Source organism: Gymnoscopelus braueri, assembly GCF_963280865.1.
Source record: "Gymnoscopelus braueri genome assembly, chromosome: 9".
Taxonomy (NCBI): Eukaryota; Metazoa; Chordata; class Actinopteri; order Myctophiformes; family Myctophidae; genus Gymnoscopelus; species Gymnoscopelus braueri.
In genome coordinates, this window is record NC_137610.1 from 17160973 (window position 1) to 17221920 (window position 60948).

At 40.3% G+C, this 60948-nt stretch overlaps 3 protein-coding genes across 5 annotated transcripts; 1 reads left to right on the forward strand and 2 right to left on the reverse strand.

Moving 5' to 3' along the window:
- Window positions 1-20152: 20152 nt before the first annotated feature.
- bnip2 (BCL2 interacting protein 2) lies at window positions 20153-33458 on the forward strand (the record flags this gene model as incomplete). Of its 3 annotated transcripts, XM_080438794.1 has the most annotated exons (11): window positions 20153-21102; window positions 24504-24599; window positions 25058-25131; window positions 26074-26259; window positions 28118-28300; window positions 28531-28633; window positions 28721-28852; window positions 30235-30321; window positions 30422-30520; window positions 31002-31037; window positions 32581-33458. In XM_080438794.1, exons 1-11 carry the CDS (start codon window positions 20687-20689, stop codon window positions 32630-32632), a joined length of 1464 nt encoding a protein of 487 aa, XP_080294920.1. In that variant the 5' UTR covers window positions 20153-20686. The 3 variants fall into 3 exon arrangements, with proteins under 3 accessions (XP_080294920.1, XP_080294921.1, XP_080294922.1); XM_080438795.1 differs by lacking the exon at window positions 31002-31037; XM_080438796.1 differs by lacking the exons at window positions 31002-31037; window positions 32581-33458 and having other exon boundaries at window positions 30422-30524.
- A 1294-nt stretch (window positions 33459-34752) lies between these two features.
- On the reverse strand, window positions 34753-35972 carry gcnt3 (glucosaminyl (N-acetyl) transferase 3, mucin type). Its single transcript, XM_080437660.1, has one exon. The coding sequence runs from the start codon at window positions 35885-35887 to the stop codon at window positions 34754-34756; it is 1134 nt and encodes a 377-aa protein (XP_080293786.1). The 5' UTR covers window positions 35888-35972; the 3' UTR covers window position 34753.
- Window positions 35973-38845: 2873 nt separating this feature from the next.
- On the reverse strand, window positions 38846-58247 carry LOC308092062 (uncharacterized protein). Its single transcript, XM_080437856.1, has 16 exons — window positions 58061-58247; window positions 55437-55643; window positions 55215-55283; window positions 54864-54906; window positions 51679-51824; window positions 48892-49086; window positions 47007-47093; window positions 46212-46410; window positions 45827-46050; window positions 44518-44760; window positions 43186-43431; window positions 42079-42274; window positions 41093-41298; window positions 40764-40864; window positions 40189-40360; window positions 38846-39555 (listed from the first exon to the last, which is right to left on the reverse strand). The coding sequence occupies exons 1-16, from the start codon at window positions 58233-58235 to the stop codon at window positions 39173-39175; spliced, it is 2892 nt and encodes a 963-aa protein (XP_080293982.1). The 5' UTR covers window positions 58236-58247; the 3' UTR covers window positions 38846-39172.
- Window positions 58248-60948: the final 2701 nt, after the last annotated feature.

Consider the following 60948-nt stretch of genomic DNA (forward strand, 5'->3'; position numbering starts at 1 on the left):
CCTGGACGCTTCCGTGTCCACATAACCTCCAGCTACATGCAGTTTGTTGTAATTCAGTAGGTCGCTGGGCTAATGGTCGCCACGGTGCCGTCTTCGTGGAGGAACCACTTAAGCCCTATATATATATACTACAAATAGCTAAAATATTAGGCAATCTACAAGCTCACAACTTGTCTCATTGTGACACATTGTGAGCCTGTAGATTTAGAGTTTTATCTGTTTTTGATTGAAGTTTGAGTATCTTTGCCGATAATGACAAAATAGGGATATCAGGAATACTAGGGATACCAGGTTAAAAATGTGTCATGCTGTCCAGAGAGCCACACATCATGAACTGTATGCATTCGGATGCTAAAACGTAAACATAAATTAAGTCAAGTATGGAGTGTCTGAGTAAATATGCAAATATCTCCAGCAATAAGTGCATATAAATCAACAGATTACGGTTTCCTCAGTTAGGGGCAAGATCGTATAATGAGTGATTACTGTTTATGACAGGCTATATGGTGTGGTCATAAGCCATTATAATATCCATGGACAGCACTTATCTGATTTCATTGGCAGCCTATAGGAGGCTGTATGCATTTTCTGCTTTGACTTAAGCAATGAAGCAAGTGAGCCTAGGGGTGTTTGTTCTTGTAGGAATTACTTAAAGACTTGTCATGATGCCACAACCACTCCTTGGGTTCTCGGGCACTTTCTGTGTTTGTTATTTAGACTTGCTGTGTGTTTTTGAAATCGCTACAGCAGGTGTTAACAGATCTCAGACACGGCAGTGCTAAATATTTGTTTGCAATTCCTCCAGAAGGGTTTTTTACATGTTTAAAAGTGTTACTGGAAGCTCATAGAAGTATTTCTGACAGCATGATTTAAAAGAGAGAGAGAGGGGGAAAAAAGGCTAGCATTTCAAGTATCACAAAATAGGATTTAACCAGGAAGGAATAATCGTGTCATGACATTCTCATCCCGTACAAAAGGTCCTAGCTATATAAAATGTTATTTAAGGAATGAAATGGCATTTCAGAGCAAGGAGCAGAATATATGAAAGTCTATGCAAAATCAAGATGAATGTGGGGCCGGAACAGACATTGGCTGACTATAGCATCAGTATGACACACTCCACTTTATCTTTCACAATGCCCTGTTGTCTTATACTATTGTATCATTAGTTTCCTTGACAATGATTTAGCAGTCCGTGGCCAACCTCATTGACCTGTGCTGTGTTTAAATGTAACCTTCTTCCATCCCTCGCCATCATTTGTCAATTGCGAGCTGTCAAATACACACAAATTGGACACAACCAGCCATGGCCACTGACAAGCAGACACAGTGGGGCTGGGATGCTGGGATGCAAGCAGGGCAAGCAGCTGCATCCATTACATTTACATGGTCTGGGAAGGTTAGCAAGTTGTTCCTGAAAGATTACCACCTCTAATTTCTTTGGGGAGGATGGGACCTTGGTTCTGCTGCCAAGCCTGCTTTTCGGGTCAGGGCCCCCTGAATGTTAAATAAGACCCAGGAGCAGGTCAGCAGGCAGGCCAAGGGACCAGTGGAAAGACTGCCCCCTGCTCTTACACTGGCGGCCAGCAGCTCGTGCAGAAAGTTGCCATCCATCTTTGGCACGATGCTAATGATCCATTTTGGGAGAGGTCTATGGTCAGGGAAGGCTATCCAGGTAACTCTCCATTGGTGCCTCCCTGCTGCTTAGTGCAGCACCAACTCTGAAATCTATGCCAGCAAAAATACATGCCCACTTACCAGCAAGCCTCTAGTATTCCTTCTAGTTACATTGGATCTGTTTGATGTCCTTATAAGCCTCGGTGCAACCCCCTGGTTGTCTTCTTTAAGCTATGCTGCAAGAAAATTCCACAAAGTGCTGCAAAGAGTGCCTTTTGCCTTCATTCTTAACTTCTAACTTTTGCTTTGATCTAAATAATTTACTAGCTTCATCTGCAGCGAATAGCTAGTACAAACCAACGAATGCCCTTGCAACCCCCTCTGCCACTACAGACCTATGTTAAATAATTGTTTTAGTTATTTTAATTTTGATATAGCAGTCATCAGATTAGATTACATTTATCAGGCATTAGCCCCACTTTTAATCTCATCTCTAATTATTTAACTGTATTATATATCATTAAATTGCACAGACATATGTAACCCACTTAGGGTGCACGTTATCTCTAGACAGAATATAAAATCAACATGATTTAAAATATATTTTCAATAGTGACAGTCCCCAAAGTATTTTCTAAGGTCACCTCCTCTACGGTACAAACGTACCACTGCACCTGCAACAAACACTACCCAATATGTTCTATATTTGGTGAAGATAATAGCTGGTCTTTCAGTTACACAGTTACACAATTAGAGAAGGCAATTAAAAAGAAAGAGGACAATAGATTGTCCTATTCTTGTCATTTTTTCTAATTTGGTGAACAATGAAATAGCCATTTAGAAATAACTGTATTAATAAAGCAGACACAGAGTGACTCTAGGGACCATTTCATTGGCAGTTAATTATACACTCAAGTGTTCTCAGCAAATGTAGAGTAAAACTATAAAGCAGTTATTGTGCGTCTGCTTCAGTTCACATTTGTGTTATAGAGCCATGTGCTTTACTGCCTCCATATGCAAGGACTCAGCATTTCTACAATAACCTAGAAATATCTATAACGAGAAATATCTAAATAGAAACCATATAATTGCCTCATATCAGATGAAGTTGTCAGTACAAAGTCTTATAAATGTAATAATTGAGTAAATAATGTGAACGTAATGATTTTGTTGTCATTGTAGTTTATATTGACTAAATGTAGCCATTCAATATGATCAACCGTATTATCTTTTTAAGCTGCATTGCATGCTACTTCAAATGTATGAACTTAACGGTAGCTATTCCTTATTCCTTAATGTGATTTTCTGTAGATGATTGTGATACGAGTTGTGCCGAAAATCTGTCTGTTTTCACGCCTCTCTGTGGTAAATGAGGCTTGAAAAGCAAGGGAATCACTCACTGTTAACCATATGGTTTCCTGCACAAGCGTGGAACCACGCTTGTTCTGCTATTCTTTTATTCTGTTATGATTAGCTACTTTTCATCTGTGCACAGTAATATCTGGAGGGTTAATTTAACTGTAAGAACTGACCACCAAGGCTCAATTTTTACACTCCCAGTTTTACTGTGCCTTTTCGCTTAATGTAAAGCGCGCACAAAATGTGCTAAATAAATAGGTGATGTTGATGTTGACAAGCTGACCAGCATTATGAAGGTTAATATCACATGTCTAAACATTATACAAAAGATTCCAAAGTATATAAATTATACTATATATCTGTGTCATAATCTCAAGTCTGAAGAGGACCAGGTCATGGCAAATAAGATGAGGGTGAATTTAATTCACTATTCTCACACAATGACAGTTGATGAACGGCTAATGACACTTTTTGCAGCTTGTGTGTTTTATTTACTTAACTAATATGATAATGTACGGTATTGGACTTGGGATATGGATTTTTCATTTAACTTCTCTTTATAGCCACCCATCACTAATTAACATACTAACTGTTCATGTCACCTGACAGATTGAGATGGATTGAGTCATTTAGTGAAGTCTAAATATGTAAGCTTCTCTATTGTTATAGGGAAACATTCATATGGGGTTAGACTCAACCTATTATGCATGATTTTTCACTTTATTTTGCAGATATGCTGGCTTCCTCTTTACATTGACAGTAGGCAAGATCAAGAGCCAGAATAAGAAATATTGGCTTTTAACAGCCACATAAAAAGGGCAAGGATGCTTAAGGCCATTCCAACATGATGTTCAAGCCGGTAGGGATTTATACAGTGTGCAGTCTCTCACATACTGTATCTGCAATCTATACCAAAACAACTATCACTTTATTAGCAAATAGTTATTATTTCATAACATAAAAAGCTCTGTGGCAACACACACTAAAATGATAAAATATTGAAACGTCTATGAAACATAAATGTGAATTCTTGCTACATCTGTCTCTTGCTAATTGAGTTGCTACCAAGAATGTTAGGGCTCTGGAGAATAATTTGTCAGTGCAAAACATCGAATGGACCAATTTATTGCTTGCTGCAGGCTGTGGAGTTCCAACAGTCTTTGATCAACCTTTTTAGGTCAGTCTCTCTCGAAATACAGAGAGGAGTATTACATGGAAGAGAAAATATTTCATCTCTTTTAAAAAGACAAGGAAATGGATTTTTTTGTAGTTACATTGTTTGGATGTAAGATGAATAAATTCTTTATAGCACCGGAAGCCAGGGAGGGGTGGGGAAATAGTTGCTCCTGTGTGTCGTATTTGCTGTTTTGTGTTCATGATTAGTTAAACATTTATAATACAAAAAAAGTGACAGTAAGAGTAATTATAAGTTTTGCTTCCTCTCATCACACCACTCTTTCCTCTCACTCACTGAACATGTAGAATCAATCCACTGACAGTTACCAACAGGTTCTTCCATAGACTTTGAATAAGAAGGGTGCTTCAAAGGTTTTCTTTTTATGTAGGCTCTGGGGTTGAAGAGCCTTTGATTTGGATGAAGGATCATTCTTTAGGTGCTGACATGTTGTTCTGGGGCTCAGTGGTGTGTCAAAATGCTTCTTTATCTAATGGAAGCTCAGACATCTTTAAGGAGTTAGTGTGCTTGAATTCAAATCCCAATTTCCATGTAGGATTATCTTTATTCATGTTTATTTAAATAATTTACACGTCTCCACGACACATATCTATATAGATAAAGCTTGAATGTAAAATACATGTAAACACAATCTCATGGAAATACACATTGAACACGGTATAACAGACCACTGTGTAATATGTGAACATTCTTTATCAAAACACGCAAGAAGTACAAAACGTAATATGCTCAAACCAGCCGGTGCTTTTGCTTTTTTTATATCATTAACACAGGCTTAACAAGCATACCAGCTCAGTCCATAGCAATGAGCTTGTGGATCTGCCATTTTAGAAAAATCTTGAAAATGTGTGCAAATCTTTGAATATATACATGTATAAAGCGAACATTTGTAACTCAAATCTTTGCTTCTGGGGGGTCCCTGGAACAGAACATTTTGAGATGGGGATCCGCCGCCAAATACATATCTAAAAAAAAAATCTAAATCCAACAGTATGTTGCTATATATCAGTGGTGCTCCAACTTTTCCATGTCAAGGAAATTATATGTATTTGGCCACGGACCCCCATCTCAAAATATGTTGTTCCAGGGACCCCCAGAAGCACAAATCTGAGTTTTTTTTTTGTTGCTTTAAAACATATATTATTATATATTGAAAGATTTGCACACATTTTCCAAGATTTTTCAAAAAAATAGCAGATATACAAGCTCATAGCTGCTGTTTTTGAATAGTCAAAGAAATCTTAAAATGACACAGATGCGTTCCCGGTCTTAAAGTGTCCGCCCTGAGATTGGGAGGTCAATCCCCAGCCGCGTGATGATATAAAAATGGTATCCGATGCCTCCCTGCTTGGCACTCAGCACAGCGCCATGTCCAGAGGGCTTGTACATCAAGCTGTCTCATGCTGCCTCAAGGAAACAAGACCTATGGGTCACATGGCTCGGGAACGTTGGTTCCTTCCTAAGGCTTTTTTTTTTATTTGATTTGATTTATTTGAAATGCAATAAAACCACAGGCTACTTACAGCATTACTTACCAACTCACATGAAAAGCCTCAAAATCACAGAAGTTAGATAACTCCATGTAACACATCACCAGCTAACCAATACTGTCGTATTAGCGTGTTAAAGCTACAATGCTTATGTTTTATGTCCATTGTCTCCCTCTCCCGATGGAGAGAGGTAACTGCAACGATGTCCAAACTACAATAACGATGGCTGTGAATCTCATGTCCAATCCGGTGTGCCGTCTGCTTGAAATAACTATATTAGTATTTAACTCTAGTTATGTTGTATACTCAACCATACGGAATGTTAAAATAATATTGCATTCTTTCAAATGAATCCCAGATTGTAGCTTTAACCTAGCTTGTAATATGTAAACACAGTAACAGTCAGGAATTTCAGTCGCCCAGAGGCAGCACAGCAGTTAAGAGTTACAAAGTTACAGATACAGAGTAAGGAAAGTAGAAAGCACTAACGGATACAGCAATACAAAAGGTAAGAAATAACAATAAGAAACACTGTCAGTAAAGAACAACAGTATACAAAAGTATACAGCTGCAATATGCAGAAAAACAACAACAACACCGCAGGTTACAGTGTCCTGACTCCTGACAAACTAAAACGAGTCGGTGTCAAACCGTGCAACCAGTACAATCAGTGCAATGCAAAGAAAAGTGACAGTGCAATCAGTACAATAACTATCCAAGTGTCATTAGAGGTCAGAGTACTTGGTACATCTTTTATTTCAAGTTATATGACAGTTGACCAGGCAGAGCGACCAACGTGTGTCTTGTTGTAAATCCTCATAGCTACCGGCACAAAGGACATGCCAAGTCTCATACAGTTCCACCCGGGGTATTAAATAGGTGAATCTATCGTTTCCTCTCCTGCTCAGATGCCCCGCTACATCCAGCCCTATAGTAAGGGGTCGCACAAACTCTGAGAGGTTCTTGACTCACTGTACAGACTATCGCTGTACTGCAACCCGCTATCAGATCCCCTTAAGTTACTTGCCCGTCTGCTAGAAACATACCCATCGGCATTGCGGTAGAATGCTCAGAGGGTTATGGGTTCAAGCATCCACCTCATCAAATGTTGTGTTGTTGACAAAGTGGAATTGCTTGGAGGACCATTTGACATATGTGTGAGATTTTGAGAAACAAGGCATCATGCTCTGTTATCTGGCTGGCTTGGGATGCATTCCAATCAGAAAACGGATTCTGCACTTCACTAAATGTGATGTTTTCTGACAGCAAGAGTCAGCTACCTGTGAATCTTAACCCATTTAAACCGGGAACGCATCTGTGTAACCACTTAAACCATTATTTTATACTTTGGCAATTCAAAAATAGCAGATATACAAGATTTGTGCAAATCTGACAAATTTGACAGAGACGCGTTCGCGGATTGAATGGGTTAACTACATCTCCATGACACTCCTTGAAATAAACAACAACCTTTTATACAGTAGGCTGAGGCTCTGTTATGCTTGAAGAGTCCTTCTTCATCAGCACGACATAACTGACTGTAATCATATCACACAGATTTCTAAGTTGGCAATTTAGAAATCCACATCTCAACACCTACGCAAATAGTTTCATGATGTGACACCAAAGTTTGGCACTTTAACTTGAGCGAGTGTTCCACCAGCCAGACAACTTGAAGATTTCCCCTGGCCAGCTCGCCTACCATTAAAAATGAGTTCCATCCAAGCAACTGTCACTTATTACTTATTGTCTGAAAACACCTCAGGGGGGGGTTAGACTTTTTTGAAGTTTTGCTGGTTGGCTCTAAGGCTACAGCTATTTGTGTTGTCCACTAGCACAGGGTCAATGAAGAGAACCCTTAACTTAACAGATCTACAAGCTCACCACGCATCACAGTGTGACATGTTGCGAGTTTGCAGATCAGCTATTTTAAGCTGAGATTCAGTGAAGAGGGAAATACTAGCAGACCTAGTATAGAGCCCGGGGGGACTTCGGTCAACTAAGTAAATTGGGTTTATGGGGTTTTATCACTCCCTCACTAGAAAAGTGCGCTTCTCGTGGCGCAGGTCTCCGCCAGGCTGGGTTGCCTATCCATGGCCTGCAAGATTTGGAAGGTAAACATAGCTTTTGTGTACATTTTGGACAACATTTGTGGGAGTAGTAGCGAACAGTGTGTTTTGAAGAAAGCGCTAAATGGCGGAAAATCGAGTGGCACAAATGTCTGGGGCCTATATAACGAGTTGCAAGAATCCAGGGAAGTAAATATTTCCCAAAACATGAAGTGGGCTGTTATAGCACCACCATGAGGCCGATTTTAAACATTTGGGAGGAGGTTCTCCCTTGGCCTACTGGGAGTGTGGGTCCAAAGGTTCACAGCAATCGGACACTGTGTTCATGATTTGTGGCATTCTGTGCAAAACGGGCCTCTCCCTCAAACTTTGAATGCCAATTGTTTACTTTATTGTTACGGCTTGTGTACAGGTACATGAGTAAAATGTATTTTTGTTCAGCTCCTCAGACATTAACAGTAACAGCATTAATAAGACTAATAAGAAAAGAGCAAACAATCAACAAGAATAATCATTATTAAAATGATACAAATTATTTGTATGATTTTCTATGCCCTTAAGTAAGGCTGAATTAACAGAGAGAAATCAGTATTGTTCTTTTTCTATGACTTTAGAATCAATATAAAGTATCAAGATCACCATGGATAGTTTACAGTGTAATAAAGCACAATCTAGTAAAACAGGCTACGTACTCTTTATCATTTATAATAGTATACAGATCAGTTTTGACTGCAAGTAGTCTTAAAATTCAACTCAGTCAAATACCTGCTCATATCCTCAAACCTGAAGCCATAAGGGAATCATTAAAGTGTGAATTTGGCAATGAAAATACAAATCTGAATGGTATTTTTTATTCTCTAAGTTAGCAAAAGACAACCCTCCTTATATCTAACATGCAATACCATCACATATAATGATGACTATCACAAAATATGTGGTTCACATGTTCTCAGGTACAGTAAGACTTTCACTTCTAACTACCTGCCAATAGCAGCACATGTAGTTACAAGTATGGGTGCCACTTCCATCACATCTGGCGTTTTTATCTGGTCACAGATAGTTGAAAAAAATTCAACTCTGGGCATGTGGACAAGACGTTGTACGTTTTCAGCTGAGAAATACGGAGCTGGATCCCAGGCACTGTTCAGTGGCTGCCAACTGCTCCCATGCAATAGTTTGGAAGTGTAAAATGCAGAGGACCAATTTCCGGGGTTGTGCAAGTGTATTTGGCTGATAAATGAAATAAAATCTACTAACTTAGTGTATTAATAGATACTACTGAGATTCAGACTGAAGCTGACCTTCAATTAATAGATACTACTGAGATTCAGACTGCAGCTGACCTTCAATCAAGTAGGTATGGTTTCAGGTTGAGTCTATGCTGATCACCACCATATCCCATTTATTATAGCTAGGACTGGTCCCAAGGCCATGGGGCTGGACATTTTAATTATGTTAGCAGTAAAAGGAAATATTAAGTGGTACATTTAAAATGCTGAATTGCAGTAATTAATTTGGACATGGTAGACTGGTAGTTCAAGTCTATCCTCCAGTGGGAATGGAAGATTTTGTGAAATCCATTCCTCCCATGTCCCTTCACAAATGCTGCCTCAACACCAGAGAGTCAGACCAATTATTAGAGACTGTCAAGCAAACAGCTGTACTTTCTTTTCTTTCATTTAAAGTTCTATCCACTGAGAGGAACAATACGGAAAGAGGGTGAAATCTGCAGGTCATGAACTGGACCCAAATCCCAGATCAAACAGTTAGGTCTGTGTCTGTGTGTGCATAGCAGAATACTGAGTCTTAATTTAACTTATAAAGTGTCAAAATGGAGCCCTAAGGGTTTTACTGGGTGGTAGCCATCCAGGATGGCCCAGATAGAAGGGATATTTTTCACCATTGCTTTAGACATAACTGCTGGTGTTTGCCAAATTTGGTCTATAAATGTAAGGATGCTGACATTTGTAATTCTCAAAGAAATTTTAAGAGGTGCGTGTGCCCATCACATTGTACGTGTGTAAGGTGCACCTAGAGATGGTGCCATAGCAAAAGTAGATGGTGCACATTACTGCTACCAAATCACCAGACAACATTAACTTGCTACGTTCTGTTGACATTAAAATGGCTACGTATATGTCAAATTCCAACCACTGTCAAAACTCAGCCATGGTGTGTATATCTGATTCACAGCCTGTTTGCTACGAAGCACTTCGACCATGACAAATGCTAAGTAGAATTCACAGGTTATGAAATGGAAAAAGGTATCAATTAAATAGAAAATGTACAGACTAAAACATGTTTGCTTGGAAAATATCCACACTCCATAAGGGTCTGGTCATATAATTTCTTTCTTTCAAAACATTTCAACAAGCCCCCCCCAGATATCAGGTTCTGAAGCCCTTTACGTACATCATTAGCTCACACATGTAGGGTCTCAGAGGACCTTTAATTTGAGTAGGAAAAGTCTGTTCAGAGGTTATAGAGTGGGTGACAAGCGTAGAAAATCATGGTGGAATGCATTAATTAGTTAGACCTAAAAGAATATTTATCAAAGGCTAAACCTTATGGGAATTATCTTAGAAAGGCTCCAATAAAGAAAGGAGAGGTTAATAGAATAAAGGGCCTTGAATGGAATGTGTGCTTATACATAAAATATCAACCTGATCTCTCAAGTAAACGGATCATTAGGATGTAACGATTAAACATTACGACAAGCAAATCCTCACCAAATGAATTGACCTTAATCATTTTTGACAGTGACATGGCCTTCCTCTGTTCGTTGTGATTAACATGTTAGTTCTGCACTAAACCTCTGCCGCATCTCACCTCTGCATCTCAGCATTTCACAAATTCCACGATTAAATGGAGCAATATTTGTTCAGAGCGAAAGACTGATTGCATGAACTTAAATGTGATTTCACAAAGAATAAACATTTCCTGAAATATTTTTGTCTTTATTGCTAAAACCCGAATGTGTCTGATGAGGATATACACTGCACAGTGGCTTCTGACAGTATCATCCACATGGCATCAGTCACAGGTGAACATGCAGGGCTATTGTACCAGCAGATGACTGATGGCCCTTCACCGGCGATCAAGACAGAAGGAGCCGATAGAGGAAGCCCATCTTTACGATGGAGCCATGGCATTGTTAACAAGATGTGATAGCTCACGTCCACTGAACGGAGCCGGGAAATAAAGATGTTGGGCTCAGGCTATCACCCAATCATTCACAGAGGTAATGATCTCTGACTCGGTCCAGATTATAAGTCACTATCTGCCTGTCTACAGGTTACTATATGGGCATGACACAGTGTCACTGAAAAGCTGAACTTGGACAGATAGTGAAGATCAGGTGCACCACAATAACCTTAAGGCATTGTATTAAAACAGGCTATACTACAACGCCTAGTGTAGTTTCTCAAAATAATACCTGGCTGCTACAGTATGTATTCCCATTCATATTTATTTAGCCACGATTCAGGAATAATGGTATGAAACTGAACTAAATTGAACATGCATAAAAGGAATCAAAGTGTAAGCCTACAGTACGGTATAATAGATCAACACATGTAAAACTAATCTAAAAAAAAGTACCATATTAGATCAAAAACGACTATGTATCTACACAGCACAACACTTTTCTGTGATCCTACACTGCTATTAACAGACTATCACAAAGGTCGTTGTGTGAAATGCACAGCTATGATGATGCCATTTGAAGAGATAGCAGTCAAAGTACTAGCCCCACTCAATTATCTTTTGCAGGATAATTAATCGATTCAATATGCACATCCAAGTCTCAAAGGCGTCTTTGAGATAATTGTTCTCATTGACTCGAATAATTATTTGTTTGCTGATTTAATTATTTTCACATTTAGAAAACAAATGAACGTGAGCGATACGTACAACATGTTTCTCTAGTGCTATAGGTAGAACTCAGACTTGAATATTTGATCAAGGTGTACAGCACCTCAGTAACACATTTTTAAACACCAAATATTTTTTATGGTCAATCCTAATGTAGATGTGTATCATTTTGTTTTCCCCACCCAGAACCCTAAGCTGAACTTCAAAGGAACCAGCAAAGGCAATAGCTCTCTGCCTTGTAGCATCATTACAAACTACTGTACATTGAGCCAAAGGCAAATATTCCTCAGTTGTGAGGTTGGCCAAGAGTTACAGACACGGTGTGCCCATGTGATGGCGGGCATAGGGAAAACAAAGTGCTATGGCCTGACTTGACACCACCATAAGTTGTGGCTAATTAATAGCACAAATTACAATAGGGCCATTTTAATGACACACTACTATTTATCATGCTGTTTTAAATGTTTTGCTCATTTGTTTCCATTAAATATTTCATCTTCCCTTAAATATTCATTTAACTTCCTCTCTAAATTTTTCACCATGCAGTCTCTTTGCCGTGCCTATCTCCTTGCCTCCCTTTTAGGGTTTGCAATCATAAATAATTATTCATCTACGCCCAGAAAGAGATTGCATAAAACATGCACATGGATCCTTTTTGTCTTTTCTCATTACAGATATAGTTCGAGTAGCCTAAATACTTCCCACTACCCCACTTATGGAAATTGGTTGGAGAACCTCCCTAACGATACTGTTTCACAATTAGGTTACAGCTTCCCTTCCCTGATAATAAGATTCATCATCTCTTCTTTCAAGATGAAAGGAGAGGTCTAGTTTGGGTTGAGCTCTGTGGGTCTTCTTTTCCTACCACTTATAAGAAGAAGAGTCAAATCCATCCCCCATCAAATAATAAATCTTCCTCATTCTAACTGTTGCAGCTATTCTAGACCTACAGGTACGTATATGCGAAACAATAGCTGCTCTACTGCACTTAATAAAATCTTAAAGAGAGTTTATCATGTTGAGCAATAACTGGGAAAATTACAGTAGCAGTAATTGATCTGCAATGTGTGTGTGTGTGTGTGTGTGTGTGTGTGTGTGTGTGTGTGTGTGTGTGTGTGTGTGTGTGTGTGTGTGTGTGTGTGTGTGTGTGTGTGTGTGTGTGTGTGTGTGTATATTACAGTATATATATATATATATATATATATATACACACACAATATTCTTTTTTTTACATTTAAGTAAATACAATTACATACATGTATGTACATTTTCACATGTCTGTCCTATAATTACTTTGGCCTGGCTCAATATTAGTTTGGCTTAACAGGCAAACATTTGCCTTTACACAGTACAATCCTCAGTGTTAATTTTATCCATTTGTAACGGAGAGTGTAACAAATGTAAACCAATGGACCCTCATGCATCTACTTGGTTACATTTGTATTCTCAGAGTTAATTTAACACTGAGGATTTTACGGTGTATACGTTGAATAATTGCAACATGATTCATTAGCAAACAACACCATGGCGCAATGTGGAAAGGAAGCATAAACCTTCAATTTGACCGGATTATCATTTTTGTGATGAGTCCTAATGATCCATCAGGGTAAATAGCAATGTGTTAATTAGAAATTACTCTGAATGATCCGCTGCAAACAGACTAGGTATTACCCAGGCTTTATTATCATATTACATCTGTACCTCTTCATGTTTCACTAATATGATGGCTGATGATAAATTATCCCTTAAAATTGAAAGAGACTGCAAAAAGATTTTTGCAGTCTTCTTTTAGTACAGAAGTCAGAATATTTGTTGATAGTGATACCGGTACTTTCTCTGTTGCCAATGTTGATAAAGCCATGCAGTAACCTCATAAAATAGACTAAATGGCATAGGACTGATTAATTAATATATCCAAGTGTATCATGTCTCAGTGGTACAACCATTTTACAACCTTTTTAGTTAAAACAACATTATATATTTTTGAAAATAACAATGTACTACTTTCTGTTCATCATCAAGCTTTGTACCAGATTTGGAACTTGGCAAATACCATATTTCATCAATAAAACTGTACTCTTGACCACTGTAAGTAATGATCTGCTGCCATCTAGTGGAAAACATCTATAGTTGATTTAAGTCACACAAACCCAAGGAATGATTAGGTTACCAGTTATATTAGAACTCGTCCTAATAAGCAGAGCAGGGGTCTTCAACAGGGGGTCCGTGACCCCTAGGGGGTCCTCAGAGTTACTACAGGGGGGCTGCCAAATCTTTGTGTGATAGGGAACATTATAGCCAAAAAATAGCAGATCTACAAGCATGAGCTTGTAGATCGGCTATTTTCAGAGAGCTGGTGTAGAGGGAAGAAGAGCAGACCAAGTACAGAGCCAACGGTCAAGTTGACTAAATATTGAGGGTTTAAAAGGTTAACTGTCTGAAATTACACATTAGCATGAATCCAACTATCTATGAAATCTATGAAAAAGTTTAATCTGCAACACAGTTTTATACAATATGTAGTGGGGGTCCCTGCTTCATCTCTCTCTCAGCTAATGGGTCCTTGGGCCGAAAAACGTTGAAGACCCCTGAAGTATAGAGACAGAACAACAGCCACAACACTGTATCAACCTTTCCCCAAATTCCCAGAACTAGATTCCTACACAAAATAACCTGAACTCCACAAACGCCATAAAAGAGCACCTGTCTGCAATTTGCAACTGGACCAAGTCTTCTAAGCTTGCCAAAAGAAATCACCCCCTACTGTTTTTCTGTAAATATACTTTTACTGCTCCTTGTATTGATGATTTCTTGTATAGTATTGTATGTCTTTATAGGTCTTGATGAATTGAATACATAGGACCACAATGGAAACAGGCCCTCTGGGCTTTTTGTGTTATCCTTTTAGCATTAATGTATAACTGTACCTTTATTGCAAACTGTTAATAAAGTATTCAATCAATCAAACTAAACAGTTTCCCCCTTTCGGAAAAGAAACCAAACATACAGTCCATGTGGTCTAGGCAGCTACAATACATTTGTTAAGTGGAACAGCAGTAGCAAGAATGGATTACATCCAAAGTGCAAGACACTACCCAATTAAAATTACAATTTAGGCATTTAGCAAACGCTCTTATCCAGAGCCACTTACAGATACAAAGTCAGAGAAAGCAGATTAAGCATGAGCCCTAGTCAGCAAACGACAACTTTTCTCAACTTTGCCACTCTGCTTTTTGCAGTGGGGAAAGCAGCGATTGCTCCTCTCCATTAACCTCGCGTCACCAGGCTTTCCACCGTGGAGGAAACCTCTCCATAGAGCAGTGGTTCTCAACCTTTTCAGGCCGTGACCCCCCAAAATAACCATATTTTGCACTTGGAATGAAGGAGTTAAGGCATTACATTTTCGGTTCCACAGATACATAATTTGTGAAAATAGCAGATCTACAAGCAAAAGCGAGGCGTTGTCAGCTTGTAGATCGGCTATTTTCAAAAATGTTGCCTCTTTCTTATATTATTTGACAATTTGGCCAATGTTTGACCAGTTTTTATAGCATAGTTTGTTGATTACTTTTGATGCAGCAATGGTATTTTTATATTCTTTCTGTTTGAGGTATTAAAAAAGTCTTAAAAGTCCTTAAAAGTGGACTGTCTTTGAGACACTCCGGTAAACCTCAAATTTGACAATATTTACGTCAAAAAATCAAAAATATTGTAAATCTATCTAACTGTCTATCTATCTATCTATCTATATATCTATCTATAGGAAATAACCCAGTCACTCAGGTCACATCAGCAACTTTCCTTGGAGTATATATTCATGAAAGCTGGAAAAGCCATATTATCCATGTTTGTAATAAAATATCAAAATCTATCGGCATTTCTGCAAATTCAGCAGTTTGGTTATAGATTAATTTATCTATCTTATTGCAATGTCATTTGGGGAGCTACTTCGTACTTATATAGCCAACTCATCTTCATAAACTTCATATGTTAATACAAAAACTATTCTGCAGGATTGCTACATGCAGTGATTTGTCTGCTCATTCTGCCTCTCTTTTCTACCAATTCTTTATTTAAATAAATACCAAACTTGTATCTTTATTTTCAAAGTTTTGCTTCAGCCAGTTTCATTCTCTTTCTTCCCTGAGCCATTACATAATTTAAATAGAAAATGTATAGAAGTAAACAGTACTTGAGTAAATGTAGCTGCTTAAGTTACTTTACACCACTGCTGGTAGACTTACTTCTCCAATTCTGCAGTGATCTCTCTGATGACACAGCACTTTCACTTCCTCTAGTGTGACGGTGTCCCTTTCAGTTTGATGAACACTTGCAGTTGTTTGTTGACAAGTTGTTGACACGTTGTCCACGTTGGTTGGATCATCTTGTTCTGGTTTCTTTGGAACCGTGACCCCGTCTGGGTTCATATTCTTCTTTGAATCAGGAGGGTGTTTTTCAGTGTTGCCAGGTTTTGCGAGAGAAACAAGGAACCAGGTCTATGAAAACAAGCCCAAGAGAAGCGACTAGGCCACATTAAACCATCGGATATTTGAAAATAGCCAATCTACAAGATCACAACGCGTCAACGCGTTTTGAGCTTGTAGATCTTCTATTTTCAAAATAATCTATTAAAAAAAGTTACACGTTTTGAATAACACAAATCTGGTAAAGGGGTCCCTGGCAGCTGGCACCAAATATTTTTAGATGGGGGGTCCGTGGACAAGTGCATATTAATTTGGGGGTCTTTGACATGAAAATGTTTGAGAACAATTGGTTTAAACTAGCCCAAAACAAGCCCAAAAAAACGCAACTCGCTACTATAATATTTACAAGCAACTTTACAGAACAAGTCGCTTATAATAAGCGGACATGGCAACACTCGACAGGAGCGTGCACCCCTGCCAGATGGTGCTCCTGAACGCCACCATGAGGCCGATTGGACATGGGTTCTTAGTATTAGCCTTGGCCTTTTGGCCTTGGACTTCTTGTTGTGTTGTGTAAGCTAGCAGGGACAGAACCCGATATATTATCTCTATGGACAGACAGAACCGAAGAAAACCCGAAGGTTCATCTTTTCCACTGGATTCCTTGGATCATGAAAATATGTCAATAACGTGTCCACAGAGTTTTTGGTGTGCCACCCACTTGACCTCCTCTTGACCAGGGGTCATCAATATAATGATGATATGTGGCAGTGGCAGTAGGTTATGTTATCGCCTTAACGCTGTCACACGTCGGTGACAGCGTTATATTCCCATTAAAGGAGTTGGTATATGTAAACAAGACTGGTTTAGATCACATTGCATGTAAACAGTTGACCCAAAATATTTAATCGGAATGGGAAGAAAGTGTTCATGTTAACCCCAGCAGTCAGATGACACGGAAACATTTGTCTATACAGATATGTCCTCCGTACACAGACAAATGTGTCTGGGGCAAGACTTGGCCTGGTCCGTGGCAAAATATTAGTTTTACTCACCATTATAATGTTCTTATTTTGATCATAAGACCCAATTACTGAATGTCAGTCTCCAGGCTTTCTACTATGACACTATGGTTCAGTGGTTCTCTAACTTTTTATTTTCAAGGACCCCATAACTCTGAGAGTGTACAAATGTTACATTTGTACACTCTCAGAGTTACAGACCAGTAATGGTCATTTAGGGCTAGCTCTTTATGTGTTTGTCTACTCATTGTGTATGTCCATGGCAAAAAAAATAATTTTGACAGAAATGTCTAATGTCACTCAGGAGATGTGTTCTTTGCTGAGAGAAACCAACCCCCCGACCACCCCACCCCTCCTCCTACACTGTACAGTGCAAGGAAGTAGCGTTTTTAGAACTTGCTTCAGTTGCTCAGAGCATGCCCTACTTACACACATGCATACTGGAGAAATGTGTTGTTGGAACTGTCCTGTCAGTCACCCAGGTAATTAAAAATGATGAAAAGGGGATCTCAATTGCAGAAAACCATATATTAAAGCTCACAAACAGCACCATAAAGGCAAATGAAGGAACACAAAAAAAGGCTAGTCAAAAAACATGCAGCACATGGCAAAGCGTTTCGAATTACTTGTGTCAGACTCAGGCAGCAATGCTTGCGAGTAAAGCTGATTTATGTTAGTTGCGAGCTATTTTCGGTGTGCGACACCAGCACGCAAATGACAGGGCTTTAAGGTCTGACCCTAGAAACACATGATGAAGAGAAGACAACAAAGAAAATAACAAATCTGAAAATACACATGAATGTCAACCCAGTAATATAACAAAACCATAAAAAAACGTTTTTTAGAACAAAACAATAAGAATATATAGAACCCAAATCTAAATATATGGTATACTAAATCCTCTAGTATTTCCCTCTACACCAAATCTCTGACCCAAACAGATCTGATGTTGCCAACCCAACCCTAAATAAAACAAATATCCCAAAACATAATTTTGGACACCCCCAAATTGTTTAAGAGTGGATTCTCTGTTTAAATGAATGCTTGGAGCCCCGAGGCAGGGGGGCCCCCCAAAATTTCCTAACTTCTTAAATCCGCCCCTGTGTACAGTATGTGGAATTGATTACAGCGTAGCCACGGTGACACCTCAACACATTTGTACAGTGACCAACTGACCATATTATTGTCTTTGTTGTACACACTTTCTCCACCAATACCTCCAGGCAACCATCCTTCACCAGTTGAAGATGGAGCTGGCAAAACACATATGAGGCCAACGAAGCTGGTATGGAACATGAGAGCAGACTCACCAGGTATAGTTTAACTATTTATACCACTCATTCTAGTGCTATTCTTTGTCAGCATGTCACACATGTCACACATGTAACACATGTGGATAATGCGGTCAACACACGCTGACATTTTGCACCTTAATCCCATGTACAACGCACTGTCTTTCGTCTTTTCTTTTGTGTTTTCTAGCACCTTAACTAACGTCCATAGTATATCATGTACAGTATACATCTGCTGCTATGCTCACGCACCTTTATATCTTATCTCAGGTACTATGTATAAACATGTAGATAATTTGTTTGTTTTCTCTGATTGATCTCTTTCCCCCTTGCCCCCGCCCCATTCTTCTTTTTTCTATGGAAATAACAAAACGATAGGACAAATTTTACCCACTTCTTTACTTCTGTAAACCTGTGATGTGACAATAAAGCTGATTCTGATTCTGACACATGGATGAGATTTAATTCATCCACATATTTTTGAAAATCACTGACAGCACAGTCGATGAGGGCGAGGAAGATGAGAGGCCCAAGTAGTGTACCTTGGGCCACGCAGTCTCCGCACCATACACTTGCCTGCAGCCTGAAACAAAGCTACACAAATAGGGAGACGTTCCATTGCAACAGTTAGGTCCACTTTAGTCAAATGCTTTAGAAAAGTCAGTGGAGCATCAGAAGCTTTGCATAGGGTGTCTGGGATACTTACAAGAGCACGAACGGCTGATCTACCAAGTCTGCTAAAAAACTGGACAGGGTCATGGTTGGGGGATTCTTAAATTTTCTTTTTACACAATTTGCTATAAACCCCTCTGCTACTTTGCTGATCTGGGGTGCTAGCCACTCTCACTATATTGAGAGTGGTTTAGAGCTTTGGGAACAGGAATGGTGGAGGGGGTGTTCAGGATGTTACACACAGGGCGACTCGGTTCACAGGCAAGATCCCTTAACACTCTGGGGCAGGGGTCTTCAGCATTTTTCAGGCCAAGGACCCCTTAGCTGAACATCTTGGAAAGAAGCAGAGAAGATCGCCCAACACCGAACCAACTGGAAGACATTCATGAATGGCCTATGCTCCCCAAAGAGCAAAAGGATTTAAGTCAAATAAGTCACATCGAGCTAGAGTGGAGAGGGGAGGTAGATAGTGGCGTCATGACCATACCTGAACCCTAACCCTAACACATTCTGTACACCATGTAATTGTACACCTTCCTCGGCCAATTTAATTTGTACATAGTATGTTTTTTGTTTATTTTTTGTCATATAAATCAACTTAGATAAAAAATATTTGCAATGCATGCATCGTCATCATCATCATAACCAACAGAGGGCAGTGTGGGAACAGTCCTAGAGGTTCAATCATAACGGGTCACAAGGATGCCAGGTTTGATAGTTTTTACTTTGTTTTCACAGCCCTATTGAAACTTTGGCTATTTGAAAATAGCCGATCTACAAGCTCACACAACACGTCGCGATGCAAGGTGTTGTGTGCTTGTAGATCTGATATTTTCAAAATATTTTTATACAGTTTGAAAACTTGAAATGGGACATTTTTGCATTATGAGTACTTTTACTTTTTGGTACTTTAAGTATATTTTGATACTTTTGAACTTTCACTCAAGTACATTTTTTTAACACCGAACTTTTACATGTATTTTTACATTGTGGTATTGATACTTTTACCTAAGTAAACAATGTGAGTACTTTTTCCACCAGTGGTTCTTTAATAGCCTTTTTATGTGACGTTTAAGACTAGTACTAATTTACTGGAAAGTGTCAAACTAATCTGGCAACTCACACATAGGGCACTTACTAGCATTAGCAGAGTGGGCTACTGGCTGGTCAGCAGAAGCAACACAACAGTTACTTCACTTCTGGGATTTATGGAAAGCCAGAATGGTAAAACCAATGTTAACAGACCTCTAGCATATGCCCTTAAAGCCATACGTGGCCCGCAAGTTGACATGTTCTTGTTTCTTTTGGATTCTAGCTGATTAATGTGAAGTTATCTGAGGATTAGCCAGCCGAGCCGAGCTAGCAGCGTAACTTTGGCCACTTTCGCAGTTTGTGTGGATCAGGGAGGAAGGAAGAGGACAAGAAGTAAAAGGAATCAAACAAAACAAGGCGCTGGCTCCGAAACTCTTTGTCAAATCTACACAACTTGTCTAGACCGCAAACAGAAAACTAGACCGAGTTATTTACTTGGCTAATAAAGTATGTCGTCTAAGCTGACTGTAGCTAACGTTAGCTAACTGTTGACTGGTAATCCGGTGTTTGTGGGGGGGATTAATTAAACACTTAAATCGGGAGTGTGTAATACTCTGGTATTAGCTTCACAAGGCGATCGTATGGATTCTGATGTGATCGAGACTGACGTGGTGCTGAAGAAGGGTGTCGGCGATATGAGTGTGAACAATGGCACGGTTCTGGACACCGACACACCCAGGAGGACTACTGCTGAGGACCTGGAAGATAGAGAGACTCCAAGTCCTTCATCGTCTGGGGTCTCAGGAGAGGAGGAGGAAGAGGAAGAAGATGATGAGGAGGAGGATGAGAACGAGTTAGACGAGCTACAGCTCAGCACAGCATCCAGCGTCGAAAATGGCGTGGAGGCACTTCAAGAGAGCCAAGAGAGCCTAACCCAAACAGGAGGTCAGCCACAGGAAAGGACAACTCCTCCAGACAATGGACGTAAACAATCGGAGGAGGCAAGAAGCTCTACTCCTGATATGAGCTTCGCCCAAACTTACACAACTTTGGGAAGGTAGGGCAGTAGGTTCTCAAACTTTTTCATGTCAAGGACCCCCCCAAATTGAAAATATGTTGTGCCAGGGATCCCCAAAGGCAAAGATTTGTTAAAAAAAAGTAAATGTTTTAAAAAATGTTGAAAAATAGCAGATCTACAAGCTCATAGCGCTATGAGCTTGTAGATCTGCTATTTTTGAATAGCCACAGTGTAAAAGGTCAAAGTGGTCAAAATCATTGTGATGCTATATTCATAATTTAGCTGGGGACCCCCTGGAACCTCCCCAAGGAACCCTGGGGGTCCCCAGACCCCACTTTGAGAACCAATGAGGTAGGCTGTGTGGGGGTGCGTGTGTGAGACTAGATCTGGCCTTCGATCCCAGAACGCCAAGTTCTAATGAATGTCACCTTTCACCTACCACCAGGAAATCTGTCAACTTCTTATGAGTTATGAGGGTCTACCTCTTTTCCACCACTGTGTGCATATCTAATCAATTCTAACAAACCTGATGCTGCCAAGACTCTGCTAAACACTATGCTGTCTGGGGCAGATATTTGGTGTTCTTAAATGGACTTAAATCATATTTTCACTCATCCTAATAATAATAAACAAAACGACAAACCCCAATACAGTAGGGTTAGGGTGGAATGTCTTGCAGCTGATAGACTTTTTCATGTTAACGGCATCTTTTCATCTTGAATGTAGAGATGACTTCCTATGACTGCGTACGTACACTAGTTGTTGTGGATTCTTGTATGCTCAATATTCAAGAACTCTGTAAAAGTGTTTCCTGGTTTACTGTAGACTGAATCACAGGCCTAGCCCAGATAATTTGATTGTGATTAACTTTAACTTAATTTAATACTTGGCTTCAGTAAGGCATACATGAATGCCAGCCACCAATCAAATGTAGGTAAATTTACTTCCTTTCATCGCTGCTGCCAACAAGTGTCTTTGTTTGGAGATTAGCCTATTATTTTGGCCAGGGGATGACTGACTGCAATGGCAGCATGAATGAGTAGTCTTTATAATCAGATTTGGGGTTTAACAGTTCTAATGCCATACATATTATGACTCATCTCCACTACAATTGTTGTCATTCCCATTTGTATGCCCTGCGTTTTAGTGGTTTAAGTAGCAGGCCATAACTGGACTAATATAATTTGGATTGACTACCTGTGAACAACAGCACATCACTTGGACTGACTTTTGACTGAGTCATTGAGAAGGAGGACTGTCATTTGTGATACATATGACGAGCTCGGTAGTTGACAAATAGTATCTCTACCACCTCCATCATCATCATCATCCTAAGCAATCCCATCATGTATATAGACAAGGGGAGAAAATAATAATTTAGCGACATTTGACACTGGTCTACCAGCCTTGTGAGTCACCATCAACCAATTATTTTTCAGTGTACTCATTTAGAATAAATGTTATGTTCACAAATAAGACAATGTCTGAACTAGGAAAGGATACAATATTTTATCTTATCATGATACAAAAGACTTAAGATGGATAATTTTATGGTGCGTTTCCATTTTGGAGATAATCGTGAATATCCTCACAAGCGACTTGAAAAATGTGTCTAGCTCACATTTCTGCACAATCAAGCTTGACAAGGACCACAGTTTGGCACATCTCAACTCTCTACAGGTCAGAAGGCTAGCAGCAAACAAGTTCCACAGTGTTTTTTTAAACTAAAACAGGTTAAATGTAATGTAGCTAAACTACAGTTTGACTGACTTCATTTCATTTAAAGAAAAGACACAAAATTATGTATGCATATTTGATAATTATCGGTTTAATTGTTACATCCCTAATTGGTGGTCTAGGACGGTCAAGGGACAATAACATTAAATCCAGTGAAAAGCATGGATAAAATGAATATGAGGTGTCTGAGCAAAAACAAACAGGACGGCTGAGTGCCAAATCAAAAAACCATAAAACCAAAATCCCAGTAACTACTGAACAAAAAAATACTTCTCTAAACAAAACAAAATCTTCTACACCAACTATCAAAAAAAATACAGGAGGTGGCACTCACACTTAAGCTAGTGTGTTTAACATAAATAATTATGTAATGACAATGGGATGGGTACCCCAAATCTTACCTAATGTTTCCCTGATAGAGACAATAAGTACTGAACAGAAGGCTGAGTACACATACACACACGAAACAGGCCTGAATTTCACACAAAAGACTGTAGGTCTGAACACAGACAGAGCTATCTCTCTCTGATCGTGGTGTAAGGGAGCAGGGGTTGATTGCTATTTTCTAAATAGTAAAAAACGCCTAAAGAGTTGAGGCATAAACGGTAAGGCGGCTCTTAAGATAGGGTCCATGTGCGAATGACTTCATGTCATGCATGCGTCCAGTCAGTGCACTTTGGCTTTGAGGGTTTGATTTCAAGGAGCCACATTCCTGTTGCACTTCTCCCCCTCTCAGCTGATTTCCAGTGTAACATGGAGATTAACGCTATACACAACCAAACTACTAACTGTTATGAAATGTCTTGAGCGCAGAATGCCTGGGATGTTTTTGTGTCTGAGAGTGCAAGTACCGTCGTGTTTGTGATTTACGGATCAAAGGGAGCTCTGTATACCATAGACACAGATACAATAATCAGCATTAATAAATACCCATATGGTTTACAAGCTAAGCCCTTAACACGCTGCCTTTTATCCCCCAAGCTTTTCAAGAAGCCAGTGATCTGATTATGTAGCCAGTGGTGAGCTTGAAGCCCAGGGAATTGTTTGTGAACGCAGGGAACTATGAATTGGGTATTGATTGCTCTACCAAGCACTGTATGCCTTCACCCTGCAAAATGCTGAGCAGAAGCATGATATTATCATGCTTCTCTAGTATCTCTACTCAACTTAATGTTGGTTTAGACCATTTAAGGATCGTACACTCCTGAGTGTTCATTTAACTCTCAGGATTTAAAAATCAGGAAGGCACTTTGGTTGTAACGCTGAAAGTGGCAGCCAGCCAGAAGCTTGCTTATGGTCTGTAGTAGAAAGGAATACCAGCACTCACTTAAGTCCATTTAGGCTCTTATTTATTTAGGTCATAGCTGTAGTAGACATGGACTAAGCGTACACATGAAGGTGACACGGATGTTTCACACAGCCATTTAGTAAATAAAACATTGCTGGTTTGAATTGGTTGTAAGGATACATTTTGAGTGTAAATAACATTATAAAACTATACCCTTTCCCCACAGGTACATATTTGCAATCAGAGTTAAATTAACACTCTGATTTTTGCAGTGTATAAGCACATACAAAAACAACAATTATGTGTTGGAAACTATAGTTTTGGTTGTTGAAGATAAAAGTCCTTTGTTCTCGATCTTAGACTAGATATTAACTTTTTTTTGTTATGCCATCAACAAAATGTATTTTTTTTCCAGTTTGGAGCGCCAGGAGTCAGTGCTCACAACAGAGGCCCGTTTAAGAATGGAAGGGGTGGAGCTTAAAGAAGAGTGGCAGGATGAGGACTTTCCCAGGTATTGTATCAGTGACACCCATATTCCATCACGGTGCTGGGCCATGTGACTTGAAATTGATATCATCATATTCATGGACACATTGTCTATATTCAGTATGCCTCGGTCTTGTCACGTTTTCTTCACTTAGTTATATAATGCAACAGTGTACCTCCATGTTATATGTCATATTATATAATGTAAAACCACTGGAAAGAGAGAGATCATTTTGAATAGCAAAAATGGCCAATCTATAAGCTCAAAACGCATATTTTTTTTAAATGTTTGAAAGTTGTGGCCTATAACATCTTGCTTCTGCAAACTAACATTATGGAAAATATAACCGATTTTTTTTTTCAAGCTTAGTTTCAATGCTTAGTTTTACCACTGACCACTGAACCACTGATATACAACATCCCTGCTTCCAAAACCAGCATACTCATCGTGGCCTTATAACCTCATACTGGTTTTATGTTTAGGCCCCTGCCCGAGGAGGAGGAGGAGGAGCTTGATGATGAGCTTTTTGGTGGGACCTCTGGAGAGGGAGAGACGGGTAAATGAACAAATGAGTGTTGGCAGAGCAACACTACAGTGATACTGGGAAAGCATCATCATTGGTTGTTACCAGTGGTGGAAAAAGTTTTAAAAAAATTACTTAAGTGAAAGTATCAATACCAGAGTAGAAATTCTCTGTCACAAGTAAAAGTCCGGAATTTAAAATGTACTTGAGTAAAAGTACAAAAGTATTGGTATCAAAATGTACTTAAAGTACCAAAAGTAGAAAGTACTTATTATGCTGAATGTCCTGTATCACAAAGTTTTCAAATGTATAAAATGCATAAAACTATTTTGAAAATAGTAGATCGGCTATTTTCAAATGGCCGAAATGTATATAAAGTGGTTTTGTAATAAGAATCAAAATCTACAAAGTAACTAGTAACTAAATAAGGAAGAAAAACCGGTGTGTTTCCTCTGGATGCCTTCTTAGTTTAGGCAGTGGGTGCTCAGCTATGTTTACAACTCAAATCAAAACCACCTAAGTGGAAAAAGCGGCACTCAAAAATAAATACTGCAAGACAGTGGCTCAGATGTAGTTTCTCATTTTATTGCGAGAAGTGAACGCGTTTCGGCCGCAGCCTTCCTCAGAGCAGATTAGATTATCTAATCTGTTCTGAGGAAGGCTGCAGCCGAAACGCGTTAGCGTTCACTTCTCGCAATAAAATTAGAAACTACATCTGAGCCACTGTCTTGCAGTATTTATTTTGGAGTGCTGCTTTTTCCACTTAGGTGGTTTTGATTTAACCTAGTAACTAAAGTTTTCAAATAATTCTAGTAGAGTAAAAGTACAATATTTGCCTCTGAGATGTAGTGGAGTAGAAGTAAAAGTACTGAAAATTGGAAATACGCCAATAAAGTAAAAATACTTGAGTACTTAGTTACTTTACACCACGGGTTGTTACTCATTTGTAATTTCTGGTGTAATTCCGATGTTTAGCTGCTCCGGGGTATGCCATGAACCATGGCAAAAAAGCCAAGAAGAGGCTCACAGCTCCAGACATCAGCCTCAACCTGGACCGTAGTGAAGGCTCCCTGCTCTCTGACGAACTGGACGACAGCACAGAACTGGACCTCGAGGACATAGACACACCCTCAGACAACAGCAATGAGTTTGAATGGGAAGGTATGAAGTGACTGCGTTGTGTTCGGATGATCCGCCTGTTTTGTCAGTGCTTTGATGTCCTCCAATTCTAACATACGAGTAGGAGCGAAGTTGACAGTATTTATGCAAAACGCCCAATTAGAGCTTGAGGCTTGAGCTGAACTACAAATTGAGATGCAATGAAAGGTTTGATAGTCCATCATAGTGGGACTTCTGTTGAAGTCACAACTTAAGATGAAAAGATGTTACTGCGGAGACATGCACAGTATGTAATTGCAGACCTTGCCTCTTCTGCTTTATTCTCATCCTGAAACAGAGAAGATGTCATCAACAGACCTCATGTTTATACTTTAACCCTTGCAACCCTATTCTGAGGTTAACATTTGGTTTAAATAGCAGATATACAAGCTCACAACGGTTTGTGAGCTTGTAGATCTGCTGTTTTTGGAAGATATTCATTGTAGAGGGAAAAAAGTAGGGAGCCTAGTATAGATCCCTGGGGGACTCCGGTCAACTAAGTATAGGGTTTAAGTGGTTAACTCTCAGCCACATTCTCCCACCTCTCAGGTCCACATGCTTATTTCGTACTTTCTTCCAAGAGTCTGATGAGGCAGTGGACTCGGTGAAGTCTAGTTAAAATGTGTTGTGTTTTTGTTTTTGTGTTTTCCACTCTGCTGCCTACCTCTTTGTCCCTCGGAAGGATTGTTTCCGTTCTTTGCCTGGAAACAGGCCTCAGGCCAGCACCAGGTTTCTGCCGTTCGCGTGGTAAGGTCTCCTGGAACAGCAACCCCCCTTTGTTTTCTACCAGCCATGAGCTAATCAACCAGAAATGTCCAGATTATGCCGTGCCTTCGGTCATACTTTTGTGTGCATCAATTGTTTGAACAAATCAGGTGGTGTCTTTGTGTTGAGGAAGTTATTTTATTGTTTCATTCGAAGTTTTGTCAGCAGCATGTCATCATTCCTTTCCCCCCCTAAATGATTTGTCCTGTATTTGAATCAAAAGAAACATGTCAGTCACAAAGTTGCTCTTTGTCTGTGTAATAATGCTATGATTATATGTATGTATATGTGTATATATATGTGTATATATATATATATATATATATATATATATATATATATATATATATATATATATCATCTTAATTCGTTTTCAGTGCCATTAACAAGCTATTCCAAGCATCAAGATACAACATGGTTACATTACTTTTCCAATATTCCACCCCAAAAAACACTGAACAATAGTGTTGTTTAATTGCGGCGTTATTACACTTACAATGTAGCAATATGCAATCTACTTTCACATCTTCCCATACGTTAGCTGAACTCAAAACCATTGCCTTGCATGTCATTCATTTGATGAATGGTTAGATAGACACCTTATTTCATCAGAAGTCCTATATCAACATTTTGGCCACATATTGAGGAAATAAAGTTGATTTGATATTGATTACATATGTAATAACTTATACTCAATGTAGGCGTGATTCTGTTGGGTTGCACTATATCCCTAAATTACACCCTGCATGTGTGACATCTCAAAAGATACATGATTAGTGCTGTTCCTTGATTGACGATATTGTAAAGAAATAATAATTATAGAGTTTTGTTTTTCCTGTTTGAACTTGTCTTGTTGCCCATGCTGTATAAAGCAAAATATCACTTTGATGCGGTCTAAACAGGGAGCGAGTTTTATGAAGTGTCCCATGCAGTAATGGTGTGAATACACTGCATAAAATCACAATATTGACCCTAATCTGGGCAAAAGGGACACATGGAATCTTCACATGTGATTAAGTTATTCAGAAATAAGCTTCCCTACATGCAGCACACAGTAATCCAAGGTGTAGACTAAATAGATCTTGCTTTCCTCCAGACGACCTACCCAAGCCTAAAACCACAGAGCTTCTACAGAAGGGTGTGGAAACGGTGCAGGAGTATGCTGCCTCAGAGGAGAGAGAGGAGGGCAGACGCTGGAGGATATTCCGCATCGGAGACCAGGAACATCGAGTGGACATGAAGGCTATTGAGCCCTACAAGAGGGTCATCAGCCATGGAGGTCAGTGCATTGCCTTTTACGGGCCGCAGTGGAAACGAAACCCATGCTGATTTTTCCCTTTAGCATAACCTTTGACTGCACTACTGGTACCGTTAACAAACCTGCGAATAATGTAATCAATCAATCAATGTTATGTTTTCTTTTGTTACCACAAAAAATAGTCTTTGACAGGTCATCCTCATTTTTAGAGAGAATAGTGGAAAAATATGCAATTATGTTTTTTTCTGCAGGTTACTACGGAGATGGGTTGAATGCCATTATCGTATTTGCCGTTTGCTTTATGCCTGAGAGCAATCGACCAAATTACAGCTACATAATGGACAATCTCTTCAAGTGAGGAATTATTTGAGCATAGTATTTCCCATTTCCTACATTAGAGCATTTTATTGAACCAATGCTAATGGGATTATTCTGTCACAGGTATGTCATTGGCACTCTGGAGCTTTTGGTCGCTGAGAACTATATGATAGTGTATTTGAATGGAGCGACATCACGAAAAAAGATGCCCACCGTCGGCTGGCTCAGGAAATGTTATCAACAAATTGACAGGAGGTGAGTTGGGCTTAATCTTTCTTTCACCCATGTTACTCCCAGAAATAATTAACTAAGATATTTGAGAAAAGCACAACGTTTTTTTTTAAGATGCTCAGCCTTTACCAGGAAGTGTGGCCTTAATCCAAAGATAATTTTTGACTTAACTGCTACATAATGTGGTGTGGAGTCAACGGTCTCTCAGCAACAATATAATGTTGATATATATGTTTGATGCATTTGATTTCAGCCATGATCATCTCTATTTTGGTAATATCCATGACCCCTTAATTAACACAGTGTAATTTCAGGCCATGATCACGATGTGAAGCTGTGGTACCATGACGATTGTCAACACGAGATCATTATAACAGCTACTGTTCAAAATAAAGGGGAAAGGCCATCATTGTATTATGATGGCCTGCAACGATTACCAGAAAAATGATCGTATGGTAAAGCATGGGGAATCTATCCGCTAGTCCAGGAGTCTTATATCTGTCTTGGAGTTCCAGTAACATTTTTTAACTATCAATTTCTTAAATTAGCCTTTCATTATATGTTCTGGCCCGCCATCTAATGCCTTAGGAAACAATTGTCCCGACGCCAAACCTAGTTGCCAACTCCTGTGCTAGTCTATATGCAGACTGTTTGTGAAAAGAATGGCATGTGTGTACATATTACCAGCTCCTTTGGGAGAATTGCCGACACGTTTTCATCTCCTGCCAAGTCGAGACCGGGTCCATATCCTTTTGTTTTGTTTACTCGAGGCAGAACATTGCCCGGCAAATGTCAGCTGATGTAGGTCTTAGTCTCATGCACAATGTGACAGTAAACATTAGAATTCAGTAGAATTCAACTTGCGCAGTCTGACAAGGTAGGTAATCAAGATTTTACGTTTTTCTCATTGCACAGTTTGACATGTCATACGACCAAAATCGTATGACAGTCTGCAGGCACTATAATAATAATAAACTGACTTGTTCCCGGGCCCCACAGAAATGCAGTATTATACAAAACAAAGCACACACCAAGATGATTCTGGCCAATCATGGGCCCTTTGGCAAGAGTGTACCAGTGGTCTGCAGAAAGGCCAAGTTAGGGCATAAGTCCCGAAATTATAACAACCATAAATGTTCAAATTATGCTGTGCCTACAGCAATACTTGCTGTAATATGACACAAATAAAGCTCTAAACTGCAGGCTGTTTTATTTGTATTTTAAATTATGCAAAGATATGGCACGTAGCGCATTTAAAAGGCATTCATATTTTCAAAAGTAAGCTACGTTCTTATCGCCCCCTTACTAACAATTTAGAGTAAACGCATAGTCCTTCTGCTCATGTTTAATAATGAGAATATTGTTCATATCAGCACATGATTAATGCTCTGGCGCCTTTTCTGCAGGTTAAGGAAGAATCTGAAGTCCTTGATAATCGTTCATCCCTCTTGGTTTATTCGCACCCTCTTGGCACTCACAAAACCATTCATAAGGTAATAATAGCCTTGAAATTGAAGGGAATTTCATGGAGGAAATGTTTTAATAGTTTTAAGACTGGGCATTGTTCTTAACAACACCTGCTATTTTTCTTAGCTCCAAATTTACCCAGAAAATCAAGTTTGTGTTCAGTTTGGCAGACCTGGCTGAGTTGGTCCCTATGGAGTACGTGTCCATACCAGAGTGTATCAAACAGTAAGTATGCTCCACTCAGACACGCATCAGCGCTTTACAAGTTTCACTCGGCCACCTTATCTGTGACTGACTAAGTCTTGGAAAGGATTAGAAATGCATCCAGAAGATTTAGTTCATCATGCTACTATGAATGGTTTAAAAAATGTTCAATTCCTTTTCGAAATAGCAGATATCGTACTATGAAATATAAATCAGTGTACTTTAATCAAGTGATTAAAGTAGACAAAATTCTGCCACCTTCTCTGTTCTTTTCTGACATGTATTGAAATATTTTTCTTGTGAAAGGTTCCTGGACAGCCTTGGTATTAAGACTATGTTGAAAATCAATGCAGAGACCACTGTTGTTTTTGCTTAGCCTCATTTGGATGTATTAACGTGGCAGCTGAATGTGCCGTAGATATTTAAAAATGCTCCTTTTGACTTGGTTTCTGTTGGCTGTATATTTCTCTATTCCTTAACCCCATTTCCCTGCCCCTTTAAGGTTTGACGACGAAAAAAATAGGAAAACCCGTAAAAGGTATATATGCATATTCACCCAAGGGGTTTCAGCCAGGTTTTGTTTTTTAAATTTGTAATTATTTTGATTGCACGAAACTAACAACAAATTGATTGATTGGCTTTTAGCGATGCAACTATCCACCCCAGTATTTTAATTTTACTTTTTCCAATAATTGTCTTCCCCGCCATCTCACAATTTACTCAACTGCAACTGATCATTGAGTGACTTTTAATGAGAAAATGTAGTGGTTTTAACTGTTAAACCTACGTGTTTGTCAAGTGGCTGTTTCTACAAACTGAAATTCAGCTCAGACCCCATACAATGTGTTTTTTTGCCTGTCTTTCTGCCCTTCCCTTCGAATCTATGTTGCTTACTATACACTACATTTTCTGTTTACTTATATTTACCTCAAAACTATTGTTTCGTTAATAGTTACTCTATATACCATGCTGCTATCACAAGTTAAAAAAACAACAATAATTTTTTTGTCAGTGATTGGTTAGAGAAGCACTTACTAGAATGTTTCTTTAAAACTACAGGTTTAGAATAGGACTTCTAGGTTGGTAGGTTGGTAAGTACGCTTACGTCTCCTGGTGCTTGTGTTGCTCGAGGGGGTGAAGTGAATGCACTGTGGTCAAACGTCACTGTGGTGTGTGGTTGCACTGTCGCCATGTCCTTTCATGGTCCCTCCAGTAACTAGCCCTCACTGCACACCTGGCTTGTCCATTCTCACAGCTCCCTGCATGACTTGCTGTAAAACTGCTCCTTACTGATATTTTTCAATTGTAACGAAACTCTAATGTCAGCCGTGGGCACTTCTTATCACTTAATGTCAAAATATTAGAGTTTTATAGAAGTACAATGTAAATTCAAGTGGCACAGTGTTATTGGAGACGTTTGGTGTAGTTATTGTACACTATTAAAGCATGCATACAATCTATTATTTTTGGTCAGTTCTAGGATTGAAGTGGCTAAAATTAAGCTGAAAAACATCAGTTGATCAAAGTATAATTATTTGTCTTCACCAAATAATACCTGGTCAAGAAGCCTCATTACGCCTGATTTATACTTGGTCGTGCATGTTCATGCACCGAAAATAGCCGATCTATAAGTTCACAACCTGTCACATTGCAGTGCGTTGAGCTTGTAGATCTTCTTTTTGTGTTGCACAGCATAGCACAGCACAGCATGCAACTTAGATGCATTCATTATATCATTAGCTGAAATCTTACTGAAATGGAATAAATGTGGTTATAACAGTCGTTTCAAGGATCGGCTGAAATTGAGAAAATTACTTTCAATAGATAGATAATTGAAGAGCAAGTGAATTCGTAATGCACATATACACAAAGGCAATTCATATTGTTTTGGTATAAGCCATGAAAAGGCAAAACAAATACAAAATGTAAACAAAAAAAATGATGGTTAATGATTAGGACTAGGAGATAAACGGATCCATAGCAGAGAATTATTAACGTGATGATCAATTAGCCTTGCCCTGTTAGGCATGGCTCTGTGCCGCTCACACAGACACCTGATGAGCCCATTGTTCTCTTCACAGCATTGACCAGGACAGCAAAGTGGAGATAGCAGCCGCTGCTGATCCAGAGTAACTCAGTCATGCACTGCAACGTCTGGAGGAAGAGGATGGAGAAGAATGTGGACAGCAGCCGCTCATATGTTGATGTTCTATGCGATGTAACTGGAGCATAATTAGCTCTTTGTCAGAGACGTGCCCTCTTGAAACTATGCTGCGTGTTACATTGTGGAACTCTCTGCTGTGTTGTTACTAGTGTGCCATGTGCTTTATCTTCAGTAGTTCTATCACGTGCTGTCTGAAGCATTTTTATAACCTTTTTATGTACTATATCAAGCCAAACCTAGATACTGTCTCCGTAGTTACTGTTCAACGATGTATGTATCTACAAATGTATTGAAGGCACTCTTGATACCAACGGTTGATGCATGTTCGGCTTCATCACATTTAAATATTATATTTATATTCAAGAGGTGTCAAAGGAGAAAGATTAATATATTTTTTATGGTTGCTCTGATTTCAGTTGCGTTTTAGGTCATCCGACCCCACCGAGTGGCATTCTTAGAGCAGGTTTCACGTCACCCCCGTCACTGTTCAATTTCACTGCTGAAGTTCTTTGTAAGAATCCTGCCTGGGAATGAGAAAAGAAAAAAAAAAGTTGTGCTGTTCCCAATCACTTGAATGTTGTTTCTGAATTGTGGCTGGAAGGTAATGTTTGTGAGAATTTGCGGTCTGAAGCAGGGATTTGGGTCAAGGCTGAACATGATTCATGTTCACCCACACATGTTCACTCATGTATGTATCAATGTTGATGTTACAGAAGAAGATTTACTGGTGAGCTTATTCTTGTACATTATTTCCTGCAAATAAATGGGCAATGGATCCACACAACTGTTTTTGTAAATATTTATTAATGTGCATTTTGGGTCTTATCTCAAGAACTTGACAAAACCAAGAGATATGGTGCTACTGTAGCAGAAATTGTGAAGTGTGCAAAATACATTTTATACATAATTCATAGATTTAAATTTTTGCCAATGCTGTATTTGAAAAATACTATGTACTGTACATTTGCTGCTGATGAAGCCTTAGTTGTCCCAGTAGATGGCACTGTTGACCTAATAGTGATTTCAAGATCGTCTGTAATATTTACAAAAATAATACTATTACCTAGCTACACTATGTCACTTTTTTGTGTGTGAGTTGAATGTTCTTTTGACAAATCTATATGGAAGAGTATGTTAATTTAACTCACACATTTGGGGTGGTGGCATTTGTTCTCCCTGCTCTTTGTCATGTATATCCTGTGGTCTGGTTTGACTACTACGCCTACTTGTCATCAAGTGGTTCTGCCTTAATGTCAAATTAAAATTTCTTTAATAGATCAGTGATAGAAAATGTCAGCACTTGCGTTGGGGAGCTGGGTTCAAATCCGGGATAGGACATGAAAGTTAAATAGTGTAGCTATGACATTACTGTACAGTAGGCCACTGTTTCCCAAACACTGGATTGGGACCCATATTTGGATTGTAGACACATTTTTATGTGTAACGAGTAAATATCCCTTTAATTTTCGTTTCGTAAAAATCATAAATTAAAAACTTTGGAAAGAAATCATAAATTAAAAACTGGAAAGAAATCATAAATTAAAAACTGGAAAGAAATCATAAATTAAAAACATTGGAAAAAAATCAAATTAAAAACATTCAAACATTTTTTTAAATAATTGAATAAATTCATTAAAAAAACAAAGAAATTCCATAAATTAGGGTCAAAAATTCTAAGTGAAAATAGCAGATCTACAAGCTGACATCGTGTCACATGTGTTGTGAGCTTGTCTGCTATTTTCACTAGTTTGGTCCCGGGGAGACACATTTCTCTTTTGGGTCTCGAGCTAAAAAGTTTGGGAACCACTGCAGTAGGCTTAGGCTATATCAAATGCTTCGGGTACAGTATAAGCTTAATGGTACAATGCAGCTAAATAAATGGAAATTATATATTATGTACATGAGAAAAAATAAAAGCTGAATGGACGTATAATGAAATTCACTTACATCATCAACAGACAAAACCGACCAGAAGAATAAAATAGAAATTAAGTAACCATGAAAGAAAACTTCATAGTCAAATTACATAGCACAAGAAGTGAAAATAACACAAGGACTTCAAGTAATAGTATTTACTGTATAATGTGCATTTATGAATTTTGCACAGCTACTAAAGTCCGACTTTGTAATGCTTTGAAACGGAGCATTGACTCTATACATCTAATAGCAATGTCATCAACTTCCGGGTCAAACTTGTTCGCCATGAGGTGATGCTGTTGAAACATCCACTGGAGATCTCCAGCCCCATACACACACACTGCTCTTCTATATGTTCCAGAGCATGAAGGGTACGGGGCTCCTTTAGTTACATCACCAGCTAAATAAGACCAATTTACCAGGCGGGCAATGGCATTCATGTCAGACAGGTCGAACTTACTGTTGGCAGGCTGTGACCCGGGTACAGAGTCCATCCTGTATAGAGTGGCCCACAGATGCTCATCTGGGCTATACGTGTCCTTCTCCCACTCCAGAAAATTCTGGATTTCTTTATTCTCCAGCACGTGTTCTACAAAGTCTCTAGTGACCACAAAGTAGGCATTGCCTGAGAACATGGGGCTGTTGATTGGGGGGGAGGTCTTCTTGATTCCTGTCCCGGTGACAGTGTCGGTGACATTGTGATGGTACTGCCAGCGGCCCTTCTTGTAGTCGTTGGTGGGCTCAGACTCCATATGGTTCTTCCCATTAAGCAGCTTCAGTGCCTGAACCATCTCGGCATTGGTCTTGATGGGGAAGTCTGCGCCGCAAGTGTTGAGCAGATACCTCCACTGGACAGGGGACTTCAACAGATCCTTCATGCAGTTTAGATCCGCTTGCACTCGAGACCAGGACGCATAAACCACACTTTCTAGTTTGCTGGCTATGAACACGTTAGGGAAACAGGAAACAATTGCTCTCACAGCTTTCTGGAATTCCTCTGAGGACTTCCGGTCCACATGCACACAGTAGGCATTCTGAGGGTTGTAAACGGCACGCAGGAGTCGCTCGAACATCTCGACATTTGCATGGATCACCATGGAGTAGGCAATGGGAAAGTCTCTCTCCTCCGCACTGAGGGGCACTGTGATGAACGCTCTGTTTTCGATATAAGCTTTACAGTCCTTTGTTTTGTTAAGGTAGAACTCCTCCGATAGGAGCTTAGTTCTCTTCTTGGATCCCAGAAGTTGAGCAATTTCATCTTTCATGCCCTCTGTGTCTCCTTGGACGATGGCCGAGCAGGCTGGCATGTCATCAAAGTATCCTTGTGGTACTCTGTGGTGGTCAGTCACTGGGTGCCTCTCAGAGGTAGTTTGCCAAAGAAAAAAGGAGACAAGCATACATATCAGCAAGAGAGAGAGCTTGGCGAAGAAGCGCTTACACTTTGATGATCTAACAGTAGCCATGACTTCAGAGGTGTGCCGTTAAGTGATATGATAGGCTAAAACCAGAGAAACAGATTAAACCCTCTCTGCTGTTAAGCTCTCTAGATAAATAGGGAGAGGTTCATAAGTTCAGGCATTTTAAATGGTACATCTGAATAGGTGTGTCCAAATCAGATGTATGCACATGATTGTGTCAATAGCTTTTACAGGATGTGCACATAGCATATCAATTGCAAATCCTGTGGGCGTTGAATAACTATTACCTACTTATATCTTTAATTTACTTTGTAGCCAAATGTTTTTATTTTCACTGTGGAGAGCAAGGCAAATAGAGAGAATGATAACATTTAAAATGATTTGTTTAGTGGAAGCTGTGAAAGAATCATTTCCTGTTTCCTTAATGTGTTTAAATACAGTGCGGCTGTTGAGTGGGTAGAGAGGCTGTCTGGGAATCGGAAGGTCTCCAGTCTTAAGTGTCAGAATGTCCCTGAGCAAGACACTTACTTAACCCCCTAACTGCTTCCCGGACCACCGCTCCTAATAGTTCTGTTGCGTAAATGCAGAGGTTAAATTCCATGTATGTGCAAATGTACTGTGGCAAAATACCCTTGCAACAACAACAATTGAAGGGGACACAATTATTATTTTATAACAAGCAATGAAACCCCTCCCCCTCTCAAGCCACAACCCCAGCACCCTCACACATCCCACACACCAATATAACATTGCATTGTCAACATTTGTCAACGGCCTATGCTCCATGAAAAGGAGCGATAGGCATAAGTAAGTAAGTATTGTCAACATTGCAAAATAAATATTATACACGTTCACTGGAAAGGGTTTACAACAAAGCTAACAGTGTTTATAATTAACAGTTCCACAGAAGTAACAGACTCTGACTGCATTACAATGATCATGAATCGATAGTAAAAAAATAAACATTACAATATTTGGACTGTGAGAATCAAAGAATGATGGGTACAATTTCATCCATTGAAACGCTAAAGGTAGGCCTACAGAAATTGATTTGATGACTGAAGCAATGTAAGATCCATCTTTGATAATAACCATTCATTACTTATAAGTTAATATCTCTGTATGATTGTATGCACTGACCACACCTCCCAAGCGGGGGGTCTGGGGGTCCACCCCAGAAACCTTTTAACATAGTAGATGTAATTTCCTGTGTTCTGGTGAATTTTGGGAGTTTCTCCTGTCTTCTCCCAATCCAGGAGACTGCAGGATCCAGGAGTGTTGGCAGCCCTGCAAGAAGGCAAGGGGCATATACCTCTATGGGCAAACCTCCTTCACTGGAATTGAAGCTCACTTCCAGGTTCTCGTTCAGCCTGCTGTTCCTATTAGTGGCCCAGCAGATGTCGCTATTTCACCTTCTACCGTTTGCAATACATTTTAATCTCAATAGAAGTCAATGAGGTTTTGGGCGAACTTTACCCTTGATTTTATTACCTTAGTAAACCTTTTCATAAACACTTTATGTTTTCAATTGCTAGTTTAAAGTATTTTTTAAATCATCATGATATGCGTTTAGTAAATTATGGTCCCATTGATTTAAAAATGTATTATAAAGTAGGGTATGTTTCTACTGGTTCTACCGAGTGAAGACCCGCCCTCGCTGCAGTTGCAGCCAATATAGCATTAATTTCCGGTTGCATTCCAGACCGGATATAGAAAAATGGCGGATTTGAAATTGCTGAAAAACAGTAACAGTAACATCCATATTTTTTTACGGTCTATGGCTGAGACCCGCTGCTCCAAAGCCAGAGTCTGTATTGAAGTTGGCTGGCTGTATTGTAACTTTATTAATTATGCTAGGCTGTTTGGCTGTACAACAATAATTATGTATTATGTATTATTATTATGTTATAATACGCACGTGAAAGGATAGTTGCACAACTAAGACGTTTCTGTACTTCCTATGGCTCGTGAGCACACTTTGTCTACGCACACACTGCACTGCACACTATACGTCAACACCTTCTATACATAATCTAACGCAGTGGTAAGAGTGCTGAGGCACACTGGTGTGCCATAAAACAAGTCCAGGTGTGCCTTGGGATTATCTGACAATCATACATTATTCATGCAATACTGTATACAACTATACCAAAAGTTATGAAATATCTTTTTATGTGTTATATCAATACTCTGTGTGCACTCGTATCCCAATATAACGGCAAATTCTATACCCTAAAATATTTATATTTAACCACTTTAAACTTATTTTGGGCATTATACAGTAGGTGGACATTTTAGATTGAGTCCTATTTTATAGTTTTAATATTCAAAAATAGACTATCTACAAGCTCAAAATGCGTCGCATCGCAGCACGTTGTGAGCTTGTAGATCTGCTATATTTGAAAAAGTTGGACATATTTGAAAAGAAATTGAGTACTTTAACTTTGGTACTGTAACTATTTTGATGCCATTACTTTTGTTTCTGGTAACAGAGTATTTTATATTGGGATATTGCTACTTATTCCACCACTACAAACAATGTATTTTAAAATGTGTTGCTTAATGTTTTATGTAAATTTGAATTGCCTTGTTGAAATGTGCCATACAAAATAAACTTGCCTTGCCTAGAATATGGACACAGGTGTTATAACAGCTATTTAAAATGTGCCCATTGTTTAATCTTATGGCATAATTATATTCAGGTGTGGACCTTAAGCTTATGTCAATGCTCATTTACATTTTCATGTTGCTTGTCATAAAATCACTGAAAATATTTATTCGGAAACCACTTTATCTGCAATGATGCAAACCGTTTAGAAGGTAGTGATATACTGTCCACTGAGGGCATGGAATTGAAAAAGAACATTTTATTTCAGTTATATTTTCTATTTACAATAAATGAAATTCAGTCCATTATACACAATCACTTAATGTAACTCCCAAACACCACATCTAATAAGGTACAATGCACAAGTGGAAGCACTTTATATTACAAAACATAAAATGTATCAAAAATGAATCTCACATAAAGTAAGAAAAAACAAAACATTGTTTGGTTCTAATACATTACATACGAAAACATTACTAGATTTCTTCCCCAAATTTCATTTTTGAACACCCACAATACCGTTATCAGCTACTGTAAGTGCTAATGGATGGAGATACTGTATGTCACTAGGATCGGTTGAGGTACGTGCTCTCATCCACGTCCTGGTCAGCGTCTGCGTCCGGCTCATGGATAAAGCTGTAGCGTCGATACACTGATCCACCCTTGCTAGTGTACACAACGTCTGCCTCGTCCCCACTGTCCGGATCTGGCACGCCATGGGGCATGGTGCTGCTTGCACTCCCACTCAGTCTCTCATAGCTCTGGCTCCAGCATAGCCTCTTCCTGGCACGGGCCTGGACCAAAGCAAACACAGCCAGAGCCAACCCCAGCGCCAGCAGCAGAGCAGCGGGCAGAGCGGCTGAAGTGTGCTTGACTACTCCGGGTGCAAAGGATAAGTCAGTTGCCTGGTCTCCTCCAGACTTGGGCTGGGGAGTCTCCACGCAAAGAGCTAGAAAGAAAAAGCAGATTTTAGGGCATACATGGGCAACTGGCGACAGGCGACACTTAATGCGGTCCGCAGGTTAATATCGGAGTACTGATATATTATTGATTTCAGCTGTTACAATTCCAAACGTGCAAACATGACCCACTTTAATTACTTCAGTCTATTTTAGGAGCTTAATGACTAGTATTAAAATGTTATTGTCTTTTTTATGTCCAATGTATTTGTATTTAAGTTCATAAAGTTAACATAAGTACAACTAAATGAAATTAAATAAAAATGATACTTTTCAGGATTCCAATAAAAGAATAGCACAAAAAAAATCAGGATTCCAATTAAAAAATAGCAAAAATAGCAGATCTACAAGCTCAACGCATCGCACTGCGACGTGTTTTGGGCTTGTAGATCGGCTATTGTTGCTACTTTTGTGTGACATAGAATGACGAAGTAGGGCATTAATTACAAAAAAAAGTTAAAATACAGAGATAAGAGGTTTCTGTACAGTATATGCAATGTGGCCTTCTGGAGTGAGAGCGGAAATATGGTGGCCCTCTCCATCATCAAAGTTGCCCACCCCTGTTTTAGGGGATGGTATTATCTCAATGACCCTACGACGCTCAAGGGCTGCAGGAACCTTACCTGAGCGGGTATCGCACACACAGCACTCTGTGTCATTCCCTCCAGTCTGGCAGCAGCGGGCACAGCGGTTCTCCACAGCATGGAGGGCAAAGTCACGGGGGCAAGACAAACACTGGTCAGGCCTGGGGCCACTACAGTGCCGACAGGAGCTGTCACATGGCTCACAGCTCTCCTGCAACGGCATGCGTTTCAAAGCATAATGTAAAGGACACTGGACTGCACTGACAAGATAGCAAAGAAACATACAGTAAGTGTGTTGGATATGTACATATTATGTCATGGAGGACTCCAGCCATCCAGGAATCCATGAATATGACAGCTACAGGTTACCAATTTCTGTTACTCTGGTAGTGCATTTATTTATTGAGAAAATAAAGTGCTTTTCATAAACAGTATTTTTAGGGAGTATGCAACTCAGATCTCCAACCGGATTCAAACAGGGCACAATTTATGCAGTCAACACACAACACGCACGTCCCTCGTAGGCATTCTAATTGAGTGACATTAAGTGACATTTGCGGTGAACCTCATACTCTTTGTAGCGTTCGGCAGCGTTCGGCTGACTCAGAGCTCACCTCGTCAGAGAAGTACCGCCCTTCCTTACAGTGCGGATAGCAGACGTTGTCGCGTAGCGTGCTGCCCCAGTCGCAAGTCACACAGCTCTGAGGCGCGGCGTCTGCAAACATATACATAACATAGACAAGCCTGGTTATCTGGAAAACTATTGTATGTCTAAGAAGCAGAAATTTACAAGGGTAAGATAAGGTCTGTGAAGCTCTGGACGTCCTGTTCAGTCAAAGGCAGAACAATACCTGTATTATGAACTGCATGATTCACTGAAGTAATTAATCGTTTTATGGAGTTAGATCTGTAAGAGGTAGTAAATCAGTAAACCAGCTGTTACCTGTGCAGGTCTGGCAGCTGGTGTGGCACTGTTTGCAGAGATGGTTGAGCTGATAGAAGCGGGTTGGACAGTGCTCCACACACAGCCTGGTGCCCTGCAGCTCCAGCAGAGGAGGGCGGCAGGCCCGGCAGGACTCGGGTCCCGGACCAGTACACATTTCACAGGAACCGTCGCATTTCTCACAGCGGGAGCCCTCCCGGTAGTACCTGACGGGGCAAAACAAAATTCAAATGATTGAAAATAAATGAGCTGAAAGTAAAGTTACTGTACAGAGTGGGCAAAAAGCACAGTTTGCCCGCAAAAAACTGCCTTGATAATCAGCTTTGAAATGAGTGGACACAGGGTGGAGAGGAAGTTTCATCACAGTAAAACAATAGAAGTAGGGTTGGGAAATTAACCAAAAATATATCGAAACCCATATTTTGAACCAATAACCTACTTAATCTTGCTCATGTAGGTTAATCGAATAAACAAGAACAGTTTTTTCTTAATTTTTTATTCTTTTATATCAACAAATCCACAAAAATTCTAACATTGTTTTGGGGGGGGGGGCTGTTATGTCTTTATAGATAGAACAGTAGACTAACAGGAAATGGGGGGTCGTCTGGAACGGAATTCGAACCCGCGACACGCTGTCAGGCTGGCATTGCAGCCTAGGGTGCCTGGACCACCACGCTGCGGCCCAGGCCCCACACAAAAATTCTAATAGATTTTTTATAATCGACTAAATCGATTAACCACTTAACCTTACAAAATGCTTCATTGTACTATTGTGGTGTACTTGTGGTGTAGTATTGTGGTGCACTATTGTGGCGTTTTGTGAACTTGTACGGTAGATCTAATATTTTCCCTATTAAAACATAAATGAATAATCGTTCATTAATCGCAATTGGGGAAAACGTTTGAAATAATCGTGATATTGATTTGAAGTCGTATCACCCAGCCCTATATCGTAGTTTCCGAAAGCAGTGCTTCGAAGCTCTTACCCTGTGGGACAATGGCTGACACATAGGTGGAGGAGCTGGAGGTATCCTCGGGAACAGGTCAGGCAGTCTTTAGGTGAAGCCCCGGTACAGGTAGAGCACACATGCTCGCACGGTGAACAGAACCCCAGCTCTGTTCCATCAGCATCCTGTTTGGAGCTGTATGTGCCTGGTGGACACTCATTCACACAGGTACTGTCTGGAGAGCACACACGCACGCACACATGCACGAACGCACACGCACACGCACACGCGCACGCACACGCACACACACACACACACACACACACACACACACACACACACACACACACACACACACACCAGACTGTCGAGATCAATAATATCCAACATTTAAAAGAGGGCTGAACTGATTACCATTATTCTCGTCTCAGTCAGTTTTTATGTTTTTCCATAAACTAATGCCTTATTTTATTACTTGTCGTGTGACAATGTCATCCAAAAGTAGCAAATATAGCCCACCTACAAGCTCAAAACGTATCACAAGGCGACAAGCTTGAAGTTCTGCTGTTTTCACGTTTTGGAAAAACTTTGAAAGCAAATAAAAGCTTGTGACTAAATAACTACATTTGGATCCATTGCGACACAGGCTCTTTTGTACATTTCTGGTTTTGGACATATAGGCTACAAGGTTTCCGCCTGACAGTGACGACATGGGAGCCTCTGTCAGTTAAACCACTGGTTCTCAAAGTGGAGTCCGGGGGTCCCCAGGAGTCCTTCAGGGGGTTCCAGGAGGTCCCCAGCAAAATGAGGAACAGTTTAAACACTTAAGTTTATAGATCTGCTATTTTCAAAAACAAATGGACAGATCTTCTCGTCCCTGTCACAAAATATATCTTTTTTTTTTCCCCAAATATTTTTTTTGGGGCTTTTTCTGCCTTTATTGATAGGATAGTAAGTTGACAGGAAAATGGGGAAAGAGATGGGGAGTGACATGCAGGAAAGACTGTCGAGATAGAGACAGGCTACTTTGGAGACGGTGCCACAAAACTTTTCAAATGGGGGTAAGCGGACAAATACATCAATTTGGGGATCCGTAACATGAAAACGTTTGAGATACACTGAGTTGAACATTTAGTGAGTGCTTACTGTGGAGGTACTTTGGCATAACACAGGCCTCGCATTGGTTGTGCCCCGGCCCTCCGCAGTAATGACAGTGATGGTGGCAGTCTAAGCAGGTGAACTGGTCATCGTGCAGGTAGGTCCTTGGTGGGCAGTCTGTGTCACCTGTCACTCCACACAACATTGTGTTTGGGTCCAGCACCAGTCCCCTCTCACACTGGGTGCACTGGTTGGCATCTGGCCCTGAGCAGCTGGCACAGGTCTGGTGGCATTCTGTGTGTAATCAAATAATTCACACTGCGTCATCTATGTGTTGCAAAACGGTGAACAGTAAAAGGGTGGTGTCACTTTACCGCACGCAAGGGTGACTACGTACGATCATGTTTACCTGTGTTATCAATCAATTTATCACTGAACAAGCAATTAAAGTATACATTAAATAACATGGCATCTTGTAAAATTCCATTTAGGTCGTAATCTTATCACTGAACATGCAGTTATAGAATAGATTACAGTAAATGACATGGTACCTTTTGTAATTCCAGTTACCGTAGTAACGATCATTGTTACAGTTACTGTAACTGAAGAAGTTATCTTTGCATTTCCACATCCCCAACAAATCTTTTGTGCTTGCTTTAGCATTTCCTGTTCTGTATAAGTTCTGATGTGTCAAGTAAGTACAATAAATGTACTGTAACTGGTTTTGCTGACACAGGTGAAGACACACACCGACCCCTCACAGAGCCTCACAGTACAGCACGTACTGCACAGACACACCTGATATCAGAACGACTACATATTGTAACCCCTTTCTATACAGTAAGAACGTTCCACCTTCAATCAAACCAAAGCTAAATACAATGAATCCAGTGGTGTAACGTAACTAAATACATTTACTCAAGTACTGTACTTAAGTAAAAGGTTTAGGTATTTATTTACTTGAGTATTTCCAATTTTCAGTACTTTTACTTCTACTCCACTACATCTCAGAGGCAAATATTGTTCTTTTACTCTAAACTATAGTTACTGGTTACTTTGTAGATTTTGATTATTATTACAAAACATAAATTAACCACTTCAGCCCTATATACATTTCGGCCATTTGAAAATAGCCAATCTACAAGCTCACAATGCGTCGCGATGCGACGCGTTGTGAGCTTGTAGATCTGCTCATTTCAAAAGATTTGTATACATTTGAAAACTTGAAATGGGACATTCTGCATAATAAGTACTTTTACTTTTGGTATTAAAAGTACATTTTGATGCCAATACGTTTGTAAGTATTTCTATATTGCAGTATTGATACTTTTACTTAAGTAAAAAATTTGAGTACTTTTTCCACCACTGAATGAGTCTCACCTTGGCATTCCTTAGCCGAGGTCTCATAGTAGGTCCCCATGGGGCAGTCCTTGGCGCACACGCCTTCATACAGCTTGGGGGTCAGCTCAACGCAGGTCTCACAGTCATCTGGCTGAGGGCCTGAGCAGCTGCTACAGGTGCTGTGACACTCACCACAACGACCCTCCTCCATATCCTCATAGTAGCCCATGGGACAGCTGGCCTTGCACACACCGTTCAGGATCAGGTAGAGGAAACTGCACTCTGAAACCGTGAGGGGGCCGATGGCTAGTTAACAGAGGTAGTGCTGCAACTGCAAGTATTATTATTATTATTTTGTATATATCAATGAATCGATTAACTACTTATTTTATACTTAGTCGCACAACTGTGTCATGAAAAATCCTATATTAAAATTGGCTTAAGGGACGACTGGCCAGTGGGCCGGTGGACCACGTTGTCACGTTCATGTCACTTTAACTCGACCATAACCTTATAAGGAGTTCCCAATGCAGCTACGCCCAAATATGGAGTGTGTTGTCTAACGTCAACGTGTCTCATGGCATCAGGCACAAATCAGTCAGCTCCATATATGGGCACAAAAGGGGGCATGCCTATATACTGAAGACATCAGGGATCTCCATACTGTATATGGATGGGCATGAAAGGGACAAGGACTGACAGATACAGAGATATCCATATATGGGCATATCGTTCGGATCGGCAGTGCGACATAGGCGTAGGGGCCCGAACCTATAGTAGTAAAAAAATTGTCAATCTACAAGCTCACAATGCGTTAGCTGTTTTTTATTTTTTTTACTAAACCTTAACTTTTCGCCTATAATGACTTGCCCAAAATAGGGATTGATCGATTATCAATTCTTTTTATAATAGTTTGATTAACTGCACCCCTAAGCAGAAGCAGGTGTAGCACAGTAGCCCTGCCTGTAGGCCAGAAGCCTAGTATTTCCTTTGGCCAGGGGCGCAGCCCTCTTTGGTTGAATGGTGGGAGTTTGGTTTCCCATGCGATAGTGTTTACACAGGCAAAACAAACATTGGTCATAGTATTATTATTCCTTTTAAAGCATTATCCTTGTATGAGGTATATAGGGTGTAAGATGTGGAATGTTGCTCATTAGCCATTCAGTTAAAAAAATATATATATATCTTTCACATATTCTTTTAAAACAAGAAACATTAAACGCATCTAATTACAAATATAGTTTTGATCTATTTTGCCAACTGAAAGGTTATTTCCTCCCATACATGACCATTTTGTACGTGTGTTTTTCGAAACATGTAAAGTATGATTTTCTGTAGGGGATCTCACTGAAGCAGGTCCTGTCATCCGAGCAGACGTCACAGTGGGGAGGACAGCGTCTACAGGTGCCGTCGTCTCCGGGGTAGGACCGCACGGAACAATTGAGTCGACAGAGACCATTCTCTAGGTAGTGTCCGTCAGGACAGGACAGACACTGGGTCTTAGTCCCATCGCAAGTCTGGCAGGAGCTGTCACAGGCTTCACATGACCCTTCCGCCGTCTCAAAGAAACCTCTGTAAGTACAATTGCAGGTCAATTGATGACATAGAAAAAGAGGAAGGACAGAGGATGGGAAACAGTAATTGTGCAAATGCAGAAAATAATTAAAAAAAGAAATGATACATTTCATAGTTAGTTTTTTCTGCACGGATTTAGTCCCATTTCTAGAGCTTACTCTGGGCAGTTGGACCAGCACCTCCCCTGGTGTAGAAAGAGTTTATAGCTGCCTTTGGAGCAGCTAATACAGGTATCACTGCTGTCTGCACAGGCCTCACAGTTAGGCGAGCAGTCCTCACACAGCTGAGTCGAAGGGTTGGCAAAAGAGCCAGGAGGACAATGCTTTACACATGAACTGTCCTGGTCCAAGAAATATCCTGTTCCAAGGGCACACAAACACACACGCACGCACGCACACACACACACACACACACACACACACACACACACACACACACACACACACACACACACACACACACACACACACACACACACACACACACACACACACACACACACACACACACACACACACACACACACACACACACACAGTAGACTGATTGACTGACTGAACGATACCAAAACACAGGCGCTCACAGCTATTTGACCACTCTATCTCTCAAGTTGAAATATGGAGATACAAAGTTTCTGCTGGACAGCGACGATATACTACATATATTATTTACAACAAAAACAATTATAATAATTAAGCTACTACTATATTCTAATAAATATACTCATACTACCCTTTATTGTATTTATAGGCTTTTATAAACATGCTATAATGCTGTACTGTACTGTATATTGTTGAACATTTATTTATCTATGTCCTCATCAATCAAAATGATGAGGACAGAAAAAGCGATTCCCACAATGAAAAGAACTTTCTGATTTATTCCCGAGAACTCCCTAAACAAAATCTATCTAGAAACTTTTTTTCAGGCAGAACATCAGTAATTAATTGTACCTGTGAAACATGAGGAGCAATCCAGTGCTTGGGGACCAAAGCATGTCTTACAGGATACATCGCATGATTGACAGCCACGAGAGGCTCCTGAAATAAAATCAGAGGACAAATAAGTATCCGATTTTACATGCCAACAAAACACTGAATTTGAAAAAAAAATAAGAACAAGCAACAAGCAACTGCTAGTGCTAATGTCTCCTGTAGAGGGCAGCATAATCAGCTTAGGGTGAAGGATTCAGAGTACAAAGCATTGTAGACTATTGATCCATGGTGTTAATGGGAAACTTAACAACACAAAGCCACTGTCTTTTAACAATACATCTGTTTTTTATGTTTCTAAATAAGCAATCTCTGATCCAACCCACTACTGTATAAAACACCATGCTATCAACAGACACAATCAAGGACCTGGGGTACGGTGTTTGATTTATCTTTAAGTGACATGCAGTCATCCAGCATCCTTAATCAACGTTTTCATATTTTTTCACTTTTTTCATTAATTATGAAATGATGTGGATCTCAGGATCCACATAGGAATGGCGTTGCTCCAATGTGGAACTCGGACTTCATGTATGACGTCAGTCGTCTATGTGATGTATCTACGTATGGCTCCAAATTTGGGCAAGATCTCAGCACGATCACAACCCCACTGACCTCAGTGATTAGCTCAAGGACATTTTGAAAGGATACATGACTGCTGACAGAGCTGACACGATAGCTATTACAGGAATTGAACCTGTGACCTTCTGGTGAGAAAGTGGCTCTCAAACCAATTGGCTATACCTGCCACCCCCAGAATGTGTTGGTGAAATAAGGCCATGGGGTTCGTACACAGTGGGAGCTGTGGATCATCATTCGTCATTTATCTCAAGTCTCCAACTGTTATTTATAAGGACATTGAACATTGTCCGCTGATGGACACGTCATTGGACTGGGGATTCGACTTGCAACCTTTTGGTCATGGGGAAATGTTTCAAACCTCTAGACCCCTCCCCTCCCCCTGAGCAGTGTTGTCACAACTATTTATCTAAAATGAACTTAAATGGCCCTATTGTTACATCATTATCTCCGGCTCTGCTGTCACTGAATAGTCAATTCTCACACTTCATTAGCTTTGCTTCCAGCTGACACGCATCACAATGGACTGAAAACCTTTCTATACCAAAGTAAATGCCCTCTGTAACAGAGAGGAAGTGACAGATGAGGAGGGGAGAGGGAGAGAGAGAGAGAGAGAGAGAGAGAGAGAGAGAGAGAGAGAGAGAGAGAGAGAGAGAGATTAAGACGTTACTATACCCTTATCACCAGTGGTGGAAAAAGTACTTGCATTTCTTACTTAAGTAAAAGTATCAATACTGCAATGTAGAGATACTCTGTTACAAGTAGAAGTCCGGAATTCTACAAGTAGAAGTCCGGAATTCTACAAGTAGAAGTCCGGAATTCCAAATTTACTTGAGTAAAAGTACAAAAGTATCAAAATATACTTAAAGTACCAAAAGTAGAAAGTAGGCTACTCATTATGCAGAATGTCCCATTTCACAACTAAAATGTATAAAAATAATTTGAAAATAGCATACTGTATCTACAAGCTCACAATGCGTCGAGGCATAGTGAGCTTGTAGATCGACTATTTTCAAATGGCCGAAATGTATATAGGGCTGAAATGGCAAAATCTACAAAGTAACTAGTAATTAAAGTTTTCAAATAATTGTAGTTGAGTAAAAGTACAATATTTTCTTCTGAAATGTAGTGGAGTAGAAGTAAAAGTATAGAAATGTGGAAATACTCCAGTAAAGTTAAAGTACCTCAAAATTGTACTTAAGTACAGTACTTGAGTGCATGTACTTAGTTACTTTACACCACTGCTTATCACAAAGTGTTCCCTCACCATCAAAGTACTGGCTCTGTGCGCAGTTGACCAGAGGGCACTGCCCATGGAGAGGGATATCCCCGCCCTGGCATAGATCACAGTCTGTTGAGCGTGGTCCATGGCATGTCTGGCAAGAGCTGTGACAGGCCTGACAGCGCCGCCCGGTGGAATCACTGAAGGTTTGCAGGGGACACTGTTTCACACACTCACCACCTGACAACACAGAGATGCACAGAGGAATATGCGATGAGGACAATTCTGTAATAGTATCATTATTATTATCATTATTATTATTTTTTATTTTTTATTTTTTTGCAAAAAAGGTTTCCATGAGGCACATGCTCACACTGATGGTTCTGATGTAGTCTCAGAATCAGGATCACTTTAGTGGTACTTAAGTTAACCACATGAAACCTAGTGTCCCTATTCTGGGGCGAACATTTGTTAGAAATAGCTGATCTACAAGCTCACAACCCGTCGCAACGTGACGCGTTGTGGGCTTAATAGATATGTCATTTTTGGTGAAGACATTTGGTGTAATACTAGCGGGCTATACAGGGACAGATTGCTGCTTCAGAGGGAGGCCTCTTGGATCCACACACTACAAACAGAGCACCCCAAGGGTCGTAATGAGGAGCTATTATTAAGCCATGTTGGCTTAATATTTCAAATTATTACAAACATGTCTACATTGGGACATCAATTACTATTGTCAGTATTTTGCTTGTTCTTTGGCTTTTTGTAGGCTACATGTGCATAATATTTGTGAATTTTGTGAGTCAGTTGAACACTGCTAGCCTTTCAGGCACCTTAGGTTCTACCTAGCCCTCTGTCCAGGTGTCTTTGATTCATGTATAGATATAGTTGACTCACTGTACAGATTGTAAATGACATAGTAATTGTCCTTTCCTGGTAACTTGTAATTAATAAAGTTGTCAATGTTAGCTTTCAAAGAGATGACAGTTTGCACCTGTATTCATTTGGATCATATACTACTTAAACCTCACTTCCTATTGTCTTGACACAACAAATAACTATTAGGTTGAATTGTATTCGTTGCTCTGCCTGGGTGAGGTAAATAAAATGTGAAAAGGTGAAAAGGTCATGTATTGAGTGCTGGCTGGCTGACTGTCTTCTTCTCATGATATTGTTGAGGCGTGCACCTTCACCTTGAGACAATAATTGAATTCCTCTCTTTTCTCTCAGTGTAATACTAGCGGACCTAGTAAAGAGCTCTGGGGGACGCTGGTCAACTAAAGTAAATAGGGTTTAAGTGGTTACGTTTGCACATAGCTATAAGGAATTTGGCCTTGTAAAAAAATAACACATTTTGGAATGGGGAGGGGGGCAATATATATTATTATAAAAGATTCCTTGCTTCTTCTCTATCTCTATAACATACTGTGAGATGGTTTTAATACTCTCTCTGAAGTGTTTCTCCTCTAACTGACCTTCTCTCTCAGTCTCTCCACATTCCATCCAGTTGCCCAGCCATGAAGCAATGACCCAAATCATTTGAAAATGGACCTTGAGCTAGCCTTGGCTCAAGAGCAGGGAAACAAGCTTATCCCCCCTTAATATACTCCATACAGCCACATGTGTAACCGTTACCACATACAATCAATTTGTTGACACTTAGGGGTCAGAGGGACCTCTGTTGGGTCATAACAGTGCACTCTAATGAGCAATACTGATGACTGATAGATATTTAATATGGACCTCACACCGGTCCATACACACAGGTCCATATTAAGACATTATCTGAATCAAAGGTTTATTAGATTAGAAGCAGATCTAAATGTTGGTGAACCTGCAGTTTTCTGTGGATTTTCTTAGACAAAATTAATACATAAATGAGCAAATCTTCGTAATTTAAAGGTTTGCTACATGATTTAAAGGTATACTTTCCCCCCAGCAAGTGATAACACTGTCACGTCCACCCCAGAGTCAACCTCAGCTCTTGTTTGCATACATCATATATTTACATATCTCATGCTGACATGGGAGTGATTTGCAATGCAAATGAGGGGTACCAGTGCCAGCCAGGATTCATCTTTAACGAGAATGATTGATTACCCTTACATGCACAATGATTTAAGAGTTTACGAAACAATGTGTAAACAGACTGCAGATAAACGATGATTTACTACATTTGATGGGAGAGTAGACTGGTGCTACAAGGAAGGCCATCTAATGTTTTGTTTAAAGTCGCCACCTCCACCCTTTGCTCCCCAAAACCTATTTTCATGTATTGCCTCATAACTCCTCACTGGCACAGAAGTGTGCACTTTTTAACGTAGTTTGTATGTATTTGTATACATGCACGTGAAGTACATTGAGTTTTCTTATGTATGAAATGTGACTTGACTTCACTAATATTTAACCACATGAAGTCTATTAGCATCCCTATTCTGTGCAATGTTGGGCCTGTCGGACATTCTGCAAAAACAGGTGAACATTCGGCAAACATAGCCAAATGTTGAGCTTGTAGATCGACTATTTTCACCATTTGACCTAAAGCGAAGTATATAGGGTTTAACCCATTAAAACCGGAAAAGCATCTGTCATTTTAGCGTTGGCTATTCAAAAATAACAGATATACAAGCTCTTCATGCCACGCTGCGAGCTTGTACATCTGCTATTTTTGAACATTTTTAAAAAATCTTTAAAGTGTGAGAACTACTGATTTAGAAGGCATTTGTAGAGTCGACCTCAGGTCTTAATGGGTTAATCCCAATAGATTGACATCAGTACAGTGTAAAGGGAAAGAATGATGCGTTCTCTCCTTCGTGACATGTTTAGTACCATTGAGGAAGTGTCCAGTCTGGCACGCCAGACAGAGTGTGTTGCTCCTGCAGTCAGCGCATGGTCCTGGGCAAGTCAAACACATGGCCCTGCCCCGGTCCTCGTATGTGCTCTGAGGACAGTGTCTGCGACACTGGTGCCTGAATCTATGATGAGATTTTAAAACAAATGTCAAATACATGTCCATTATAAGCACCCAACTGAAATGTCATGATTACTGAACAAAGAGTCTGGTATTAGACTTGGCCTACAATAGGTATATTTTATTTATGTTTATTTGACAGGGACAATACAAAAAAACTATGTATCAATCAAGTTATAAAAACATTAAACCGTTGGCTAATTTGTGACCCCTTTCCCTGGTCAGGCCTTTCTATACAAATATCTACCTAGTTAAAAAATAATCCAAACAAGTAGAAAAGTAATAACATTCACAAATTATAGTCATAAAAGCAATGACTTTAATGTTGGTAGGGCATTCCACAAGTGTATCCCTTTACTGAAAAAGATGACTGACCAAAAGTGGTTTTGTGCTTTGCCATTCGCTTCAGCTAAAAAGTCAAGCATTCAGAGCAAATCTACTGAGAGATCAAAGACCTGAAGTCTAGTATGACTGAATACCACATGTCAGGTAACGCTTCACAGCAAAAGAGGAGCAATGTCGCTATGGGCAGATTTCTTTATTCCCAGATGAAGGATTCTGAAGTTAGAGGAATTGATACCAGAGAAGTGACGAGACACACCACATGTACAGTAACATGCAATCCCTGCGTGCACTGTGGCAATCTGAACCGCACCTGTAGCTGTATTGTTGACTTCAATACATTCCACTGTCAAACAGTCTACACCACCAATCAATAAGCATGACAAACAGGGGCAAAAGCATAATACAAGCTGATTTTGTTCAAGCCTATCATGCTTCTTTTCTTGTCTCAAGGCAGAGAATTAATTGGCGTTTTATTTGCAGCCTGTAGGCAGAGGGGGTACTTTCCTGCCATTAACCTGTCCTGTCTCTCCTAGGGCTTAATTGACCCTCCGATATGGGGGACTGCTCTCAGCCCTAAGCATCTACGGGATTGAGTTACAAGGATGTCACACATAAATGCTAGTTTGAAGATGACATAGCACTCTACATGATACAAATGTAGCAGCAATCACTTGCAATAACTTTGACAACGATCTGCTGCTACGCTTCCCGATGCCCTCCTATGTGAGAGTATAGCTGACCACAGATAGGCATGGTGCTACCCTTCCTGCTGTGTTGCCGTGGTATCCGTACTGAGATGCACTAGTTTGTTTGAGGAGGAACAGCTGGGAGTGGCATACTGCATCAGTCATCACACTCACAATAGCAGCAGCCCAGTAAAATCCTGTGTTTTAATTTAACTCTGACGGTGTACAAATGCAACCAAATGGAACCATAAGGGTTCATTTGTATGCCGTCAAGAGTTACAAATGGATGAATGGACACTAGGATTTTAGTGTGTGCAGACCAGCAGTGGTCTCTGGCCTGGAAACAGCATATTCATTTAAGAAACGCTCAGCAAATATTAGACTGGCCCATACATTCACCAAGGAGAGCACATCAGCGTTTCCTGCTTAGCTTTGGTTTAGGGGCTTTCAGTTTTTTAAGTTGAAGTAGCGAGACAGTAGAAAATACAGGTAGTGATGTAGTAAAAAAGCCTGAAGGGCTAATTTGGACTAAATTAGATTGAAAGCAGGCTGGTACATTGTAGCCTACTGAGTATGGTTTTGGTGCACTTAGCTTAGAGGAAGATAAATGCCAAAAATGAAACCCCATTCTGAAAGATCAACTGTACAAAGCTGTATTTCTGGGCTGATGAGTATAGTACTCTTTCAGCTTGGCAGTCCACAGGACTGAATTTCTATGTTTGCAATCCATGGGCTGAAGCACCTATAGGACCTTCTGGAATGGGACGATCAGTAGAAAAAATAATGGCATTTCTGCAGTACGTTCAGAATGGTGCTGAGGGTCAGGTAGATTAAGCATCTCTACATAGTCACAGCAATGCTGTTTTTACAGCTCATTCTATGACGACTCTCCATGTAGGCTATGGGTATTTTTTGGGTAGTTGCACAATTGGAAGAAAGTAATGGGGGAGAAAAACACTTTGTCGCACTTTCGGAATGAAAAGTTACATTATCATGGCAAGGGTTCAGACAAAGACTGAGTATCTGTCAACAGCATCGGTGTAACCACAATAAAATGTGTGAGTGGATAGTGGACTCTCCCTCTGTTATTGTGGGTCATGCAACTAGAGGAAATAAAGATGCTGCTACACAATCCTGCTACTGGCTAAGGCTTTCTCTTCTGCAATGTTCTGTCTTTGTCTGTTATTCCCCCCCCCCACACACACACACACACACACACACACACACACACACACACACACACACACACACACACACACACACACACACACACACACACACACACACACACACACACACACACACACACACACACACACACACACACACACACACAAACTGTGAAGTGCCTTTGTATGAATCAGCCTGCATGTGTATGCTCAAACTAAGGCTCATGTAACAGTGCATGGCTCGGAGTGGTGGGTAACCTGATTCACACAATACCAGGAGGCCCAAACTCAGGGGACAAGAACATAATGGGAGGTCTGTTCTAGTTCTAGAGCCCATGTGCTAAGCTAGGTCCAAGTGATAGGGTGGAGTAAACAGAGCCAAGAAATGCTCTGGTGGTGTAATGAATAACTAAACAATTTCTGCAGCAAAACAACCAAACAAACAAAAAAATAGAAAGGAAAAAACTATTTATGTGGTGCACGTCTATGAGACTGTATTGCTTTGCACACCTTATGCTACCTAATTTAGCAGGACAATGACAAATTCTGTGTAGATGGCAGCAGATTAAAAAGAAACTCAATTATAGGACGACAATTATTCATGGAGAGCATTTATAATGTCTAATATTCATAATCTTAGCAATTTGTAGGAAATGTATGAATAAGTCATGCCACAAAATCTTCATTTTGTGTCAAATATAGACAATGAAGATTCATTGAAACCTGTGGGATCTTACAGTGATTCCTCAGATTTAAAGCTGTAGCAGATAATATTGAAGGCCAGATTAGTCCACAGAATGAAAACAGAAACTGATAAACAAGAAAAAAAACATATAGACTCACAGGAAGTAACCATCAACACAGCTGCTGCAGATCTCAGGGTCTTCTGTATGAAGACAAAGTGTGATAGTGACTCCATATGAAAAATATATTTTGTGTGTCAGAATCTTTAAGTACAAGATGCACAAGGAATTGATATAGGTGCACGTGTCAACATAAATGTATCTACTGTATATTTCATCAGATGTTTGTGCTAGAATCCATTTACATGAATGAATGTGATGTGAAACATATGTTGTGCTCTACAGTATTTCCCATCATCGCTCCATTATTAATTATTATCGGTCATTATTAATTATCAGACACGCTTGGGTATAGCATTGTGACAGTGGGCATCAGTAGCACGTGTCTCACCTGTGGAACACGTTTTGCATCCCATCTCGCAGTCAATGCATTCTCCTGTGTCAGGATCCTGAACCTGCCCTGAAACATAGACAAGACAAGACAAAGGGAACCTCCAGATATGGGACATGTAACCAACCAGCACAGCAACCTTCAGTTCTCAAAAGAGTCCTCTCAAATTGCAGGAAACCAAAACAAAGCTTCTTCTCTCACGTCACGACCAACCACACGTACCTAAGTTACAGGTGTAGGCAGTTTGGCAGACGCCATTGTGGAGCTTGTAGTGTTCCCGGCACTTGGCACAAATGTGGGCATCAGTGCAAAGCTCACAGTTGGCTATGCAGGGCAGGCAGGCGTAGCGACCCCTGTCAGGGTACAGTCCCCGGGGGCAGTGTGTCCGACAGCGACCTTGGTGGAGATAACGCTCCTGTCCGTCTTCATCTGGGGAGGACAGGACATGTAAGACTTGTTAACGTGAATCCTTCCCACTTCATATGTTGACAAAGATGCCATTAGTGCGCCCCTGCCAGGAAATGCCTCTTCCAGACATTCAGGCTCTTATGGGAACGGGAATCAATTCCTCCCCTCATAATACATGTCAGAGCAGAGCCAAGTGGGCCCGACAATCACATGGGGATGGAGAATAGATGTCAGGACAAGCTGCCAACTGTGACAAAGTTCAGTACACAACACATACTGTGGCAATCGTTTTTCCCACGTGTTCATTAACAAAGAGAGACACATCTTGTAAACACAGAGATCAAAACAGTAGCTGTATTATGAATTGAGAGCTCAAATACTGGAAATGCACAGATTTATATTCATGCATAATGCAGCGGCAGTCCACTCTTCTCATTAATATATGAATAGATTATAGTATATAGTATTGATCTAAAAATAGTGGAACAAACACATCTCAACGCCTTGATTGACATTGAACTGACACTGACATGATCTGCAGGTATACAATAGATCTCAATGTGAGATCACTTCCTGACTGATGATGCCGTGTCTTAAAGCGATGTAAACACGGGGGATGAAAAGCAGCAGATGAGAGGATATCAGTGCTGAGGGGCTGGAGATAGAGGTCTGTCTCGGCCCTACTGATTAATACTCTGCCACCTGCCACTTCCCCAGCCGTAGCACCTGAGGCTGTTGGGAATGCAGCTGAGTTACAGTATATTGTCACATCTGCTCAGAGCTGCAGTGAAGATGTGTGCGACCGACGGGGGAGGAGAGCGCTTTATGACTATATCTGCCTCTCTCTGTCCCCCACCTTCCACTTGAGACTTCCATCTTATGCTTAATTGATACCCCGTCGTACAGCGGTGTCACTCGCCGAGAACAGCTTGTAGATCTGCCATTTTCGGTGATGGCACTTGTGGGCAAAAAGTTCACAATGTAAATGGAGCTGGTTTATGCTATGCTGTCATTAGAGAGAAGGGACACTCTCAGGTTGAGCCCATTGAACTGCAACAGTAGTAGCTTTAGCCCAGGGGGATGTTTTTCTCTTTCCCTCTGCCTAACAATGCCTCCATTCTGACATGATCAGATTTCACTGAGGAAACTCAGGGAGAGTTATAACACCTTTATTTCTATTTCCATTTCAAACATGTCTGCAAACCAATCGTAAAGAAATCCAACTCTTTGTGGAAAAATAGCCAACAAATAGCCAACACAAGTAGGCCTACAGCCTACAACAACACTCTGGTTGTCTTATTCTCTGTTGCTCAACAGTGGTAAATGGTAAACCAGAGGTGAATGTTCCTCCCCTAATTCCTCAGCCTTTGAGCAACTCTGCTTTGGTAACCATTAAATAGCACTGCTTTGAGGAAAGACCATTCCGTCCACTGGATTGATGGGTTTGTGACACGGCTTTGTTTGAGCCTGGCAGCTGTGTAGCCACAATTCAAGATAGAACAACTGCTCAGGCTATTTGCATGGAATTCAATTAGATAAAATGGCCCTCTCTGCTCATACTAAGCTATGCACTCCATTGCATGATGCTGTTGATGGCATCTCCCAAGGACAACATCAACATACTGTATAGAGGCAACATTTAAATGTATCAAATCAATAAGGCAGGGTAGTCTTTACCAATAGTAGCCTGTATAAAAGAGAGATAAAAAAAAAAAAAAAAAAATTCACATAGTCATGCTTTTGCAATTTATCGGATATAATGGGTTACATCTATTGGGTCAATGCCTCTCTACATTTAAACGATATAAAGTTAAGACATTTGTCAGTAGCCTATATCCAGTTGTGGAAAGTAACTAAGTACATTTACTCAAGTACTGTACTTAAGTACAATTTCAAGGTATTTTTACTTTACTTGAGTATTTCCAACTGTACTTTTACTTCTACTCCACTACATCTTTTACTCCACTATTATTTGAAAGTAACTAGTTACTAGTTACTTTGTTTGATTATTATTACAAAACATACATTAACCACTTCAGCCCTATACATTTCTGCCATTTGAAAATAGCCAATCTACAAGCTCACAATGTGTCACAATGCAACACATTGTGAGTTTGTAGATCTGCTATTTTCAAAAGATTTTAATACATTTTATACATTTGAAAACTTGTGAAATGGGACATTCTGCATAATGAGGAGGCCTGGCCTACTTTCTACTTTTGGTACTTTATGTAAAAAAAAACCAATACTAATACTTTTGTACTTTTACTCAAGTATTTTTTTTTTATTCCGGACTTTTCCTTGTAACAGAGTATTTCTAAATTGCAGTAGCCTATTGATACTTTTACTTACAAAATGTGAGTACTTTTTCCACCACTATATCGATTGTTGACATGGATGTTATGTGGGTGCAGAGTAAAAAGCAGGCTCAGTCTTACCCACTCCACAGGTAGTACATTCAAACAGCTCATGTCCGTTGCACTCGGAGCAGGTGGGATGACAGAGGACGCACTGGCTCTTCAACATAAACTGTCCACTTGGACAAGAAGACGAAGGTTTACTTCGCACAAAGCCGACGCAGTACAGAAAAATACATGCAGTGAAGAACTTCATCGTTATTCCGAGGAGGACTACAGACTGTAGACCCGCAGTCCGTGCAGCAGGTATATAGACAGACTCTGGAGTCTGTCTGCTGTGACCCACCCAGATCAAACTTGCTGGACCAGTTCGCTGAAGAGCGACTGGACAATAGAGACTGAATTGCGGTCAGATTTTAATGAGTAACCTAAAGAAAATACAAACCCGCTCCATCCTCCATGTATTAATAACAGGTAGATAGATAGATAGATAGATAGATAGATAGATAGATAGATAGATAGATAGATAGATAGATAGATAGATAGATAGATAGATAGATAGATAGATAGATAGATAGATAGATAGGTAGGTAGGTAGGTAGGTAGGCAGGCAGGCAGGTTGGTACCTGATTCATTTCTCCCTCTGATGTGCCGTACACGGTCTGTCGCACAGGTTCAATAAACCCTAAAGTCCAGTTTATAGACGACATACACAGAAATTACCTTTTACATGCGCAAGGCATCTTTATTGACAAACAAGGGAGATTCCCTCTATACTATGTGAATAAAAGAACAGCAAATTAATGATATTAAAACAATACGACCTGATATATCACGAAGGCAATTCGCTCCACATCTAAGTCTGCATGCAAACAAGCGCTCGGTTGAGCGCCTGGAGAATTCTGAAGTTCTTATCTATTACATTCAGTATATCAACGCTGTGGCTATCAAGGCCTGTCTTCTGACTGCACTCTATAAAGTAAAGGTTGACGGCCCAAGGTTCCACAATGGACCATCAAGCCCTCCTTGGGTACGAATTTAGTACCCACAACAACACAAGATTAAAATCTAAACAGTACTTTATAGCAATTATCATCTAGCATAACATATTGCATGTTTAAAAAATCAGGTCCCATTTTTCTCTTTTTGAGTCATGTGAGCCGAGGAAAACCCTTTTCTTTGAAGGGGAAACTCTGAACTAGGCTGGGGCAGTCCCAAACCTACCATCTGGACATGAGCTCTTATTGGGGACAATTACATCATTTGATTCCATATTGCATTGCTAGACTTAGGGTCCCTCAGTGGGGCATTCCCACTGAGTTTTCCTTTACAAGCAACTATTCTAACATGTGTATATATATATATATATATATAAAAAAAAATAAAAAAATCAATATCTAGTTCTCTGTGTGCATTTTTGGTTTCTTCTCCAATTCCTCTGGTTGAGGTGGTCACTTTTCCGAGCCCGGAGGAGGAGGTTCCGACAGAGCCCAAGACTAGGCCCCCCCCCCAACCCATCCAGTGCCATTAACGAATGTACTTGGCACTGAATGAGCTAAGAGGCGGAGGTCCCACTCCCGAGCCCCCCGGGTCCGTACCCTCCTGGGGCCTGAGACCGGAGCCCCCCGTATTATACACAGGGGCCCCAACCCCCAAGCGCCAGTCAGATCCGTACCCTCCTTGAGGTCGAAAGTCGGGGCGTAGATATCGTGCAGGGGTGTGCAGGGGTGTTCTTCGTCAAGTTCAGCATGGGGGCCCAGGTGGCAATATAATGTTTCTGTGGTGTGTATTGGGATCACTCTGTCACTGCTCTCTTATCGCTTGCCATTTGCGAAGGGCAAGACCACTTAAGTCTTTCGAACCTCCCCACCGGGGCGCAGTCCCAGGCTAGACCCCTTTCCACTTGAGGTCTACACCCAGGTCACCCTGGATAGAGAGTTCAAGTCTCCTGCTTCCCGGCGTCTTCTTTTCAAAGCCCACCGATCACAGGAGCATCACTCGCTTAGTAACTGTAGCACTCCGGCGGTCGCTTTCAGCTTGTGATGGCCTGACTGTACATTGAGCCGAACGCAGCGACCACACCCGCCTCCTGTCGGGGAGCACGCCATGGAATTAATGCTTTTTGCGATCCGACCGGCGGGTGACCCAGTCGATAGCGATCCCTTACCCGTAGGCGTGGTTGGCGCCCCAGGCAGGAAACCGACGGTCTTGTCCTGGCCCCGCTTGGCTACGGGAACCAGAATATTAACCGTTTTCACCCGCCTTGCCTGTAACCGGTGAGTCACGCGCTCCCGTCCGGTTAGGTGTGGACTGTCATCCACGCACCATGTGCTGCCAACCCTAGGAGAGAGCGGCAGTCGGCACACCGACTAGACGGTTCCACAGCTAGGATGTTGATTCATCCTTGACAGAACACGGGGGCCCTTCAGTCTCTCCCCAGCACTATAAATCGTCTTTAACGTGCTCTGGGAGCCTTGCGACCCCGCTGCCGCCTGTTTATGGCAAGGGATTGGGGAGCCTACCCCCTAACCTCACCAGAAGGATTTATGGGAAATTGAGTTTTAAGAGACCAGAAGGAATTATGGGAAATTGAGTTTTTACTTTGTTCTAACTGACTGGAGAATTAATGAAATTTGGACTAAAATGGTTAGAACTAGCGAGACAGACACACGCATTCAAACATTCACGCATGCCTGCATATCACTCATACATAGATAGAAGGGAGAAAAAGATAAAGAGAGAAACTTTCCCTCCTTAGCTCCCTCGCTCGCCCACTGCGGTCACGCTGGCCGCACTTCAGAGAGAGACGGTCGCACTAGCCGTGCTTCAAAAATTGCTGCGCAACTACGTGGCCTTTTACGGTTAGGCGAACTGATGGTGCGTTCAATGAAATCGTAAATCCCAACCACTTCAATATATACATGTAAAAATGTAATAAAATCTATCTAAAAAAATCTAAAAACATTGTT

Bases quoted from the DNA above. Each gene is read 5' to 3' on its own strand.
- LOC308092062 (XM_080437856.1), bottom strand. From the start codon at position 58,235: ATGAAGTTCTTCACTGCATGTATTTTTCTGTACTGCGTCGGCTTTGTG. The intron at 42,275-43,185 runs GTAAGCACTCAC...TGTGCTCTCCAG, and splicing joins TATGCCAAAGTACCTCCACA to ACAGTACCTGTGTGAATGAG. The intron at 40,361-40,763 runs GTGAGCTCTGAG...ATGCCGTTGCAG, and splicing joins GGCGGTACTTCTCTGACGAG to GAGAGCTGTGAGCCATGTGA.
- gcnt3 (XM_080437660.1), bottom strand. From the start codon at position 35,887: ATGCCAGCCTGCTCGGCCATCGTCCAAGGAGACACAGAGGGCATGAAA.